This window comes from Ziziphus jujuba, chromosome 8, assembly GCF_031755915.1.
Source record: "Ziziphus jujuba cultivar Dongzao chromosome 8, ASM3175591v1".
NCBI classification, from domain to species: domain Eukaryota; kingdom Viridiplantae; phylum Streptophyta; class Magnoliopsida; order Rosales; family Rhamnaceae; genus Ziziphus; species Ziziphus jujuba.
In genome coordinates this window covers 11,094,632-11,165,064 of record NC_083386.1, presented here as the reverse complement: position 1 = coordinate 11,165,064, position 70,433 = coordinate 11,094,632, and the positions used below count along the sequence as shown (strand labels likewise).

At 31.0% G+C, this 70,433-nt stretch overlaps 8 protein-coding genes across 16 annotated transcripts in view; 5 read left to right on the top strand and 3 right to left on the bottom strand.

The window, feature by feature from the left end:
• The window catches only part of LOC107404965 (thylakoid lumenal 15 kDa protein 1, chloroplastic), a 3,678-nt gene extending 1,785 nt beyond the window's left edge, over positions 1–1,893 (top strand). The window contains exons 6-8 of the mRNA XM_016011977.4: positions 874–955; positions 1,531–1,591; positions 1,676–1,893. Coding sequence (XP_015867463.1) covers positions 874–955; positions 1,531–1,591; positions 1,676–1,727 — 195 coding nt within the window. The 3' untranslated portion in view covers positions 1,728–1,893. The remainder of the gene's footprint in view (positions 1–873; positions 956–1,530; positions 1,592–1,675) is intronic.
• A 1,585-nt stretch (positions 1,894–3,478) lies between these two features.
• LOC107413405 (uncharacterized) lies at positions 3,479–7,709 on the bottom strand. Of its 3 annotated transcripts, none has more exons than XM_048470673.2 (4): positions 7,239–7,709; positions 6,278–7,130; positions 3,979–4,527; positions 3,479–3,830 (listed from the first exon to the last, which is right to left on the bottom strand). In XM_048470673.2, exons 2-4 carry the CDS (start codon positions 7,115–7,117, stop codon positions 3,723–3,725), a joined length of 1,497 nt encoding a protein of 498 aa, XP_048326630.2. In that variant the 5' UTR covers positions 7,118–7,130; positions 7,239–7,709; the 3' UTR covers positions 3,479–3,722. The 3 variants fall into 3 exon arrangements, with proteins under 3 accessions (XP_048326630.2, XP_024927074.3, XP_048326629.2); XM_025071306.3 differs by having other exon boundaries at positions 7,252–7,709; XM_048470672.2 differs by having other exon boundaries at positions 3,480–3,830; positions 6,278–7,709.
• A 9,684-nt stretch (positions 7,710–17,393) lies between these two features.
• On the top strand, positions 17,394–18,595 carry LOC107413400 (zinc finger protein 10). Its single transcript, XM_016021339.3, has one exon. It carries the CDS (start codon positions 17,645–17,647, stop codon positions 18,515–18,517), a length of 873 nt encoding a protein of 290 aa, XP_015876825.2. The 5' UTR covers positions 17,394–17,644; the 3' UTR covers positions 18,518–18,595.
• Positions 18,596–22,999: 4,404 nt separating this feature from the next.
• Positions 23,000–27,429, top strand: LOC107413414 (tropinone reductase homolog At5g06060). 2 transcript variants are annotated; one of them, XM_060819489.1, is made up of 5 exons: positions 23,000–23,226; positions 23,386–23,593; positions 24,731–24,947; positions 25,050–25,156; positions 25,535–26,958. In XM_060819489.1, exons 1-5 carry the CDS (start codon positions 23,129–23,131, stop codon positions 25,610–25,612), a joined length of 708 nt encoding a protein of 235 aa, XP_060675472.1. In that variant the 5' UTR covers positions 23,000–23,128; the 3' UTR covers positions 25,613–26,958. The 2 variants fall into 2 exon arrangements, with proteins under 2 accessions (XP_060675472.1, XP_048325672.2); XM_048469715.2 differs by lacking the exon at positions 25,535–26,958 and adding an exon at positions 27,058–27,429 and having other exon boundaries at positions 23,002–23,226.
• Positions 27,430–33,909: 6,480 nt separating this feature from the next.
• LOC107409012 (protein phosphatase 2C 37) lies at positions 33,910–36,407 on the top strand. The gene is made up of 3 exons (XM_048469714.2): positions 33,910–34,679; positions 34,866–35,189; positions 35,576–36,407. Exons 1-3 carry the CDS (start codon positions 34,173–34,175, stop codon positions 36,029–36,031), a joined length of 1,287 nt encoding a protein of 428 aa, XP_048325671.2. The 5' UTR covers positions 33,910–34,172; the 3' UTR covers positions 36,032–36,407.
• A 6,810-nt stretch (positions 36,408–43,217) lies between these two features.
• LOC107406225 (protein HESO1) lies at positions 43,218–50,559 on the bottom strand. 4 transcript variants are annotated; one of them, XM_048470044.2, is made up of 11 exons: positions 50,351–50,559; positions 49,943–50,003; positions 49,353–49,502; positions 49,081–49,228; positions 47,656–47,820; positions 46,932–47,110; positions 46,756–46,851; positions 45,266–45,335; positions 44,671–44,801; positions 44,346–44,456; positions 43,218–44,224 (listed from the first exon to the last, which is right to left on the bottom strand). In XM_048470044.2, the coding sequence occupies exons 4-11, from the start codon at positions 49,217–49,219 to the stop codon at positions 43,688–43,690; spliced, it is 1,428 nt and encodes a 475-aa protein (XP_048326001.1). In that variant the 5' UTR covers positions 49,220–49,228; positions 49,353–49,502; positions 49,943–50,003; positions 50,351–50,559; the 3' UTR covers positions 43,218–43,687. The 4 variants fall into 4 exon arrangements, with proteins under 4 accessions (XP_048326001.1, XP_048326002.1, XP_048326003.1 ...); XM_048470045.2 differs by lacking the exon at positions 50,351–50,559 and adding an exon at positions 50,195–50,327; XM_048470046.2 differs by lacking the exon at positions 49,943–50,003.
• A 1,179-nt stretch (positions 50,560–51,738) lies between these two features.
• On the bottom strand, positions 51,739–61,137 carry LOC107406226 (probable methyltransferase PMT11). Of its 2 annotated transcripts, XM_060819641.1 has the most exons (10): positions 60,555–61,137; positions 56,580–56,976; positions 56,097–56,246; positions 55,722–55,992; positions 55,219–55,329; positions 54,482–54,641; positions 53,356–53,613; positions 53,137–53,259; positions 52,755–52,832; positions 51,739–52,360 (listed from the first exon to the last, which is right to left on the bottom strand). In XM_060819641.1, exons 1-10 carry the CDS (start codon positions 60,863–60,865, stop codon positions 52,153–52,155), a joined length of 2,067 nt encoding a protein of 688 aa, XP_060675624.1. In that variant the 5' UTR covers positions 60,866–61,137; the 3' UTR covers positions 51,739–52,152. The 2 variants fall into 2 exon arrangements, with proteins under 2 accessions (XP_060675624.1, XP_048326145.1); XM_048470188.2 differs by lacking the exon at positions 60,555–61,137 and having other exon boundaries at positions 56,580–57,600.
• A 2,723-nt stretch (positions 61,138–63,860) lies between these two features.
• On the top strand, positions 63,861–68,893 carry LOC125421354 (BTB/POZ and MATH domain-containing protein 3). Of its 2 annotated transcripts, none has more exons than XM_048470063.2 (4): positions 63,861–64,717; positions 65,427–65,775; positions 66,887–67,203; positions 68,331–68,466. In XM_048470063.2, exons 1-3 carry the CDS (start codon positions 64,290–64,292, stop codon positions 67,178–67,180), a joined length of 1,071 nt encoding a protein of 356 aa, XP_048326020.1. In that variant the 5' UTR covers positions 63,861–64,289; the 3' UTR covers positions 67,181–67,203; positions 68,331–68,466. The 2 variants fall into 2 exon arrangements, with proteins under 2 accessions (XP_048326020.1, XP_048326019.1); XM_048470062.2 differs by having other exon boundaries at positions 63,863–64,717; positions 66,887–67,163; positions 68,331–68,893.
• Positions 68,894–70,433: the final 1,540 nt, after the last annotated feature.

Here is a 70,433-nt window from a genome sequence, read left to right as displayed (position 1 = left end):
TGCAGCAATTTCCTAAATCCACTCAGTTTTCCTCATACCATAATTTGAGCTTATCTCATGTATAACTAGGAATATGAACGTGTCTGCCCTCATTATGATATTGCAAAGTATTGGGTGAGGCTCATTTAAACTCTGGATTTTATGGCACAACATCCTTGTTCTAGCCAAACATTGATCATAAAGGAGGTTAAATTTCTATCTGCAACACAGCAGACTCCAATAGAATCGTTATTGTCATTTTCAAAATGCATAGATCACGAACAATGATAAAGTAGCTACTATTAAGAATTTATTCATGTGATTTTCTTACTTTGCTACCATCACCCTAAATTTAGATATGTATATATATATATATATATGTACATTTTTGGCCATTTACAATAAACACCCCCTTATATATACAATAATTTACCCCCCACCCTCCCTACACCCTGGTATCTCAAACCTATGACCTCTCAGATGTAGGTGTGAGTAAGTTACCAGCCCACCTCATTTGACATCCTAAATGTAGATATGATAGCTGCATTATTTGTTATAAATGTACACACACACACACACACACACACACACACACACACACACAAAATAGAAGTTAATGAGACTTTGCCGGCCGCCAGATTCTATTGTTGTATTCTACTTTCTTTACCCAGTTAACCTGAAGCTAAAGTCCTTTATATAAACCAGTAAATCTCATCACATTGAGTTTATATTTGTTACCCCACTCCCTTGGCTCGACTCAGGTTTTAACGGTTGTCCTGTGCTCTGCATGGGTCCTAGGTTCAATTCTTACCCAACAGAATATTTATAAGAACCAATTAAAAAAGTCCACAATGTTTTCTAATCTCCTTATTTATGCTGTATCACTTTATGCAGGCAAAGTTGATTAACGCTAATTTGGAAGGTGCACTTGCTACAGGAAACACATCTTTCAGAGGAACAGATATAACTGGTGCTGGTATGTAGAGCTTCTGAATCATAATTCTTGATTCCTCTGAGTGTCAGTGGATTTGATGTTAAAGAATGTTCTTTAGTGCTATACCAAACACTTTTGTGCAAGAATGCATACCTAGAAAATCAAAATGTTTACACACCATTCACTAACATCCCAGGGGGTATTTAAGAAAAAAATATACTGTATTAACTGACTAGGTGCCCTACAAAATACACTGGGTACCGATCATTCTAGTGTTACTGTTATGTTTTACATAGTAACATAGTTGACAGAAGGTTCAGCTTCAAAACATTCATGTATTTAGGATAATTATGCAAAAAATTAGGGAGAAAGAGGTTGTTATGTTTTTTCCTATGCTGATGGTTTTATTGCCTCTATAATAGCTCTAATTTTCGTTAGATAACCCATTTTGAAAATAGTATTTGAGCCTTGATATTTAGTGGAATAGTCAATAGATTATTATGATTTTCTTGGGGCAGCCAAGATGGCCTCAATGTTTCTCAGTTTAAATATCAGCTGTGTTAAAAGCCTGTTGAAAGCGATTGATTTATTTTTGACTAATATGTCGATTTGGTCAGACTTCACTGATGTGCCTTTAAGAGATGATCAACGGGAATACCTTTGCAAAGTTGCTGATGGGTAAGATAATATATGCTTTTAAGTAATCTTCTGGCGTTTGCTGTATGCTTTCTTTCATGAAAAAACTAAAATTTGCTGTATCAGGGTAAATCCAACAACTGGAAATCCAACACGAGAGACATTGCTCTGCAATTAGTAATCCATTGGTCGAAGTATAGAATAACATTGCAATAGAGGAGATTGGTGTCGCTGCATCTGTAACAGCTGCAGTGTACAAGAGTTGAGCTTGGCATATATTGTTTTGCAATTGTTTAGTAGTTACGTATCTAAAACTAAGAAGAAAGGTATATGATTATTTTTCATTCTTTTTCTTCTTTTTCTTTTTTCTTTTTTTTTTTTTTTTTTGTCTTTTTGGTGGTATAAAGATATATATAATAAATCTCAAATTATGCTGTGCGCTGGATATATATCAGATACAACCTAATGATAAAAGATAATAGGTACCTAGAGTTTATACTTAATTTGATTCTTGAGAGTGCGTTTAGAATTTGAGATTCACTGTGGAAATAAATGATAGCAAAGTATTTTTCAGTTTTTATAGTTTGGATAGCAGAAGAGTAATACGTTAAGTTAGAAAACATATCCTTAAAATTTTTAAATTCATGAAAATCTTATGTTGATTTTTCTTTCTTCCCTTTCATTTTTAGTGAATCCCAAACTCCAAGTATTTTGATTAAAGGAGAAAGTCTTTGACTTAGCAAACTCAATAGGAATTTCACCCCCCCCAAAAAAAAAAAAAGCATCGTCACTACATGCCCAAGAATGGTCTGAAGAATGATCTGTTCCTTCAAAAGCTGCGGGCTGTGCTTTTGTTACTTTATGCATCTATTCCATTGTTGTCTGCCTTTATTTTTTTTGCCTTTACAAGATTTTTGCATTATATAAAAGTTGGTTGTAGGCTTCTAGCTCACTACTTTGCCAAGTTTTCTTACAACCATTTGATACCATTGGCAATCAAAAGTCATTTCGGACTCTATACACAATGAAAAATAAAATGAAGTAAAAATATATCTATATATATATATGCCGTTTATTACCGCATTTAATTATTTTTATTGAATTTTATATAATTTATTTACTCCAGTTATTTATTAATAGTAATTAAATATCTTAATTAATTTTAAATTTAAAAAAAAAATCACAAAAAACAAATGAAAAGCAATTTGAATCGTGTTATTTTTCACTTTTTGGTCATTTCCTTTACATTTGTAATTAATTAGTATATCTAACAAGTTTTTATTACGATTAACTCATATATATTAACAACCAATTGAAATAAACAAATTATATATAATTTAGTAAAATGACATAAAACAATAAACAAAAATCAAACACGTAAACAGACGAAAGCTGGTTTCAAATTGCAAAAATCCATTTTTAAAAAGTTGCACAGAGATAAGCAAACCACAATTTATAGTGCGGCACTTGAAATGCTTGATATGTGATTTATAGTGCCGCACTTGAAATGATTCAAACGTGATTGACACAAACATAGACCCTTATTTTGAGATTTCCAAATTCGTTTTATTCAACATTTTATGATTACACAAAGTATTTGTTTTATTCAACATTTTATGATTACACAAAGTATTTGTTTTATTCAACATTTTATGATTACGCAAAGTATCTTTGAATTCAACAGACAAACAAGGAGGCAAAAAAAAAATGGCACAAAGTATCTTTGAGCTCAATTAAATGTCTTCGGCCTTTATTAACATATTTCACTTTTTTTCTTTTTCCTTTTTAAAAAGTCATGTTCAACTTTTTATTATGGGGCATTTCTGCGCATATTTTTTAAAAAAGCACAAAAGAATGATTCGGATGATTTTTTTCTTTCATCATTTTCCGCCCTTTTTAAAAAAAAATAAAAAACAAAAAAGAAATTCTGAAAGTTGTTCTTCCTGGACTGAAACTCATGAAAAATTACAACTAGAAAACAAAAAGGGGAAAGTTTCTTCAAATTGAATTATCCAATTTAAGCTGCATCTTTGTTTCTTTAATCTTCGTTCGCTTTAATATTGTTAACTGAATTATTTACTCGAACGTAAATTCTCCAATATCTCACATCTAATGCTAATAAACCATCCTCCATGCTATAATTGAAAAAAAAGAAAAAAAGAAAAAGACCCTTTTATACCGTAATAGTTTCCTTTGCTCTGCAATTTCTAATTCTAATCCGCATGTCACCATTCTTTATGCTTCCACGGTCCATAATCTCACAGCATTTTCTGTGTGGAGCCTGCTCATACAATCAAAAAGATCATAGTTTATTAGACGAAGAAACTATATGCATTTCAAAATTTTTCAATGCATGCATGTTCTTCATGGGAAAAAAAAAATCTACAATATTTCTGCAAACACATATTTTGATGCTTGTAAAATATCACCTTCTTCCAATTAGCCGGGTCCATCTTTATGGAGGAAACTATAATTCTTTGCACTGTCATTACACGGCCATAATCTTCTCTATTACATTGCTTCCCATCCTTAGCCACAAACCTCTTATAAATGGAGAGACTTCCACTCTTAGTACTCGTCTCCTCAACTCGGTCCAGAAAATAAATAACGGGTCGTTGACACGGGTTAGAACTCATGGGTCGGGTATTGAATGTGAAAGGTCCATTACTCCAACTCCTCCAAGTTTTGAACGTCTGAAATGGTCTCTGGAGCTCCAAAACGGGTACCATTGAAGGGTAAATCTGGAGAGTGTAGCCCCATGAAATTGATATTGACCATTTACGCTTTCTGTCATAGCAAAAGCATTGCTGTAGGATTCGGCTCGGGTCGACCCGGTATGCCTTCATTAGGGACTTGAATGAGTCCATTTGGGTCTGGTTTGGGAAAATGGGTTCAAATTGGTCAAGATGGTGAAGGGACACAAGTGGTGCCAATGGGTGTGCTGCTAGAAGACCATATGGGTCTCCTCTAATATCCAACTGTAACAAAATTACAAACAAAAATCAGCAAAGAAAATTGAAAGATAGATATATCATGTACTTGTGGATATTAATTATAATTTTTGGCCACAAAAACGGCTGAGGTTGACTAACATGAACGTGTGATGGGCAATTTCACTTTCCCTTTCCATGACTGTCAATATCTCATTAATGCAAATTTTTTTTTTTTTTTTTTTTTAGCTTGCAAGGTGTAATCTCACTAACTTTATGTTGTTGGAATGGTAAAGTACACCAACCAGTCTGGATTCTTAATCTATAAAACGGGTCCATAATCTTACACAAAAAACACCCTTGTTCTAAAGTCTTGGGGCATTGCTTGGATGGTTAAATTGAGCAAACACTTTTCATTTAAAAAAAATAAAATAAAAGGAAAAAAACTCACTTAAAGAACCTTGTAGAAGAATGGTAGTTGGTATTTTTTTTTTTTTTTTTTTTTTTAAAAAAAAAAAACTTTAAATGTAGAAAGAACGACTTGGACCGCAGGGCAAGATACTTTTTGCCAAAGTGATTATGGTGGCAGTACAAAAGGACAAAGCAAACTTTAATTTTTGAGGACCATCACTCCTAACATAGCTTAACAGGTGGCAACCGTGGCACAGGCTTGCTATACAAAGGACAAGACAGGTAGAAAAAAGTTTGCCTAGGTAAAAAAAACAAAAATAAAAAAATGGTTTTTGCATTCTCAATTCTCGTGGTGCTTAGGAAAAGATTTAAACTAAATTAAAAAAATAAAAAGATACCCTCCCTAATAAAGACGAATTAGAACACACCTTATGATTGTGTAATAGTGTTTTTAGCCCACCTAAATCAACTTTTCCCCACGTTAATTTTAATGAAGCCTCTATCAAATATGTGACACGTAAACACATATACAAAAATTTTGAATAAAAGAACAATCTATATGCACTACACAATCTCTTGGAGAATCCATCACAAATTCCCACCCAACATGCTAGCCACATTTAATTAAACTATGGCCTAGGAGCGTGTAATATACTGTTCTTTTTTACATATATGATGTGTGTATATTTTACATGTTTTGTTTGAAGAGCTTTACAAATGTCCAATTACTAATGGATTTTTCTTTTTTTCCTCTTCTTTCCTTTATAGATGTCCAAGGAATAATACCAAATGCTGTTTTCTTTCTTGTTCCCAGTGATTCTTTAATTGTTTATTCTTCCTCCCCCAAACAAGTCAGTAAAATATTCTTACATATTTATACCATTCCCTCAACGTTGTTTAGAATTTCAAATGTTAGCCAGCCTACATTTAAGGAAAATTCTACCCATTAGGAGGATATAGGTGAAAAAATTACCATATTTCTTGGATTAAATGAGAGATTTTACACCCCCAAAAAACAATAAAGGAAAATAATTATGGCAAAGAAAGAAAAAGGAATTCAAAATGATTTTCCCAATTGAGTCTCAATAAATCAGAATCAAATTTACTTGGAGGTCAATTTGCAAAAGCAAATCAAAGTTGAAGTGGGTCTCACACTTGTCACTTAAAAATCAAAAAAGTTCCACCCCTTTGGAAACGCCATGAGAAATAAAACCACAGCGTGACGGAAATTACAAAACCTACACGTGGCGCCCAATTGATCCACAAGCCCCCATCAAAAAGATAGTCAAGCTTATACTTCCCACTCGAAATGCGCCACGTGTAAATTCATAATGGCAAAGAGGGGAAAAAAAAAAAAAAAAGGCAACATGATACAACGACAACGTACCTGGTGGAACCCATCTTGTTGGGTGAGGGGCACACCGATCTCGTTGATACATGCCCAGATCCTTTGATCAGAGCCGTAGAATCTGTAGTACCTGTCCAGACAACCGTCGATAATGTTGACCAGCTTGGCTGCCAACGGATAACTGACAGCGATACCCCCTCCACCAAACGCCATGTCGTAGGAATGCAACACATCCTGTTCCACGCTCTCGGAATTCCCACCAATGTAGTACATCTGATTGTGATCGTATGTCGCTAACACCGAAACCAAGTTGTCAGTGAAAAACACCGAATCATCGTCTCCCATTACGAACCACCTCACGTTCGGCAAACCCAGTTTGAAACTCTCCAAAACGATTCGGGCGATTCGTACGGCCGATTGAGAGCTCAAGTACCTGAACCGGGTCCAGTCTTCAGAAACCCGATACGGAATCGGACCGGTTTTTTGTTTCTCCTCCTTGGGTTCTTCGTCCAACCAGAGGTAACCGCGAGTGGCGTTTGGGACCCACCATTGCTCCATGTACGGCCTGCGTTTCGGCAATGTCTTCACCGAGGCTCCGATACCGAAAAGGATGTGGGAGATGTTTGTGGGTCCCGATTCTCCGACTGAAACGTCTCGGGATGTGCGATTCAAATCGGGTGGGACGAACCACTGAGACCGTGTGAAGAAAGCAGAGTAGAGAGCGAGGATAATGGAGGAGACGAGGCAGACTAATAGGCCTGCCCGCATGAACAGCGAGATTAAATCGGCCGGTTTCTCTGGGAAAGCGAAAAAGTTCGACGCTTTCAGCAATTCTTGACTCGTTCCGAAACGACTCTTAGTCTGAGACATCTGACTCATCTTTTCTCTTTCTCTTTGAAAAAAAATAAAAACAAACAAACAAACAAACAGAAAAGAATTCGTATAAACCGAAAACGGCGATTTTTCCGGGGCTAAAAAAAATAAAAATAAAAATAAAAACCTTAATTTGTTACATTTACTCGGAAAACTGTGAATTTATCCACCTAGGTTGATGATCAGCAACAAGAATTTTCATAAACACTAAAGAAAGAAAATGGCTTTTGCTGATCAACCCCTGGAAAATTCAGAAACCCAGAAGAACAGTAAATTTATGAAACTGCCCAGAATTGCATAAAAGGTTTGCATTCATCTAACAGTGCAAACCCTCGAGTACTCTTCCTCTTCTTTTTCTTTTTTTCTTTAATTAAAGAGGGGAAAAAAAAAAAAAAACTTTTTTCACCACAGATGAGGAAAAAAGAAGCTTAATTGGTTTTTAATGCGTGAGATCCTCTATAAAGAGGATGATAGTATGGTGATGTTTGTCCACAAAGAAAATGAAAGAAAATATTTGGTAAAAGAGAAGGGAAGAGAGGAGTGAAGCACAAAAATGAAAGCAGAGTGCCTGTGTTTGTTTTTCACTATGTCCTAATTTTGTGTGTGGGTTTCATTTAAGAGAAAGTGGGTCAATCTGGACCATCGCCAGGTGATCGAACGGTGTTTCAATTCTCACACGGCATGTATCTGTAGCAGGCAACCAGTGACAACTACCAAACAGATTATAATGTCAAATCAAAACAACACCCCTAGAAATAATGCTCTTTTTGATAAAAATATTTAATTTTTTAGATCATAATTATAAGTAAACGCTCTTTCTCACATTGAGTCAATTATTAATTAATGAGAATTTTATGTTATTTGATAATTTAAATAATTATTTAAAAATAGATTACATTTTTAAATTGCTGGTTGAATAAAAAATAAATATATTATTTAATAATTATTTTATCAATAATCCATTTTCTTAAAGATCATCGTTATTAATGATAAATGAAAAAACTTTAATTATAATGGATTTTCATACTATCTTTTATGAGCATTGTATTTCAATTGATTTTAACTTTTTTAAAAATAAAATTCTAAATCAAAAGTTGTTCCAAAAAAAAATAAATGGGAAAAGGAACTTTAGTTAACTTGTTAGTAACTAAGAGATAAATAAAAAAAAAAATTTATGATGGTTATGAGGGTGACAAATATCATTTTCCATCTTCTATTTATATGGAGAATTTCAATTTTTTTTCTTAAAATAAAAGTTAGTTTAGAATTTAATAAATAAACATAACTTAATTATCGGCAGTAATTTGGATGAATATTTCAGGATTTTTTTTTTTGAGAAATAATATTTTAGGACGTAGAAATAGATATTTTGTTAAGAGTTTCCTTATTTAGATATTATTTCTTTAATGCTACTGAAAACTTTTATATAAAAGCTTTGTAATGGATAAAATAAATACTAAAATAGCAGTTTTTTTTTTTTTTTTTTTCCCCCTTCCTTTTGACGTACAAAAAAGTATTCAAAATGATATATATATATATATATATATATATATAATTTAACTATGGAGTAAGAAGTCAATAAAACCATAGATCAAAATCTATTTATTTTGAATTTTTAAAGTATTTGAAGTTCAATATATTTTGAACTTTTTCTTTTTTGACATCATTTTTTTTTTTTTGGGCCACCAAATTTGTTCACATTTACTTTTACCAATTTGACAAAAGGTTTAATGATATTTGTGTGGTAACACAACTTTTTTACCTCAAAATATATATGAATATATTGCAATTTTTCTTTTTGGTAATTTATGAATCTATGGTAATTGATACTTAAGCATATAGAATTTTGCTCATAATTAATTATTTCGTTATATATCTTTCTTGAAATTATATAAATTTGGCTTGAGTTTGTGTTGGTATATTTGAGACTTTTTTAAAACATAAAATGAAGTTAATGTCATATAAAATCATTAGAATTCTTAAAATATTATATCCTTCCCCCCCCCCCAAAAAAAAAAAAAAAAGGGACACAATTCTAACCATGAACTATACTTATATCAATGAAATATAAAAATGTTAAAAGGTTTTTTTATTTACATAAAAACATAGAGTTGGTTTCATATCAAATATTTGTGCGTGTTCAATAATGTGGAATACACATATACAAGTATTTATAAAATAATTAACAAAGATAATCCATTTCTAATTAAAGGTAAATGATTGTGGTAGTGATGAATTATTACTTGTTGTATTTATATTGGAACAATTCAATGGTGAAGCATTTTATCGATTTTTGTATTCCCCATCTCAATATCCTAAAAAAATAATAATAAGAAGAAGAAAAGTACCTTATCATTCATCACCAATATTGATGAGACATATGTAGATTGAATGAAGTGGTGAGTCTCAATCATATTGTCATGTTATATTGGTAAAGTATCTATTGATTCGTCCAAGAGTTCTTCTCAGCTATAATATGTTAACCCCCTAAAAACTGCACTTTTCTCATCCATCCCAAACTGTTGCTTTCGAAGTCCACTTCCTATTTCTGCCACCCAAAAAAAAAAAAAAATATATATATATATATATATATAAGCGCATATATATTTTGGAGGATTTAGCAGCAACACTTTAATGAAAAGCTTAAAGCGAGGGCTTAAGCCCTATTTGGTGTGGTTGTTAGGAGTCCAATCTTTGTGTATATATATTTGTTTTATTTTTTTAAAGAATAAGTTTGTTGTAAAAATAAAATAAAATAAAAGTCCTTATATCGAGAAGAAAGAGCGATTACATGATATTGGTTTATTTATTTATTTATTTTTTTAGTGATTGTTTGGTTAATTTTTTTAAAAAATATTTGTAATAATAATATTGTCAGAATTTGTTTAAATTATAAGACTATTTTTGAAAAAAAGTAAGTTCATTGTCGGGAAAGTTATTATTGACTTTTAGGAGGCTAAAATTTTCGGATTTTTCAAACAGCCTAGTAAAAGTTTAATTTAGGTCACCAATCATTTTTCTTATTGAAGTAGAAGACAATTCTTTTGCAGGTTAGAGCTTATAAATTCACCAGTCACCAAGAAGATCAACCAAACTGTAAAATATGATTGTCCCTATATCTACAGCATAAGAAAGTCATTATTTTTTTGAATAATTATTTTGAATCTGAGTCCTATCTCAATATATTCTCAATATATATATATAGAATAATAAATATATGGTAGTAAAAAAAGCTTAGTGAAAGTTAAGTAATTAATTAGAATTCTGAAAATAATCATTTCAACTAGTGTAAATAGATCGGAACCATTTCCATCAAAATTCAAAAGTGACTATATCAGATCTACTTTTTTAAACATATAGAATTTTTTTAATCTTAATGGAGTAGAGGCACTGAAGAATGAAGCAGCATAAATCCATATCATTGTCGATGGTGGAAAAACAGTAAACATTCCTTCATAATAATTACTAGGGTGAATTGGACGGTGCAATTTTATTCTTCTAAAATATAATCTAATTAATCTAGGATTACTATTTTAGCTTGTTCGGTAATGTTTCTGGTTTTTTTTTTTTTAATGATTATTATATCAATATGATAAATTAAATTTGCATTCATTTATAAAAGAAAGTAATAAACATTTTTCATAACCGGTCTAATGGTTTTCAAATGGAAAATGATTCTGTATTTTTTATTTTTATTTTTTTCAGCATATTAGTGGTTGAAAACTCAACTACCGTTTGAAAGATGGAATCTAGAAAGCTAAAGTTAATTTTCATGGCAAAATGGTAAAATGTCTTTTTTTTTCCAAAAAAAAAAAAATTAAAACAAAAACTATACCCCAAAAAATAAAAAATAAAAAACTATTAGAGTAATTTTTGTACGCAATTAATAAAGATTAAAGGATAACATAGTTAAGGAATTATAAAGCAGCAGGTTTAACCAGTATCCCGCAGACTTTATATCTTGAATATATTGAGACAAGAAATTGAAAATGGAAAGTGCTCAATGAACTCAAGTATTTGACAAAATAAATCTTTTATATACAAATCATTTTAATGTGATTTATACACCATTGGATATACCCATTCAAGATTCCAGATGATATCTATTTAAAAAAAAAAAAAAAAAAAAAAAAAAAAAACTTGTATCAAATATTTTGGTACGTTCAAATGTGTAATTGGCACAAAAAAGACCATATGGAAAGATAATAAGTTGGACCCTTAACAGTAGACCTCCCTACAAATGGGGCTAACCATGGCCGAATCTCTTCTATCATAGCAACAATTTTGTGTTTTTTTTTTTTTTTTTTTGGGTTCATAATTTTATTATTGCTTCACATTTTTTCTGAAAATAAAAAACACACTATATTGGTAAGATATATATATATATATATATATATATATTTTTTTTAAATCTATATTGGCAATATATAAATTCCCTCAACAAAGCACAAAATTCCCTAAGAATTTCTTTTATAGCTTGTATTATTTTCTGATGTGAGGCCCAACCCAAAGATGCCACATGGAATGTTTCTGTTTCCAAATCAGCCCAGTTTCAAGGGACCAAGTACTGAAATGTTTTCTTTGTCGGCCCAGCGATATATAAGATATCCAATCTTACTTTAAACGGTGTCGCTTCAGTGTCATCCGTAAAATCTTACCTAATAAGGAGTTTGAGTACCGTCGACCCAAAAAAAAACAAAAAGGGGAGGAATTTGCCTCAGAAGTTCATATTTCTTCTAGACGTTCACCAATATTATTTTTAATTAATATCTTATGGTATGCAATTAATTAATTTAAAGTTTTAATGAATATTTTGTGGACAAGTTGGAAGACCAAAGACTACTAGTTTGGTTTTTGTATTGATTGGTTCATTAGAATTATGTGATCAAGTAGTATTGTTTTATATATTTAATTAGATATACTTTGATTTATTCAAAAAAAAAAAATTATATACACTTTGGTGAGCAACAACCTGCTTGGCATTTCTTCATCATAATATTAAAAATTCTTCATGGAAAAAGACTGCATAATTTAATGCTAACCTACCATCAACTCGTGCATGTAAAATTATAATTAATATATGTAGATGTGTATATATATATATATATATATGTATATATTCAATTATATTAATTAAGGGCGCATGCAGGGATTATATTTTTGTATATGTGCAAGCCTTGGGTCCTTTCTTCAAGAAGAAAAAAATGTTATTGATATATTTTTTTAAAATGTCAATAATAAAATATCAATGATGTGGCTATCTATATATATCGGATTTTACATTAAGAGGAAAGGAATGAGGAAAAAAGAAAATATTATTCTATATTCATTATAAAACTTACCGTGTTATCAGTGTCTTATTGACAAATGACTGACTTTACACACACACACACATATATATATATAAGATATATTTTATTCTTCCATGCATTTTTTTTTTTTTTTAATCGATGACAATTGAAACTCGAAATCATAGTAAACTATGTATGATAAATGGCGTGTACATGTACACGTGCATGACGTCCCTTACATCAAAGAAATTAGTTGATGGTTACCCACCAAAAAATAAAAAAGGCATAAATTGTTGGTCAGGCATGGTCTGCTTTTTATATGTATTTTATCATCGTCTCTGTTTTAGCAATATACATATATATATATATATATATATATATGTGTGTGTGTGTGTGTGTCATCATCTGTGCTTAATTACAGTTTTTTGGGTAGTTTTCTGGATTTAGATATAGTATCTATACTTTATTAGATTTTTTTTCCCTGAAAAAACTGTAAATTTAGAATTAATTCAATTGTTTATTGATTTTTTAATAATCCTGAGAATTATAAAATTTTTAAAAACTAAAGATAAACACACGTTTACACGACTTGATTAATCAGGATATGGATGGTTTAAACCAAACATACATTTGTATAACATAATATGTGGCATATTATATTCTTACATATATGTATGTATATGTATATGTATATATATATATATGAAAAAGATACAAACGATGATAATTAATATATTGTTCATACATATATAAAATCAACGGTGTTTGTATGTATAATGCAAGTTTATTTAACTAATGTTTCAATTTTTTTCTAGTCACCAAGTGTCATGTCACGGCCAATATCAAATGACTCTAACTAATTCCTGATATATATATATATATATATAATATAATTCCTGTTGTTTTCTTTTATCAAGTAGTAGTTTTGATAGGGCAAAACTATATTGTCATTGAGATTAATTATTCTTGTTCCACAAGTTGAGAATAAAGACATTTTAATCAGATAGAATCAATCAGTATAAGACAACCCTCTGGTAGTATATATTTAATCGAAGAAAGTTCCTATAGTCTTCATGCTTGATCAATAGTCAATCGTTTCGGTAACTATACTCTATATTCTTCGTGTCATTTCTTTTGATTTTATTTTTCAGACATTTGGAATCAATTATCGCAACGTTGACCAATTTATCAAAGAACTTAGCGACATATATATAACGTAAACTTTGGAAACAAAATAATAAGAGTTTTTATATGATCGGGATCATTGTCTACTAATCCATGGAAAGCAATCCAAAAATATATAATATCATCAATTATGAAAGATTAAAAATTTAATTTTCATTTTATATTGAAAACAACAAATACTAAAGGTTATCATATATGTTTGTGTTCCTTTGATGCACCTATTTAAATTTATTTTTTATCAAAAAAATTTGTAATATTATTTATGAGTAAAATTCTATTCGTATGGGAAGGTCAATGCCGTAATATTAGGTCATGAACTAAAATTGTTAACTTTACAAACAGTGTGATGTCGATCTATCATCTATGTCAAAATATTAAGGTATGTTTTCCATTTAAAAAGATTGGCGTACACTTTGGACTAAATATATATGTTAAAAACCATACTAACTACCAAACGCTGTCAATTGTTCAACTAAATTTTTATATATAAATTGTTTATTGTTTTTTTTTTTTTTTGGTGAATCTATATAAATTGTTAATTGTTAACTAATATCATCATTTGCATTTGTCATATGAGTATAATTTCCAATATCTGCATGATCTACCTAATTAAAGACGGAGATCACTGTCCATATAGTTTTTTTACTATATTAAATCCATATATATACATATATATGTATAAAATTATATGAACTATATTAACTATATTACAGATAAAGAAGCAGAAGCAGTCAGTTCATCTTTCAGAATCGAACCCCGTGACTGGACTAGTTATTCAGTTGCTAATTTATATTGACAAGTATTCAAACATTTTTCTTTTTATTTTTATTTTTATTTTGGATATTTAGTTATTTCATTTTTGTTGTTTGGTTTATATACGTATATAGCGACTGCTCCACTCAATAAGTTAATGGTTGGCTTGTCGGGTTTTAGGGGTTGTATAAATTAATCTAATTACTTCCAAATTAAACAACTTGTGAGTTGTGAGGCAACTTTCATTAAATGAACAAGCTCCCAATTAATTAATAATCAGTCTGCATATATTGATATATATAATCTTCCAAAACTAAATGTATAAAATAAATAGTTTAGATTTCTTCTTCTTCTTCTTCATTTTTTTTAAAAAAAAATTTTATTATTATTTTTTTCCTTTGAATGTTTTGATTGGACTTAAAATTTACTTTGGTATAGAATGAGAAATCAAATGATAGCGTATATCTTAAGTGTTCAAAATTTCAATTACTTTTATGAATGTGGTTTTATAAATATTATTTATAATTTATTTAACAATTTCCTCCCCTGTCTACTTTCTATTTTTAACGTTAGCATTGGAGTTAGTTATAGGTCTCTTTTATTTTATTTTGCCCACAACCTTCTAGTCCTATGGTCAAGTGAATGAATCATGCACGACAACTAGATCACTGGTTCAAGAGGAGTGGGCAAAACACATTTGAAAAAGGCAAAAAAATTAAAAATAAATAAATAAATAAAAATTAACCATTTTTTTTTCTTTTATTTTGGTCATATATTTTCTTTTGAGTTTGATGTGTCATAAAAACAAACAAAGAAATAGATAATTATAAGATGAAAAATGAGAGTACCGGTGATAGCTGCACGCTAACTATCATTATTATATTTTTTTTAGATATCGTCTTGTTACTTTAACATCTTTTTTTTTTTTAAAATTTTTTAAAAATAAATAAATTCCCATTTTAATTAGTTGGGATTAATTACTGTTTAAGATTAATTGTATTTAATTTTTCAATTTAAACTCTTAATATTTAACTCAGTAATTTAGCTCATTGATTTTACAATTTTTATAATTTAAGCTTTTTTGACTTTTGACCATGAAATTAGATAATTAACCCACTTAATTTTATTAATTTTCAAGAAGTACTAAGGTACAAAATATTAAAATTATTTTTTTCAAAATTTTCAATTTAGTACCATTTTATTTTTTAAAAAATTGATCTAAATCACCTAATTGGTTTTAATAATTTACATTTTTAATATATTATAGTTTGAAATTCGATACAGTTTAATAATAATCAAATGAGACAACTATTAATCAAAAGTTAAAAAGATCAAAACTTTAACAAAATAAAAAATTAAAAACCTAAATTGCAGAATAAAAAAGTAAAGTGTTTAAATTGTAAGGGAAAATTTTGTCACCAAGTCTTGAACATAGATTTAGAGTTAACACTAATAATTATTGACAATTAAAATATTCCAATTGTCAAAGAAAAATACAAAAGGAATGATATGGGAAGAGTGATATTCCAATTTGGTATAAGAACTAGCAATCTAAATAATAAATTAGAGGAGTATTAGATCTCAATAATTCTTGTAGAATATACAAATATTATATAATTTTACGTGGATAGGGAAGAAAGGTAAAGATGGTAACTAGCTAGCTAGCTAGCTTCATAAATGCCTAATTATTTGACTATCTTGTTAACTTGACGTGATATAGGAGAAAAAATCCAACTTAAAAATTCTGAAAACGTCTTTTACAAATAAAAAATTGAAGAAACTTTAAGTTATCAAACAAAGTATATCTAGTTTTTCAAACAACCCACGTTTGATCCTTTTGTTTTCGTACTACCACACAGAATGATTAACAACTTTAATTATTTGCACTTGGAAGACGGATATCCAACGAACCCTGTTAATTATAAAATTTAAAAAATTAAATGACAACCTACATTATAGATTTCATCCTTTCAAAAATATTATATTGACATATATATATATATACTGAATCGGTTTCCACTAAAAATGAAATTTAAAAATATATTTAAAATTTATGAGAATTCAATTTATTTTGTATCCTTTTATTATTTTACTAGATTGATATTATAATCTATTAATATATTTTTAAATATGAGCTCGTGGTTCTATGTTTATAATAAAATATACTTATAATAGTAAAATTATCAAAATTATGATAAGAAAATGACTATATGATTATATATTTATATGAATATACAATCAACATTCACGAGAGTCTGTCTTATCAGTCTTCTTCAAGGACGGGTCCTTCTTACCCAGTTTAAAAAATGACCATTAGCATGTATATCTGTAAGTTGAAGAATAGTCAGATAGACTACACGGATATATTCAATTTTTTAAAAAAATCTTTTTCCCCCTTCAATTACGTCCAGATAATTATATATATTATCATAGACTAGCATGTAGAAATAGGGTTCGAATCTCCGACCAAATTAAAAATAAAAATAAAAATAAAAAAATAAAAAAAGAAGAAAAAGAAAAAGAAAATTCAATCCCAAAGTTTCTCATATACATAACTCATGCACCCATAAAGTTTTTGCCACCTAACTAGCTAATTAATTAGTTAGCTAGGTTAGCTGCTGGAGGGTAGGTTCTCAAGAAGGCATATGATCATTATAGTAGTTAATAAATACTTATTATTATATCCCTTTATATATTTTCTCAAGTACATATCAATAGTCAATTTCAGATCGGTGATCTGTGCAGGAACTCCAATATGTATATAATTCTAATTTCAAATTATAACCCAGTGAAAAAATAATAATAATAGGATATCCTATCAAAATTCTATGTATATGTATATATATTCACGTATTTCAATGGCCGTTGAGTATTTTTGATGCATATAAGGTTGAACTCAAATGGAAAGACAGTTTTCTTTTTCTTTTTTTTGTTTTTTTTTTCCCCTTAAAATGGGACCCACTATAAAATTGGCCAAAATAATACAGCTAAAAAATGATTGTGTAAGCAAACTAAGCTGAAAAAAAAAAAACAAGAGTGGCTTCACTGAAAAGGCCAAAAAGAAGCGCAAACCCACATCGCTAAGCTAGTAAACAAGACCTTTTCAGCTCAGCATTTTTTTCTCTTCCTCATCGAATCTATAGCAGCTTTTCACATATCCTATTTCTATATATATCATATATCATACATATATCTAAGCTATATTTTATACCAAATTCAAAACAAGTAAATCTCTCTCTCTCTCTCTCTCTCTCTCTCTCTCTCTCTGTTTTCATCATCTTCTCTGGGAAGTCTTTGTTAATCCATGGAAGAAGAAGCTCATCATAAGTATTGGATCTGGATGATGAAGAGGAAACAGAATGATGATAATCCATCGATGAACTACTCCTCCTTGAGTGGCACTAGTTCATGGGATGACAAAGCTTTTACACAAGAATATTCATCATCTGCAACAAGGTGTGTTGAAGGGTATATATGGCCTCCAAGATCTTATTCTTGTAGCTTCTGTATGAGAGAGTTTAGGTCAGCTCAAGCACTAGGTGGTCATATGAATGTCCATAGAAGAGATAGAGCTATGCTCAAACAAAGTCTTATTAGCCCTCACACTGCTAGTACCACTACTACTAATCAAGTCTCTCACTCTCATCAAAATCATAACCCTCATCATCATCATTCTAATATCAGCTTGGATAATTACAATCTTGACCCTAATTGTTCTTTTCCTCCTTTATTTCCATCTAGATTTGTTTCTTCTAATAACAATTCTAGGGTTTCAGCTACCAAAGATAAACCTTTTCTCTTTCCTTTTCCTTCTTCTCCTTCTTCTTCGTCTTCGACTCCTTGTTCAAACTCCTCCTTTCTTTTAGGTATCTTAGACTCCAAACTGGGATCTGAAAGGAATTTGAGGGAAGAAGAAGATTTGATGTGGCTAGGTCGTGATAATGATGATGATGATGATGATGATAATCATGTGGAGACCGATTTGTGTGTGGGTTTGAATTCAGTTGTTGGAAGAAATTATAAAAGGACAAAGATGGCTATGCCGCCGCCGCCACCGCTGCCATTTTTTATCAAACACTGTCATCTCCAGTCAGAGGTTATAGAACTCAAAGTTGGGTCTTCCATGGAAGATTTGGATCTTGAGCTCAGGCTAGGTGATTCCCCAAATGTTAATTAATACATAGATGTAGCTTGCAAATGGGTTTAATATATTATGATGATTTTCAATACCATTTGCTTGATATCAGAAGCAGAAAAAGAAATCTATTAGCTAGTATTTGCTGATTTATTTTTTATTTTTTATTTATTTTTTCTTTTTTTGGGGGTGGGGGGTGGCTGTGGGCGCGGTGAGGGGGGTCAAACCCTAATTTGATGATCTTAATTACAGGTTCTACATATATGCATGCAGACTTGAGAGAACTGATTTGTGCACATATATTTTGAAACTAAGTTTGACTATGATGACTTTCCCTCCAAAATGTTGCATTTGTTTCTTTCGTTTTTTAAGAATTCCATTTACATATGCTTTGATGAATTAGATTTTCATTTCTGTGAGGATGAAGATTTTGCTGTTGTCTATACAAGGATATACAACTATGGAAATATGATATATACAGATTATTAGAAAATGAAAACTAATAGAAATCAACTAATAAAAAAGATGACTTCACAATCCCAATGTTTAATTTTCCATGGCATAATCTATAGCTATTATATATATATATATATATGCATGTCCTATTTTAGTTATGTATCTATATATATATGTGTAAAAATTTAAGTTGATAGCTTCTAATTAGGGTTTTAAAGGTGGTGATCGACCACCCCTTTTCTTATATATCGAGATGGAAAAGATCCCTTTGAGTTTTCTGATCAATATTTGTATAAGTGGAGAATATTTTGCAGTGAGAGGCTATACATATGTCTATATAATCTAGCTGTTATGAAGAAGGTTGTCCAAGTTTTAGTGGGGATAGGACGATCGGACGGTCGTGATTGATCTCGTCGGCTGTAGAATTAACATATATATATTTATATATATATAAAAGAAATATTCCACGCTACAAGTTACCATTAGTGAAATACCAGTAATTGATAGATAGATACAATGATCATAAGAAAGACCGAAAAAGAGAGATTAACTGTAGGGGATTTAAATAGGAACTGAAAGAACTGAGGAGAAACTGACATTAAAAGTCATTTCAGCTACATTCAAAAAGCTACACTTCTAATATCAATCAATGTAAACATGAATTCCATTTTTTTTTTAAATATTATATATTAACATCGATCGCCAAATTCTGTTTTTACTCACAATCCCTCTTTTTTTTTTATATATTAACCCACTTATGTTTTTCTCTAAAATAATCCGGCAAACCATCCAAACACAGTCCAGTCCACCAACCACCCCATTGAATCGATTAAATAAAACAGTACCCAATAAGAGAGCCTATTAATTATATAATTTCGCTTTTATTTATATACATTACACAGAAGGAAACAAAAATCACATCATTGACACTGTTTTGTTTTTACTTTTGGTACTATGTATATACTAATGCAGCTAATGGCTTTTTCCCTTACAAACTCTGAACAAACTCTGCAATTATCCACCAAACCCTATATATTAGAAGCCTAAGAATTAATGTCCAAAAGTTTGACAAAGTTTTCAAACCCCAACACACACAAACCTCTGTCTCAGTATAATACACTGCATCCACCATTTGACACCGACGGTTCCTCCAGAATACACGCCGCTGTCTTGGAATTGTTTTTCAAGATTTCTTTCTTAGGAAATTTGATGAAACTTCGCTTTTGACTTTATGGTAGTGGGAATTTAATGTGTTCCAGGACAACGTTAACTGTTCATGGCTTTAATTGGAGGGAATTTTATTTATGTTTGCCTCTATAACAAATCATTTTTCTCATTAATTTGGACATTAGAAAACAATTTGAGGGTATACATTAATTCAATGATTGAACATAATCAGTCTTCTAGAAACTTTTTTCAACTTTTAATTTAAAAAAAAAAAATGATGAGATGATGAGTGTTTAAAATTATCACATTTCAAACTAATTTTGTAATATTTACAATTTATCAGTTTAAATATGATATAAATTTAATCATCACATCATCATATCATTCATTATAAACTAAAGAAAAGAAAAAAGTCCCTTAAGAACAGTCATTTTATATAATTTCCGGTCTTTTTTTCATGGGTTTTCTTTTGGTTGTTCTATAGAAATGTCTGTTTCTCCTTTTTTTTTTTAATTACAAAAAAAAAAAAAAAAAAAGGTAGAAATGCCTGTTTCTGTGTAAGAAGGATAAAAGGATTCATTTTACCAAAAGAAAAGGATAAAGAGGGCTTAAACTTTTAATATTGGGTAATTTTTGGTAAGTGGTATAAATAGGTAATTGGTATTTGCAGGTTTGAGAATGTGACTCTGTTTAAGTGAGGTTTAAGGTGCACTGGTACAGGCAGTGTGGCAGGGCAAAATGACTCTCCTTTATTGGGAAGATTTTGAATGTCTCTCACATGCGCATGATGTGTATGTGTGGCTCTCGATCTCTGTTTCTTTTCATCATTATGTACTATGTGGGAATTCAGAAGGGGAATAAGGAGTTATGAATTCTGATCTTGAATTCCTGTGTTGGGCATGAAGGTAATCAGTACGTCGCTTCTGGTCACCAAGAAAAATAACAGAAGTTTAAACAATCTTATCACTTTTTTGGGTTTTTATTTTATTTTAATTTTTTTTTTAGGGAAGAGTTAAAAGCTACCTACTTGAAATGGGTAATTTCTTGGATGAATAAAATTCTCAAATTTATGCCCCTTCCTAAAGATAAAGAATTAAAAAAATAATTAATAAATAAAAATAAATTTATTAGTTAATAGTAGTTAAATAAATAAATAAATTTATTTTTATTTTCTTATTTTTTGTTTTTTCTTCAACGTTGTATATACTTCGTTTACTTTAATAGCTTGTTAATATTAGTTAATAGTAGCTAAAATTTGTTAAACATATCGATTGACTTTAAATGTTAAAAAAAGAAAAAAACAAAAACTGAAAACCAATACAATTTTAATATTAGTTAATAATGGTTAAAATTTGTTTAACATATCAATTAATTATAAATGTTAAAAAAAAAAAACTTAAACTAAAACTAAAAACCAATACAATTTTAAATTGTGTTTCATTTTTCTATTTATTTTTTTTCTCATTACATTTATAGTTAATAAAGATATTTAATTATTATAAACTAATATTAATAAATCATTGAAGTAAACAAATTACATATAATTTAGAAGAAAATAACAAAAATTAAAATTAAATATAAACTTGTTATCAAACGGGATCTAATTAACTTGCTCCTTTTTTTTTTTTCCTTGAATATAAAAGAAATAATTTCAAATGTATTTAATATACGTAAGCTTAACTCTTGGTGTTATATTTAAGACAATTATGGTTATTATATGTAACTCATTACATGAAAAGTGTAATTCCAATAAGTGGTTTAAGAGTAAAAATGGATTTGCTATTATAGTTTGTTATGAGTTTTTTACTTTTGTTTTCCATTTGCACTTTACTTTTTTAACCTTCTAAAGGAATTACTCATAATTTAAACTTTAACGTGGTGTCCAAATAAATATAGCAATTAAAAAAATTGTGTGAATGTTTGTGAGTGTTTTTTTTATTATTACTTTTTAACCAGTTGGAAACCACCACAGAAAAAAAAGAAAAAAAAAATTATATATATATATATATATATAGAATAAAGAAACTGGTTTATGTTTCCTTTCCAACGACAAAGGTTAAACAAAAGCATAACCAAGGCATTTAAAATAGGGCCTACAAAACAAAGCCTTTTAAAATGGGTGAAGCAGAATTTGCTCAAACCAGCCCAACCTGTAGGTAAGAATTTGATTGGTTTGGCCCAAATCGTAAAAATCATAAAATATATTAGACCATTGACAATTTGCACATATACATCATTCCCAAAGGACTCCCATAATGATAACATAGAAAAGAAAGAACAAGAACAAGAACAAGCTAATAAATATAGAATTTCGACTCAGAAAAGAAATCAAAGTGAAGTGCCATGCTGGTATTGTCTATTTCTTTTACCAAATTATCAATAATGCCAATAAAATTTTGATACTTGTGGATCCTTAAAAGAGTTGTCAAATATGGACTAGTCTTTTTTTTGATAGAATATGGACTAGTCTTTTTAAACCTTATGTTTTGGTGTAGTTTTCCATTCCAAAAGGCCAATTTACATAAAATATATATAGGAGAAGATTCCTTGAATGAAAGAATTCGACAAAGATATGTCGACAAATTATCTTAATTTTTTATTTTTTATATCTAATGGTGAATAAATAGTCATCTTTAATAAAACAATTATAAGAAATAGTTAATTTTTAAAAGTTAAATTAAAATAAATTAATTTTAAACCATTGTATCAATTTCATTCAATTATTCATATAGGATATTTTGATTTTAAAATATAATTTAAAAAAGTTAAACTGCAATGAAAACAATCAATTTATCTCATTAATTTATATTATATATTAATTTTATAAAATTAAAAAATTCTGATTGGCTATATATACATACACAATATATAATTATTTTTCACTTGTGCGTTACATATCGATAAGGTTTCCCTTTGAAGTACGAATCATTCATCTGAAGTTATTTTCAACAGCCCACTTGTATATAAAAGTTTGCAACTTTGATAGAGAGGGAAATAAAAGTTTGAGACTTTTTGATAGAGGAGGCGAAAATGGCTAATAAGGCAGAGTCAGAGAGCAGCCTCAGGGCATCAAAGTGGTCGCTCAAGGGAATGAACGCCCTTGTCACTGGCGGCACTCGTGGAATTGGGTCCGTTTCTCTTTCTTCTTTTTCTTCTTCATTTTCAAACTTCGTGAATTTCTTTCTTTGTATTTTCTTTTTTTTATGAACTTCAATTTCTTCGATGATTTTTGACCAATGGAGATAATCTTTTTTTTTTTTGTGGGAATATTTGTTTGGATTTTTCAGTCATGCCGTTGTGGAGGAACTGGCTGGGTTTGGTGCGGCCGTACACACATGTTCTAGAAACGAAGCAGAGCTCACTAAGTGCCTTAAGGAGTGGAGGGATAAGGGGTTCTTGGTTACTGGGTCTGTTTGTGATGCTTCGTTGAAGCCTCAGAGGGAGAAGCTGGTGCAGGAAGTGGCTTCGCTTTTCAATGGCAAGCTCAATATACTTGTATGTAAACCTTGGCAATGCCTTAATTTTATAGGGAAACTGGGATGAATTGGAGTTTATAGATGGAGGGCCATTTAGTGAACGACACTTAAAGCTTCAAGGAGATTTAGATAGCAATGTTTTTATTCTTTTCAGAATTTAACCAAATGGTTCATAACTTCAGATAAACATAGATAAGTTTCAATTAGGAATCCTGATTACTATCGATATGTCATTTGACTTATGCTTTGGAATTTGATATATGGGTCGTTTCAATCGAGGTTGTATACCATGATCTTCTGTTTCTCTGTTATTGATATACTGATTGAAGAAACGAACTTACTTTATATCACTTTATGCTCAAATAGTCACATAATGCAAATGGTACTTTATACCAGCATTCTGTGTGTATTAGTCTAGTCTAATTCAAAATAGTAATTGTAGATGGGGCAGCGTGAGAAGCTTAAATCTTGATTAAAGACACCACCTATCTTGTCTCCCATTTCTTTTGTACCGTTGCTTAAGGTTGATCCAATGCGGACCTTTCATGAGCTGTGAAGCCCCTATTTAATTTCAGTGAAGTTCTGAAGTCAAAACATCGTTAAGTTGTAACTCACGCATGCATTCACACTAAGGTATTTATTATTACCGTTAACTTGTTTTATGGGTCATATCATGTCGGTTGATATAGGATATCTGCTCACTCCATTTGTATCCAAAGATATTTGGATTGGGGACATAAAATTCCCTCGTTTAAGATACTTGTGTACTATGTCAAAAATTTAAACATCGTCATGTTAGTTCAAGTCTTTTTTATAGTTTTTCCATAAATGCACTCCAAAAGATTTGTAATATAATAAAATTACAAAAACAAATAATTTAGTCAGGGCACCATGTTTCTTTAGGAAGTAGCCACTTCCTGTTTATGTGCAAGGTTCCTGTCTGTATCTGTGTATCATGGGTTGCTTTTCGTATAAATACCCTAACTGTCGTACTTCATTACTTAAGCAAAGTGCAGTTAGAATCAGAATAATTGAAGTAACCTATAACTTTCATTTTGAAGATCTTTATACACCAGTTGATGAGTCTCACATTCAAAGTCACTTTTTATCCCACCGACCTCTTAGAAAATTACTTTACATCCTCTTTTGGACCCAGGTAAACAATGTGGGGACAAACATCAGAAAGCCTACCACTGAATTTACTGCTGAAGAATATTCATTAATTATGTCTACCAACTTTGAATCTACATACCATCTGTGCCAACTTGCACATCCTCTTCTAAAGGAATCTGGAGCAGGAAGCATCGTGTTCATTTCTTCTGTTGGTGGTTTGGTTTCTATCGGTTCTGGATCCATTTATGCTGCAACAAAAGGTGAGTAATTTCTCTTTTATGGTGTTATCTTTCTTACTATTTTATTATATTTTCTGGATATGAAGAAGCTAATAGGTTTTGTCTTCTATGTGCTATTTGCAGGTGCAATCAATCAACTTAACAGTTATCTGGCTTGTGAATGGGCAAAAGACAACATCAGATGCAATTGTGTTGCACCTTGGTATACCAAGACCTCACTTGTAGAACATGTAATACTCTTTCCTGCTTATGGTTATACACTTTGTGGGGTAATTTCAATTAGAGCACCTGTTTTTCCTGAATATTTAGAAAATTTATGTTATATGCTTAGAAGATTAAGATAGTCACGTTGATGTTCATAATTTATCTCACTTCTTCCTGTTTGTTCCTTATAGTTCAATTGAGCAAAAAACAATCTGTAGATGTTAGGTCAAAGCGTTTATAAGCAACCTCCTTCATTTGTCAGGTTTTCAGGATATATGGCTATATGGATCCATAATCGTTCAAATGTTATATACTCATTTAAAAAAATAGTAATAATAAAATTTAATCCAGTTTTACACAAACCATTAGCAGTGGCTTAGTTTTAAGAGTTTTCTTATTTACAGCTCAATTTGTCACAATCAACGACTGAAATAATCTTGCTCATTACAATACAAAAGTACTGCAATGTTTGTAAACTATGAAACTCAAGTATTTGCTTTTGGACACAAAAGGCTTGCCAAGTAAATGTTCGTCTCTAGACCTCTATGTTGGGTCATATAGTTATATTCTTCTCATTTAGCCTCTTTATCTACACATCCTACCAGCTTTTCCTGTAAAGTAATATCTGATATATTAGATTCAGTACAACAGAAAGTGACTCTTTCTGGCTATATGTTCATCTACAAAGATGATGACTACTTTTATTTTTATCTTAATATTTTGTGTATCAATCACATCTTGTATAACTTGTATTTTGGTCAATAAACCAATAAAAAAGAACCATAAAATGCAGAAGGGTCCAAAAAATAGATTTTTTAACTGATGCATGGCATAGGAATATATTCTGCACTTTCTGTTTACACATTTATACGATAAATATGGAAATAATTACAAATTCAATAAAACCACTGTATATGATTGCAAAATGCTTATTGGTAGTTGTGGGTTGATTTCATACTGTTTTAATTTGTTCTTTAGTTAAAAACCAAAACTATCGTTCGACATCACTTGTAGATTTTTAATGTGCACATACTGAAATCAGAAAAGAATTTAGTCCAGCATCTCCTAAATCATTTATGCTTTACCTAATGGAAAATAACTACTGCATGATATAAAGTGATAAACCATGCTGTCTAGTGTTCTATTTAGGTAAACCTGTACTATGAATTTTAGACGTTATCACATCTAAATTTTGTCTATAGGAAAAGATTTTATATGTAGTTTGAGATTATTTGTATCTCTAGTACCCTGGACACATACCCTGGCACAAATGTGAGCACTTGTTCATGATGGTAGCAACGTATCACCACGTAAAAGCATACCATCGAAACCTTGAGTCATAGCCATGAAACCTTGTAGATAAATCTGGCATGCTATGATAATTCAATATTCTCAATCTTTGCTCGTTATTGTTTGAGCTAGGACTCGTAATGAAACACAAAATCTCGGCCAACATGGGTATAAATAATTTTTTTACCCTTTGAGTAACAGGTGAAAGTATACATTTTACATAGATATATGGATATATATGTATGTATATGTATATGTATGTATGTATGCATATCTTGAGGTGGAGCACATAGCTTTGCCCATAACTAATTTGTCAGCTTGATGAAGATTGGACACCCCTAGAAGTGAAATTTTAAGAAGTAAACTTTTTGCTGATTGTGTTAGACATTTTAATTTTATGCAATTTCTAACATTAATGATACTTCAAGATCTGTGTATATAGCTCACTGCTAATCATGAATCAATATCATGGTGTATATGAACTATTCAAATTAAATAAATAATCATAATTGTAATGCGCACACACACACACACAAAACATTGTATTACATTCTTCTCCACACTACTGAAGTAACAGAAAGCAATCTGACCATTCAACTGCTTATTTTATTTACATGTTTGTGTTTTTCCTTTACAGTTGCTCGATAACAAGAAGTTCTTGGAAGAGATAGTCTCGAAAACCCCACTTCAACGTGTTGCGGAAGCCGGAGAGGTATCATCCTTGGTAGCATTCCTTTGCCTGCCAGCTGCTTCTTACATCACTGGACAGGTTATATCTGTTGATGGGGGAATGACTGTGAATGGTTTTGAACCCAAAATGAGACCAAGTTGATCATTTTTCACAAAAAAATATCTATCATTGTCTTCATAGAATTCTAGGATCTAACACTCTTAAACAATGTTCTTTGACCATGTTGAAGTTATTGATTTTGATGTACTGATAAAATCATAATGATATGTCTGGATCTTTGGCTCCTAAATCTAATAAATATCATGTTTCTTTTATCAATTTTATTAGTTTTCCTTGTTGCATACTGGCACTAGGCCTTCTCAATTCTTGATGGGGATATTGGTGATCCAACAGTATTAATTGGGATCACAAAACTTTTTTCAGATATTCTGCTTATCACCTTCATGCTAATTCCATATATGGCCCCAAAAAAAAAAAAAAAGGATTTGGCATTCAATAATTTGTTCAGATTCAGATATAAACCTCAATTGTCACTATTTTTCAATAGGAAAGAAAACGGTTTTAATTTTGCCCTTGAGCAATTTTTTTTTTTTTTTTAATGTATTATTTTGCTGTTTGCTGGTCAAAGCCTCTAAATGATTGATTATTAGTGTAACATTGTTTAAAGTTTTTGTTGGAAGAGCATTCGATTGTTTGTCTTTGCTGTCCACATGATTTCCACGTGTTACACTTTTATTGGGTCAAGAGTGTAATCATGGCTTTAGGCTAATAGACTCCTGTTTATAGGTTGTAGAGGTCTTCCATTTCGCCTCATGGCATAATACGTGGCAGGGTATAATTGGTTTTCTATCTGGCAAATTGTCAACAAACAACTAATAAATCTGCTATGCCATATTACTTGTGAAAAATAAAAAATAAAATAAAATTCCGACAAAACTATAGTGATTAAAATCATCGGTCATAGTTTCACGGACGGTTACCAAAATAACTATTTAAGCTATAGTTGATGTAGATGGATCGTGTACGTAATATCTTCACTAGGGTTTGCCATTGTATTTACAAATATATATACATATATAGAAAGAAAAAGAAAATGGAAAAAAAAAAAAAGAAAGGAAAAGAGAAGGAAATGCCAGCTTTTGTTTGTGTGCTTTTTTTTTTTTTTTTTTTTGGTTGCAATTTTCTTTATGTGCATTGCACCAGCAAGAAAAGGGAAATGGTGTAAATATCATAGAATGCCACATCAGCACGGCGTGTTGAAAATTGATTTGTTAAAAATATCTGTTGGACTTTCCAACAAAAACAAATTTAAAAAAAAAAAAAAAAAAAAAGTAAAGGTGGAAAATATCCTGTGCAGATGAGAATTGAGAAATGAGAAGTGAAGAAAACCAGTGTGTCATTTCAGAAAAAATAGCTGCATGCTGCGGAAAACTCAAAAAACCGCTCTTCTGACTTTTTTGAATACAGACGAAAGATACGTGGCTATATGATTTGTGGTACGTGTCGTCTGTCCACCGAAGCCGCACCGTTTTTCCTTTTTAACCCTTGAAAATGCCCGATTCTTCTCTTTTCAAATTAAATATGCAACGCCATCACCTCTTACCAAATTCAAATCAAATATGAACACGTAGTTGGATGTAGGCTGTAGCCACTTCTGAAAAATTTTTATATACACTGTTATATGATTAATAGTATACTTAGAAAAAATAATTATTAAGCAAATGTCACATTTTTAGTATGATTTTTATTTTATTTTATTTTTCTTCTGCCAACTTATTTTAATTAAAAATTTGACAATATATTTTTTAAAGTTTCATTATAAATTTATATTTTTTTATTTTTATTTAAAATTATTATTAATTAAATAAATATGGATTTAATAATATAGAATTGAATATTTTAAATATGTTCAAAAATATATAATTAAAAATTTTAAATATATTTAGAAATATATAATTAAATATTTTTAAATATAAATATTTCATATGTGTTTATAAATATATAATTGAATATCTTAAATTCATTTAAAAATATGCGATTGAACATTATCATAAATGAATATCTCAAATATTTTCAAAAATATACAACTAAATATCTCAAAAATATTCAAAACTTTACTACCAAATATCTTTAGAGACATTTATGATTTTTAGATCAAATACTCCAATGAATATACTTTTCCATTGCCAAAAAATATTTCAATTGGAAAAAAAAAAATTTAGAAAGTTTCCATAACTATCAGTTTTGTCCAAAAATATGATAAACTTTTTTTTATAAAATAGTATTTGATTTGTAAATGATTTATGAACAAAAAAAAATACTTTTTTATTTAGTTAATTCTATATGAAGTATGGGTATTTTATATATTAGAAATATTTTATATTGTTCATATACTTAACCAATAGTGTATAAAGAATGATAAAAACTTCTCTATAATTATTTTTAGGAAATATGAATATGAGCTTGGTTCCTTAATTAATATCTTCTTCTAATGATAATATATTTTTTCTCTTCCTTTTTTTAATTTTTTATTTTTTATAAATTGGGTATATGAGGATTCAAACATTAGTAGAAGAAAAATAATTATGAGAAAACTAATTTCTTGCAAACAAAATTATCCAAAATAGTTCCTTTCAAAACTTTATCATGAATCATGAAGTAGAATAGAAAAGGACCTAATAGGAAAGTAATGGTAAGTCATTTGTTGTGGCAAATATTATTTTTCTTAGCTTATTGATTATTATTTAATGGACAACTGAACAACATTGTTTACCAACCTTTTAGCTGGAAAGAACTTTACAAATTCAAATCTCTACATCAGTATTTATTTATTTTTTTAAACATAAATCTTATTGATTTCTATAAAAGCAGGCAAAATAACCAACATAATATATAATTTCAATAGTGGAAAGTAGTTGCCAAAAAAAAAAAAAAAAAAGAGACCAAAATTGAAAGAAATTGTTGGCAGACGCAAAAACAGAGCAGTATTTAAAGTGGATTTTTGTGAACCGTAGTTAGGTTAGAAGTGCAAGTGGATTCGAGTACGTCACCTTTAAGCGGGGAGTGCATTGCTTGACAGCCAAGACCATCAACGTGTCAGTTTGTGATTAGTTGCTGAAATTGCCAATACGGTCCCCTCGTGTTGTTGCTGAGCGGGTACACGAAATATATCCTCCTTCCTCCTTTTCCACTTTATTTCCGCAAAAACTTATCAAATGAAAATCATCATGATGGCAAAGTTTGGTCGGCCCCACCGTCCTAAAACCATCGATACCTTATTATCATTTTAAACCCCCCAAAGTACACATGATGATCATGTTGAATTTCATGGTGTTTATTATTTTCCCCATCTCGGTCCAATAATTTAGTTTTTTTTTTTTTTTTTTTTCAGTCCAATTCAAACTTGAATTTAGATTCAAAAGTTTATTAATCTCAGTAACATTGAGAAGGTTTGGGTATTTGTTTAAATCAATTTCTATTCGATTGGTTTTTTTTTTATTTTTTTATATCTAGTCCTGTCCAATTGATATATGAAATGCATTTTAATATTAAATGTATAGTCAAACATTAACTATTAATATTAAAGTAATTTAAGTTTTTTGATAAATATTTTAGACAAAAGAAAAATAATTTATTTTTGCCATAAAAAAATACTGATAAATGATACCGATGACTGATAAAAAACCAAACTATTTAACACTTCTAGTATTTACTTACCTCTTCAGGTTATGCCTGTTAGTGTTTTTTATTAAAAATAATTAACACTCATGAAAAAACTAAGAGTGCTATATACAAAAAGATAAAGATTTTAGGACTTTCAAAATTGAAATTAAGAGACAAAGCGTTTTACCTTTTATGTTGTAAACGGGCTTTAAAGATTTCAATATGAAATGGTAAAATGACAATGTAAGTTTTATATTGCGATATATATATTTTTAGAACAAGATTCGTTTTAACATTTATAAATCATGAATTCTCTGATGTAGGTGATAAAATGATTATGCATATATGTTTTTTTTTGGTAAATGATAATTCCATATTTTGATGCAGCATTTCAATGCAAAATGTTACTATCGTACAATTTAGCAAAACATGTTACTGTCATACAAATACAGTGTTCTTACTCCTTTCAAAAAAAAAAAAAACCAAACCAATGTTCTTACTATTATTTTTTAAAAATACTCGTAAATAATTTTCCATAAAAATAATAAATTTGTATTATTAATGATGTAGAGATCCACATAAATTAAAATATTGGCATTTACATATTCCATTACAAAATTATTATTGTAAATCCAGATCAATTGTAACTGACTAGAACAAAAAAGTTTAATATTTAAATATTTTCAATGAAATTGAGCTATGTGTAATTTTTACAATGATTAAGAGATTGATTCACGTGCCTTTTTTGTATTATCCTTGGAAATCTTGAATCTTTGAGTATACTGTATACCATATCCTTAATTATATAATTATAGATAAAAATATAAAATCGAATAAATCGATTTTTTTTTTTTTTTACTATCAGCCAAAAAAAATATATATATATATAAATATGTTTATTTATTTATTTTTTACACAGCCGGTCGGTCAACACGTGTCAGCGATAAAGAAGAAGAGCTAAAGTAGTTAAAAATACAAAGAAAAATAAATGGGAACTCCGCTGTATCATGTATCAGAGCCCGTAAAATAAAAATAATAATAATAATAAATAAAAAAATAGAAAGTATGAGTTTCACAATGGAAAAGATTGTAAAACTTGATTAGTTTAGTGTAATTGCAAATGAGGACGGCATATTTTAATAATTAGAGTTGTGAGTGCCTCAAACGTGTCTGGCGAGAGGACGCGACGCACACCTTCAGCTCCACGTCACGATAGCCATGTGGCGACTATACGGTTAGCGAACCCTCCGATATTCTGCAAGCGTCAATAGACGTTGAAATGTGGTCCCACACGTGTCTAAATCACCCTCGTTACGTAGACGCTTTCATTGCACAACTGGAACTACCAGAATAAAGTGAACACTCTCTGCTTGTACCCAACCCCACTCCCCTCCTTCTGCGCGTACTCTCACGCTCCCACACCATTCCCATTTTTGTCACCATTTCCATCTTTTGCGAAGCTAAATAGCCTACTTTATTTATTTATTATTTTATGAAAAGGTTATAGCCTACTAGCCTACTAGCGTAGGTTAGATTTTTTATTTTATTTATTTGTTTCCAGTTTTATTAGATAGATGATATATTTCCGATAGAATCATGAAATTGTGATTATTAAAAAAAGTGTTTGAAAATTGGGCATATTTCCATTTGTATGACGCGGCTAAAAATAAATGAATGCATTTCTTTTCTAAAATAAAGGAAGTGTTAAGAAAATGATAAAAATAAAATAAATGTAAAAGTGGCTTTATAAACAAACATAAGATGGAAACCAACGAAAAACACAATGCAATCATAATCCCTTATTTTAGAAAGTATTGTAATTCTAAAAAATACTTAAAAATTACAACAATAAGATTAACCTTTATTTCAGATAATGTTATAATTCTCAAAAAAACTATGAGAATTGTAATAATTAAATTATGTCCAACAATATTTTCTTTTTAAAAAATAATAGCGTACAGTCATTTTGCTTAAATGCATATTTTATATTTTTGCAAGGATAATATAATAGTAAAAATTATTTTTTTTCCAAAAAATAATTCAAATTTGAATCTTTAATTGGATACTCCACAATTAAGTACAATAGTGTTATAAAATGGAAGTTGAATGAATGAATATTCAAAATAATATGTAAAATTAAATATAAACCAACAAAATAATGATATATTCTTTTACCGCATTATTTGGAAAGAATTTGTTATCCATAATATTATTTAATTATGTATTTGATAATTCACCCAAAAAAATTACGTATTTGAAGGATGAAATTATGAGTGGGTAATGGTGGCAGCTGCCTATGGTAGAAATAATTAATACAGACATAATTTTTTTAAAAATTTATTGTACGGTTACCATTATTAATTTATTGTAAACAGAAAAATTTCATATTCAAGTCAACAAAAATAGAAAAACTTCCAACATCAAATTTGACTAACAATGTAAATATTTTATAAACTAACATATTATTATATAATTTGCTAAGAAAACAAATTATTATATTAAAAATTTAAGAGATACAATTAAAAGTTCATAAGCATATACATATAAACCTCAATAGTAGGTAATGGAACTCGCGGTATTGCGTGTGGCTAAGAAAAATGGAACACGAATATCGCATACTAGGATCCTTCCACGTGGTGATATCTTCGGAAGCTGCGATTATAAAAATAAAAAATACTTGATAAAAAAATAGTCATAAATTATAAAAAAGGAATGAAAAAAAAAATGGTAGGCTTGGGGAAGGGAAGGAAGAAGAAGGGGGGGGGGGGGGGGGGGGGCGGTCGTCCAAGGACCACATGCGTGTCAGAAAAGCCAGGCCGTTTCTAGAATGCGTGTTGAAGCTTGATTGGTACACGTATAGCAATTTTAAAAAGGTAAACCACGTGGTCAAATAGTGGAAAGAGAGAGAAAACAGGTAAGGAGATGGAGGGTGGAGATTGAATCTTTTGTATTCAGTAGTTCGACGTCATACCAACTGTACATGTCGGATCCTGCCCGTGATTGTGACGGGCAAGCTGCCCGTGATTAGGTTGTGGCCCCCAGGTGAAATTGTTTTTTTGAGGTGGACCCTTCAGAGGGTCGCCTCTGTTTAGAAGAAAAAAAAATGTATATATCATAATAATAATCAGACTGAATAAATAAAGCATATTGGGTCCTCCCCTCCTCTCCCTCAATTCTCTGTTACAGATCCCTATTGTATCTGTTTTGCAATTGCCCCTTTGCTCTTTATAGCTTTCTCAGGCGTTTGCTCTCTTTTTCTTTATTTCATTCATTCATTTTCAGAGCTTTTGAGGAAACGAGGAAGCAGAGGAAGAAGACTACGACGACGACGACGATAACTACTCTGGTTTCGGACTTCCTGTTATTGATTTGAGTTTGTTTTTTCTGATTTGTTGTGAATGGCTGGAATTTGCTGCGAACTTGTTGAGAGTGAGACATCGGCCCCGATGGAGCCGACCTCACGGACCTTAAAGCGTCGGAAAATGGAGCTCATGCCGTTTAAATTTATGGCTGATGTTTCTGTTTCATCGCCGGTGGAGTGCTCTCGGAAGCGCCATAAGCTCGATCTCTGTTCACCTTCGTCTTCGTCTGCATCTTCGTTGTTGTTACAGAGCAAGCGCGATAGCAGAGTCGAAAGCTGTGAATCGAAGTCTCAAGAGGAAAACGAAGGAGCCAAGTGTAATAAAGAAGCTTGGCGTTTGAATAATCATGATGGTGAGAAATCAACGAACGACGCCGTACAGGTGTATAGCCCTAAGTTCGGGATGACTTCGGTTTGTGGAAGGAGGAGGGATATGGAAGACGCTGTTTCGATTCATCCAGGTTTTATCCAACACGAAGGTTCATCAGCTTCCAATCAAAATCTTCATTTCTATGGCGTTTTCGACGGCCATGGTTGCTCTCATGTAATTAAACCGCAAAAACTAAAACACTTTTTCAATTTCAAATTTAAATTAATTTTACTTTTTCAATTTCAAAATTAAATTAATTTTCCGCCATGCGAGATTTCTTTTGGAGCTTTTTTTTTTTTCATTTTCATTTTCATTTTTTTCTGACTTCAATTATTTTGTATTTGATTGTTTGGTTATTAGGTGGCTTTCAAGTGTAAGGATCGGTTGCATGAGATTGTGAAGGAAGAGGTCGAAGTCGAAAAAGTAGATGAGCCTGTTGTGCAGTGGAAAGAGACGATGGAAAAAAGCTTTGAGCGAATGGACAAGGAGATCCAGGAATGGTGTGACGGTATTAAGACCTCTAATTGCCGATGCGAGCTTCAAACTCCGCAGTGCGACGCCGTTGGATCTACCGCAGTCGTCGCCATCGTAACGCCGGAGAAAATCATCGTTTCGAATTGTGGCGATTCCCGCGCTGTGCTTTGCCGGAACGGGGTCGCGATTCCACTTTCTTCCGATCATAAGGTTAGCTATCTATCTGGCCGTAGTTTTCTCGAGAATCGAGCGGAAAAATTATAGGGATACCCAACAAGATAAAAAAGGGAAAAAAAAAAAAAGGAAAAAAAAAGAAATTAAAATCTTCCGAAATCTTCTCCTACGTATTCGAGATCTAAATTTCTGGCGACAAATTCATTGAACCGAAAAATAAAATCACCGTCATTTACGGATTATAGAAAAAAAAAATTATTTTCCTGGCTCTCGCGCATCCAAGCGCGAATCACTGAAAATCATTGAGCGCTCGTAATCAATTTCTTGAATAACAGTTGCGCGTGTTTTGCACACTATTTTGATTATTATTATTTTTTGAATTCGAACTCGCTGACATGCTTTTTCTATTCATTTCTTTACAGCCGGATCGGCCCGACGAACTGGTTCGGATTGAAGCCGCCGGGGGGCGCGTGATCTATTGGGATGGACCGAGAGTTCTAGGAATGCTGGCCATGTCCAGGGCCATCGGCGATAATTATCTGAAACCGTACGTCATATCGGAACCGGAGGTGATGATAACTGATCGGACCGACGACGACGAGTGCTTGATACTGGCGAGCGATGGTCTCTGGGACGTGGTGTCGAACGACACGGCCTGCGGTGTCGTTCGCATGTGTCTTCGTGCTCAGAGACAACCATCGCCGCCGGGATCACCGGGAAGCGAAGCGGTGGTGAGGTCTGCCGCCTCTTGTGAGAATTCCGATAAGGCGTGCTCGGATGCATCTATTTTGCTCACCAAATTGGCACTGGCTAGGCACAGTACGGATAACGTGAGTGTTGTGGTGGTGGATTTGAGAAGAAATTATAATCAAGTATAGTCTCTTATAGAAAGATAACAAATACTAATCTTTTTTTTTAGCCAAAATGAAAAAAAAAAAAAAAAATCCAACATTTTATAAGGAAAAGAAGTTGCGAAAGGGAACGTCTTTGTTAATCTTAATTGTAAGTTGTATATTGCCATTTTCTCTCATTGCCCAAAAAGGAAAAAAAATGGAGGGAAAAGAAAAAAATTCCATGAAAATTTATTTTCGAGTCTGGTTCTGGGTTTTTTTAGGTTTCTCCCTTTTTATTTTTATTTTTTTGTTTTCGAGAAGTGCTCGGAATGTTGCAAAAAAAAAATTTTTGCAGCTACTTGATGTTTGCATTTGCGGGCTAAAATAGTAAATATATTGTTTACTACACCAGATTGCAATTTGTTTTGGCTTACAGCTCCGCTATACTTTTTGAGTCCTTTTTTTTCTTTTGGGTTTGTGGTGGTCATTTTGAGTTTGTGGAAATGAGGACCTTATTTTTTTTTTTTTTTTTTGATCAAATGGAAATGAGGACCTTTAATCATTAATGGTAATAACAAAAACATCTGTATAAAGTTCATAGGAGTTATTCATATAGTTATTGTAGAAGTAGGGCAGAAAAAGTTAGTGGACGATGTAGAAATTGTGGCAACCTTGCAAACTGGTAACCTACTTTTTTTAGGCAAACAAAATTATTTGATTGATAAATCAATTGCAATTGAACACATCAGTAGTATAAACAACAAAAATTCATAATGTACTAGATAAAGGCTTTAATCTAATCTACAAAGCACTCTAAAATCCTTGACCAGTTGATATTTTTATCGTGGGATGTATTTGTGTGGTTACTTTTCATTTCTTTCATCAACTTGTTCCATTAAAAAAAATAATAAGAATAAATAAAAAATAAAACCTCAAAATTACGAAATGGAATGATTGTTGTTTTGGGACCCAAATGTTATTCCTGGTTGGATAAAATGTAAGCTAGTCCTAATCCTCCATGCCTCAGCCACTGAGATTTTAGGTTCCACCAATATTTGATTCTTATTCCAGGACAACAGGTGGGGTTTGGGGGGCTCACCAACACATTTCATTAATCTGCGAACACATCACCATCTCTTAGCTGGACTAGATTTTGTTAAGATTTTGTATTGATTGCCTCTGGACCATTTTCTTTTTAAAAATGGAAAATTTGGAAGGAAAAAAAAAAAAAAAAAAAAAAAGGTAAGAAGGAAATTCTCTCGTCGTCCATGTTATTGGTACGTATTTTAAAAGGTAAAATTAGTATACTTAAAAAAGAGGAAAAGGAACGTGGACATGTTAAAAGAAGACACCCTCGTTTTATTATTTTGGGTAAATAAAAAGACTTTTTTTTTGGGTAGAAGGGGTAAATAAAAAGATTTCCTTCTTGTGTTTTTTTTCTTTTGTTTTTTTTTGGCTGTCATTTCCTTCTTGTGTTGGAAGAGGAAAATATACATCGGTGGTCGGTTATATTCCTCATATTGGCTTATATATTGGACCACCTTTTTATTTAAAAATAAAAAATAAAAAAATAGAGAGATTGCCCTGGCATAATGTAATTCCCTTTGCTTATGTGCATGAAGTTGCATCCATGTTTCATAAACATGATGTTTCCAAGATTTATAAAATTGGGGATTCTAAATTTTATTCACAATAGATTAATTTGATAATTTTGAAATTAAATCCAAATGAATGAAAAGTTTAACTGTTTCAAAAGATCAGATTTAATATTATATTAATGACATGTTCCTATAAGGCTAGTAAAAAAGTTGTCTTAAGAATCATTATACGAGCCTAATTTGAGATCTTTAATTCTTTCCTTATATAAAATCCAGTTTACGAACTGATTTGACTAACTGATTGCAATTTGCAATATCTCAAATAAATAAAAGAAAAAAAAAAAGAGACTAAAACTGAATGCAATGTGATTTTAATTTAATTTAAGTCAAACTAGTATCAATTTTCGGTGTTCGATGTGCGTAACATTTGACTAAAATAAATAATTAATTAACAAAAATAATATTTAACCGAAGGATAGCTAACTACCTCTAACTTACCAATATTCATTAATAATAATTAACGCATAAGCCAAGATATGTTTGTGTGGTTATAAATCTCCTGATTTCATCCCTCAGATGGTCGGTTTAAAAAAAAAAAAAAATAAAATTAGTATATTAGTTTTATGTTCATTTGGTCGGTCCAAATGCAATTCTCTTGTAGGCAGTGGGAGCCATATTTTTTGTCATCTTAGTTCACTTTTTAATCCCTTTGTGTGCTGAATCTGATGTTGCATTTCTTTTTTTCATTTTGTTGGGTGAATGTGTTGATGCTACATTTATTTGCATTAAATAAATAAAATGCCATTTTTTAAAGGTGCAAGTGGACTTGCAAATTCAGATTGATAGGAAAAACAAAAAAAAAAAATAGTAAATAAAATTTATTCTATGTTTTAAGATAAAGATAACGATCCTAAACTTCTAATCATGAAAAAGAAAATGTTTTGAGTAGCCAGCTTCGAGTGTGTGAGTGCTTTGACGCATCAAATTAATAATTATTGGAATTATCAATTTATATATACATTTTTTTTTGGGTAATATATAATAAATATACATGAAATATGAAAAATCTCATAAGAACAACTTGATAATAACATACTAAGGGATTTAACCATAATCTTTGTATTTATTGGGGCTTTGTTTAGTTGAATGTGACTATTTTAAAAATTAAATATAAAGGTTGATTTTATAGGTTTTTTTATAATACTATCAAGTATATATCTTAAAAGATTTAAAAAAAAAAAAAAGAAATGAAAAAGAAAAAAACCCTCTTAGAAGACAAACTAATAGAAGGTGCGTTGGAAAATGGCTCTGTTTTTTTTAAGTATTTATTTTCTGTAATATAATTTTTGTAGTATTTTTGTTGAGTAGTGTTTCATAAAATAAATGATACATATTTGCTTATACATGATAAAAAAACACGTTAAAAGTTATATAAGATATTTTAATAGTTTAATCAATGCACTTTATATGGTTGTAATTTTTTATTTTCATTCCAAAGTAATTATTTGGAAAAACATCAATTTTTGTCTTTTTTTTTTCTTTTTGAAAGTACCTATAATACATTTTTTTTTTTACAAAAAAAAAAAAAATTTATATTTTTTTGCCAAACACGTAGGCAGGTAGCTGCCTTCTTCTTCCTTTTTTTTTTTTTTTTGGCTTGACTGCACTTATTAGATCTCTAAAAGCATTAGTAAAAACATTCATAAACTTAGTTTCATATTTAGTTTTAACATTACAAATTTTTTTTATCAACCATTACTTTACTTTTTTTATTAAAAAAATAACCATTAGATTTCTTAAACGGATTAAAATTTGAAATAGATTAAGGGTTTTATGTAATTATAACCTTGAAAACTACTGATATATATTTTTAAATTAACCTTTGAAAAAGGGTTTTATGTAATTATAACCTTGAAAACTACTGATATATATTTTTAAATTAACCTTTGAACCAATTCAATAACTAATAAAAGAAATTCTAATGATAAAATCATCATATCTATTTAATTTGATTATATATATATATATATATATATCTTGTAATTTAGTCATATACTTAAAAATTGTTTTTAAAATTTTGAAACAAAAAAGAAAAGGTAACAATTTTGTGATTTTAAAACTATAAAATAACAAAAGCAAGTCATAGTTAGATAATAAAGCAGAATTCAATTCAATATGATGGAGATAATTAGGATTGATTCGGACTAAATTTACTCAAATAACGCAATAAGATACGTAAAAAGGAGATATTATTCTTTTATTATTAGTATATAAAGTGGAGAACAAGAACCTGGTTTCATTCTCCATACAGGAAGCATGATCGATCAAACACACTACTTATATAAAACCATATCCACAGTTGTTGACAGCCTCAAAACATTGATGCTAAGGGTATTATATGTATATATATATATATATATATATATAATAAGCTGAAGGTCACATATATAGAATTGTTCGTAGACTGCACTTATTAGACTTTAAGACTCTAGAAGCTAACAATTCTAAAGTCTAAACGCAATTGTCAATACAAGGAGCTTAACTATGAACAATATTTTTGATGGGAAAGTGCTTACAAGGTACAACTTCATTATAACTTATATATCATATCCTATTTGACATCACCAAACATTATCCGTCACTTTTCAACTAAATTATGCATTTCGTAGTCTAAATTCCAGAGCATAAGGTTCTATAAAAAATTGATGTGAATCAGCATATACTTCGACTATATATGCTTCACACCCCTTTCTTTGCCCTCCTGGTTACATTCCTTTTAAAAAAAATAAATAAATAATGACTATTTGTTTCATTTTAATTATATATTGTTAGAGTGGGGGAATCGTACTAGGAAGAGAACAATCTCACATTCGTTTCAATAATTTTAATGCAAACTTGTGATGAGGTGGGATTCCAAAATGAAAACAAAAAACTAATGAAATTTCATGTTAGCTTTAAAATAAAAAAGAGAAAGCTGAAGTCTTGAAGTCATATTAGTAAAATTAATTTTTTTTTTTCTTTTTGAAATTTATAATTTGAAAACAATCTACAATTACATAGCCAAGGATGTATATATTTAATTTTCTTAAAACATTATAAAATCGTATCCTAGATGAGCACACCCAATGGGCCTCAAAAATACAAACACATGCCAACACTAGAAAGGAAACCCTTCGCACCAACACAACAATCGAGGCCCATATCTATATTTTCACCCATTGAAAAGTTGCCATGCAGGTTGCGTTTGACCAAGTTATTGAAAACTTAAAAAATTACAAACAAATAATAAAAAAAAAAAAACTAGTAAACTTATTTCAACTTAAAAATAAAAAGATCTACCATAAAAAATAAAAAAAAACATTTAATCAAAAGAAAATACTAAAAAACTAATCAATATGTTTAAGTTACAATAAATGAAAACACAATAAAAAGAAAAATTAAAATAAAACATTTAATAGAAAAATGAAACACTAGAAACTAATAAACAACCTACAAAACTTCAACATGTTAATACTGTTATTAATAATGCTGATAATTAAAACAGGCTTAGCGGTAAAAAAAAACCTTAAAAGTATATGTAATAATGAACAAATTTCAAATGGTATCAAGATTATATAGTCCTCACTTACAAAATATAACATGCGGGTCCTATACGTGTTGTTGTGAGGATAGCATTCAAAAAAATTATATGATTTCAAAATCATGTAGTGTTCACTCATAAATATAAATGAAACTCATATAATATGATATTTTCTTTTTGAGTGAAGAAATATGATTTTTTTTTTCGTGTAATAATCTTCTACAAACTATATTATTCATAGATTTATTTAAATAATAAAATGTAAAAGAAAGATAGTGTAATGTGAAAAGAATCAAATTTAAGATATCAAAATTTTATCCAAATAAAATAGATGTTAGCAAAAATACTAAGATAAATTGAGTGATGTGGTCAAGGACGATGATATTTATCATTTCCATGAAATTTATATAAACTTGGCATCACTAGCTTATAAGATTTATCCCGTGATAATGGTATGATAGTGGAGACAAATTGAAAAAGAGGAGCTAAAGATTCACCAAAACAGAAGGAAAAAAAAAAAAGGAAACTGGAGAAATAGAAATAGAAGCTAAAAAGAAAGTGTAGAGAAAATACAAAGAATGAATAGTATAAAGATATGCAGCTTTTCCACCATCATTTTTTTTCTTTCCCTAGATTGTCTCTTTTCTTTCTTTCTCTCTTGCTCGGACTTTGAATGGAAAAAAAAAAGATTCTACACTGCTAAGCTTTTGTACATGTACTAATTTATATACTAAATATCAAAGGAAAGTATAATAGGTTTAGTTTTGTTTTTGATGTACTGTAGCCTCTGGTGTGGATTGGAGACCTTTTTATGCTGGTTAACACATTGATATTCATACTTGATGAAAGATCTCTCTTGATGGGATGTTTCAAAAACAATGCAAAGGAATTTTTTTTTTAAAAAAAAAAAAAAAAAGAAGACTGAGACCTTGTACGAAACATCATGGAAACTTACGGGATTAAAAAACCATTTTATAAGAAAATGCGAAAGCAAACAGAAAAACCGTTAGCATAGCATAAAAAATAAAAAATAAAAAATAATAAAAAAGGCACCCTAGAGCAAAAGCAAAATAAAATAAGCTCCAAAATTATCAATGGTGCCTCAGTAGCCTTATATATAAACCCTTTTTTTTTTTTTTTTGGTAAATAGCCTTATATATAAGCCCTTAGCATAACCCTTTTCCTTTACTTCTTAGAATGTTACTAAAGGTTTTTCATTCAACATGTCTACTTCTTCTCAAACTGCTTGCTATAAGGTCTGATCTGCTTCTGCTGAGGCTTACCACCTGGTGGTGGACGCAGACTGTGGAGACCAACATGATTATTAATGTGCTTCCTCATGTGTGATTGATTTTTTTTTTTTTTGTTTTTTTAAACAAAACCAGAAAGGATCACTCAAATAATCATGTTGATTTTTTTTTCAAACAAAACCAGAAAGGATCGCTCAAATAATCATGTTAGTCTGCCTAGCAGTAGGGCTCGGTGCCCATCACCACCAAGTTATTGTTGCCTTTATGGCAACTTGGGTGTGATAAAAATTAAAATTGTTGTATTTGCAGCAATTCTAGCTGATGGCCAAGGTAGTGTTATCAATCTTTCTCTCCCAAAGTTTATGAAAGGTTTTTTCTAGATGGTATATGTCTAACCTTTTTCATTTATAACTTTTTGGCAGTATTCTTTGACCTTTTGTTGTTCTAGTGGATTTTGTATGTGGGGTTTTCGGCTTTGTATGTTTTTAGTTTTGGGTGGTGATTTTTTGGTAAATTATTAGCTGCAGAGCTAACGGCCCATTTATCACCTTGACCACTAATAAAGAGAAGTGAAAATGAGTTTCTCTTTCGTTGGCCTAAAGATTCGAAATTGTATATGATATTAACCATTTTAAGATATTGTAATTTGATATAAAATTTAAGGGTGCTTAAACATACATCCAAAAGTGACCATAGCTAAATTCAAATAGCAGTAAATTAATGATTTCTGTTTCGACTTGAACCAAAAAAGAGTGTTAAGCAGATAGCATAATTTGTTGGTTCGTTTCATTTTCACTTCAGAATACACAACATATATATATATATATATATAGATATATATTTCAATTCGAACACATATTATTGCATTCGATCCAGAAATGGGAACAAAATGCAAGCAAGAACTAGTATGTATCTATCTTCACTCTTCAACAATATGGCCATGCTCCACTTGGTTCTATCTCATAACTAAAACCTCGGAAAGTCGAACAACAATCCACCACTAGAAACATTCAATTGAAAATGCACTTCCCTTTACCCATGCCAAAAAAAATAAAAATAGAAAACCCATCTGGACACAATTTTGTCTTCAGTATTGGAAAAGATCTAATGCAGCAAAAGGAAGTCAATCATGTTCTTTACTAGAATGCCAGAAGCCCAGGACACTGCATTAAGTTTCTTAATGGGCATTAAACCATCTTATTATATTACTATTTCACTCTTTCTGGTGAAGCAGGCACCAAAAAGCTGTAGGAATTGTGATTCACACCTACCATTATTTATCAAATCTTGGTCTCCATCTTCGCTGCTGCCCCTGGTTGTAATGTGTTTGAAGAGGTGGTTTCCTTGTGGAGGCATTGTTATAATGGCCTTCATGCCTCACATTCTGAAATTGAGGATGAACTTGTGACGATGAGTTCATTACCGTGTGTGTCTGTGGAGATGGTTGGTGGCGGCCACCGTCACTGGAGTTCTGTGGATGAAAGTATCCAGTCCTTGGCAACTGGGGACGAGTTGTTTGGTAGCGGACACCATTACTACTTCGGTTCTGCAATTGTAAGTGCTCTGATCTTTGCCATTGTGGATTAGTTGATTCATCATAACCAGCATTGTGACTGTGGTTCCTAACAGGTGCCCTAGAAATAAAGCGCAATGTCTTCGGTTGGACTAATGTGTCAAGGAGGGAATTCCGACTTGGATGCACTGATATAAGCCTACGATAGGTTGATTCAAATGCTTCAGATATCCTTGACAATTGTTTCGAATTAACAGCCCTTGCAGTATTCTGTGGCTGCTCAAAAGGATCCTCAACCTAATTAACCATCAGCAATGCCAATCATAAAAACGGTAGTGGAAGCGGCATTTATCATTGTTGCATATGAGACAGGGTGCATTTCCAAAAAGTTAAAAAAGATGAAGTGAGAGGGAATTACAAAAATTGCGTATGTTTTAGGCAACCATCTCGTGTTGCTTTCAATGTATTCCCACTGTCCCCTGTATGTGCAAATTCCCAAGTTTGAGGCCTTTAAACTAATGTCAGAAAACTGCAATATGTGAAAAACAATTATCATGAAAGCGAATATGATCCAAACCAGATAAAACAAAGGCCTTGGCTAAAGGCACCATAAGTCAACTTTGACAATTATAAGAATCCTGAAATTCATGATTGCATCATTGTTTGCTCAAATCCACACAACACTATAAACCAAGATAGTGGCGAAAGTGGCAAAAGTAGCAAGTCCCTGTACAAATGGTTACCTTTCCAAGGAAAGAAATGAAAAGCTCAGACAAAGAACTTCGGTTAACTGCTCTCATTTTGTCTAATCTGAACCTGGTTATATTTGCAGCACATGTTTCCGCAATATATTTCTCTGCATCAGCCCTCAAACCTGAATTTACATATTGTCAATACTTCAGGATATTTTAGACATCTACAGCAAAATAGGAACCAAAAATAAACCAAAGCATGGTTCATATATTACACTACATAAAAGTGTCACAGATTAACGAATTAAAGAGAGATCCAGTGATTACTTAAATCTGATTTGTATGCTTAATACAGAACATGAATAACTAAGCCCAATATGAAGACCTCTAAACCAGTTGCACTTCTCGTCAGTTACACGTGAATAACTCCTAACACATTTTACTAGCTTTACATTGTACTAAAAAATGTTTAACTCAACCAATAAAAGTGATTTTTTTTTTTTGTAAATGACTAACTAATATGACAACAATGGCCAAAAGCTTCTCACCAAATTAAAATTCATCCTCGCGGTCTGAGAGTATACTAATCTGACAAGCACATAGCTTCAGTGATGTTTTATGTTTTAAGGTTGTAGAGGAAAAGTACCTGTAAGATCATCAGCAATATTACCCGGATATATATCTTGAAGAGGTGGAAAAATAGCAGGTACACACGTCTGGAATGAGAGAGAGAGGAAAGAAAAAAAAAAAAAAATGGTAATTACACTTTGCACCCCCAAACCATGCAGTGTTTTTCACTTTGCACCACAACCTTCAAAAACTCTCATTTTATTGTCACTTTGGCACAATTGTCAACATCATCCAAAATTTTGATAGAAAATGCTGCATGTGCAAGTCACATGCTTTGCAATGAAGGGCATTTCATACAAAAGCAACTTAAAATGGACAAAATTGAAAGATTTATTAAAAAGTATAAATAAATGGTGGCATGTTTTTATTAAAGTAGAGCAATAAGTTTCTTGAGTTTTAATAATTGAACAATTTTACTCTCTTCTTTTGTCTCTAAATTATTTTTTTCCCAAAATATCCTTCATTAGGAGGCATGTCACTTCGCTTGCATATGTGACTTTTTCCATCCAAATTGTGGATTGCATTAACAATTATACAAAGTGAGAGGAAAATGATAGTTTATGGTGCAACTTGAGAGTATTTAAAGGTTGGGATGCAAAGTGAAAAATACTGCATTGTTTAGGGGTGCAAAGTGTAGTTAACCCCCCAAAAGAAAAAATAAATAAATACAAAATTCCAACCATACACATTGGCGCATAAACTAACTGAACATTTTATAAAATTCAAGCAACAAAAGAGGATCAACCAACTCTTATGGAGAAATAAAACCAAAAAAATAGAGGAGATGATTAAAAAGAACATGAGAAAACATTTAGACGGTGAAACGGATGAAATTAACAAGTTGTAAACAAATAAATTAAAAAGCCTAGAAAGTTAAAAAGAGTTTTTTATTCTACTTTCAGAAGAGCAGGTTTGAATCAACCATCTTTTAAATGCATTCCGTGCAGCTGAAATAGGAATGAAAAATTCTTCTAAATATTCCCCAGTTAACATTAAGATATTAAGGAAAATATCAACCTCTTTGAGGTTTGATATAAATACATTTAGACCTCCAGAGTTTGAAAAATCATCACTTAGCATCCTAAAATTAACCACAGTTAGAAAAGAAAATATTTTTAATTAAATTGACTTAGAAACAGTCTATTTTACACATATGTGTTGAAATAAATATTAAATTATATTTGTATATCTTATACAACAATATATATTACTTAAGATCTTAATGGTTTAAAATAGAAAGGCTAGTAAATGTCATTTCTGTAATATACATTTATTATATAAATACATTGTAAAAAATTAACAATAATAAAAATTCAATATCTATTTTGATACAAAAGGATATAATAGACTTTTTATAAGTTAAATTAGTAAAAAAAGCAACTTTTCAAACCCTGGTTAACTCTTAAGGGTGCTATGTGATGATTTTTCAACCTTAAGGGCCAAGAGTATTTTGGTCAAACATCAAGGAAGTGCTATTTTCCCTAAGATATAAAGTTAAAAAGTCACCTGAAAATGGAACACCACAAGCAAACTGAGAGAGTATGAATTGAAAGTCCCAGCTTTTGGATTATTGATATTATGTGCCTTGGCCCATTCCTTTACCTACACAAACTAGAAGAATACATCATATAGAACACTTCTTCCCACACAACAGCAACTTCTAGTTTGCAATAAGAATGTACCAGCAAAACCATATCACGGAAGCGTCCATCTAGCTCATTGATCCAAAACAAGAACTTGGACTTCATTTGACCTTGCAGATTGTCAATTGAAATATCACAAGATATGTTCTGCAGATTGCTTTCAACTTTCAAAATAGGCACTCTTGCACTGGGGATAAATTGCAAGCTGTGCCATCCACCTGCAAGTCAACATTGTACTAAAAATAAGAGAGGTTGTGATTAAGAGCGATCAAACCAACCAAACAACAACCTTCCCTTCCAAAAGGCGACCGAAAAATAAAGGAATAAAATAATTATATAAGTTGAACATAAACTGGCAACATAGTCAGTAAGACATTTCTACATGGCCTCCTAGTTAAAACACGTAAAGCATTAATGTGTTCAGGATTTACATAATGAAAGAGTATTAACAGACTGAAACTTGCTCTCAACCAACCTACACATTAGTAACAGATTCTAGAAAGAGAAAATGATAGAAATGGAAGTGAAGTATAACAAATGAATCTCCTTGTTAGGCACTCCATACATGGTTAGTTGATGAACAACAAACAAACCATACTTCATGCCAGTGCCAGAACCAGAAGTACTTCCACGGCTCTGGCCATTGCCATAACATGTATTAAGATGATAACATGCAATTACTAATTAACTAGATATCATGGAGAGGTAGAGATCCAAAGTATGAAATTACAACCCAAAAAAAAAAAAGTAGAAATCTAAAGACCTTTCTGTCTCATGGCTTTGAGCAGTTGTCGTAACAAATTCTGTTTGTGCTTTTTTCCAGAAGATGAAATAAATGAACCATTGGATAAGTCAATTGAAATATCCAGGTCCCCCCACCGTGAATAGAGATTAGACACAAATGAACCAAATGGCTCCACAGTTGCACCTGTTTATAAGAATTATGTCATGAATCCAAATTGCTAGTTACTTAACTTTGTAACCAAGGGAAATAATTTTGCTTAAGTAAAGAAAACAGATAATGTCATAGCAAATTAAAAAGAGAATCAAATTCAGAAAATAATTTCAAGAAATAAAAAAACAAAAAAACAAAAAACAAAAGACAAAACAAAGCTAAAGGTTAAATAAATTAAGAATTAAGAAAATAAAGGTCAAATAAATATCTCCTCATCTAGAAGAACATAGAGAAGGAAAGCTATTGGAGAATGTTCTTTCCAATCGTTGTTTCCAGAATTTTCAAATCAGGTAAAACATTAAATAAAAACCATATCTGTATTTCTTACCCTCACTAAAAGAGAACTGTGGATCTTTAAACTTAATCAACTTAAGATAAACTTAACTATGAAGCTCAAAAGGCAGAGACAGTCACAGAGAGAGAGAGAGAGAGAGAGAGAGAGAGAGAGAGAGAGAGAGAGAAGTTTGTGCGCAAAGGACACTCTAACAATATAATTTTAGCCTTAATAAAAGTTTGAGAAGAAAGCAGAACAAGGAGCTGCTAGGTTCATGAAAATGAAGAATAGTTATCATCTAATTATTTCACCCATGAAAACAAATAATTCCTGACGGTATGATTTTTTCCATTTAAAATTTTGTTCAGAAAAATATTGCACATTGGTTTGCTAAAGGATACTCTCATTCCTATCCCTATATCATGTCTTCCTCTTCAAAGATTTAAACAAGCAGAAACCCAAAGGAATGTGCAAATGTCAGCACTGTGTATTCGAAGCTGAAGTACCTTATCAAATTAAAGAAAACCAAAGCCATCATAAAAGAATAAACTGAACAACAAAACTTTCTGGTAGTAACACATAAAAAGTTAAATCCCTATACCAGTCAACAAAATTGGGATAACTTTTTCTAAATTGTAAGATGTTTCTGATATTACAGTAGGAAAAAAGAAGAGTTTTAAATTGTTTTAGATGAAATTACTTCTCAGTTCTCACCACCCAAAATACCATATTATCCAGTTGATGTAACTATGCCTAAAATAGTGCAGGAATACAGAACTGAAACATTCCATTCCCACAGTGCAAGTAAAAATCCACTTCCCTTTTTTTTTTTTCTTTTTTAACTCACAAACTGATAACCAAATCATGAAAATACTCTAACTGAGTTTTTTTTTTTTTTTTTTTAATCAACAAATAGCTTCTTTAAACCATCAGAATCATCAAAATGCAACATCAATCACCTCTTAAAACTTCCAGAGATCCAACAACTCCTCGTAATTCATTAATGATTCGAAATCGTGTCGCCCAATCATCATGTAAGGGATTAACCGTAACCAGTATTTCCCTGAGAGTATGCTCCAATGTGCTATAGGCACTCATCTTTTAGGACTGTAAAACATAAGAAGTTCTCTAAATATGTCAAAATCTAAATACAACAATGGGCTTGAGCAATGTTAAAGATAAATTGTAACAAAGAAAAAGCACTTGCATCCTACCAAGAATTTTTCAATACCTTTTTTCTGTCAGGAATAATGCACCATCAAAAGCATACGATAACATATCATCAAATCGAACCTCAAAGCCCTTGGTCTACCAACCACCGATTGATATTTGAGATTTGCTCTCAGAGTTAGGAATAGTAGATCCATACATCGAGTGTGCACTACAATAAAGTTTTCCATCAGACATATGGAAAAGACATTCATAAAGCCAACTAAAATAAAAGCTATATGAGCAAATCAATATTCACATAGAAACTTCAAGGAGTTAAACGACTTAATGAACCTAATGTCTTCCAATCTAACTTCAGCTTGTGTTGGATATAATAGTAACAACAGCAATAATATGTTTTAAGTACACGAATGAATCTTTCATCACATAAGTAACCATTTCATGAACATCATTAAGTGTCATGGTCCACACAAGTCAAGGCCGCGGAAATGAGACCATAATAAGGTGTAAAACTCAGAATCAGACCTCTCTCAACTGCCATCGGAATATCTAACATTGACCCAACAACGGCTTATCCCCTTATTTTCCTAAGATATTAACATTCAAAAAAATAAACAAACAAACAAAATTAACAGTGAGAAACATACTAACCTCTCCTACATTTTCCCCTGGAAATTGTTTTGTATAATTTCCAACAAATTTACATTACCATCTGCATTTAACAATCAAAACCCATCAAGCAATACAAAGAGAATTCCCAAGAAAACCATCCAAGAACACCAAAAGTTTACACTAAACTCATATATATATATATATATACATATATATGAAAGATCAATAATACAGCTACACATTTATAACAAACTAAGAGGGGTTAAATCGATCTTGGGTAGTTTTCTTTACCATGATTTCTAGGTTTTTGATGAATGTTTAAGAGCATTGCTTTTTTATCGGAGGCAAAAGAAGCAAAAGACTTTCTTAATGTATATATTGCAATTTAGAGTGAGAAAAAGTAACAAGTGGGGTTTGCTTAATGCGAAGGGTTTGCTTTATATCTACCTTTTTTTGTGAGGGTTCATTATAATCGGTACGAAGACGCGAAGAATCAGAGACAGACAGTGAGCGACGAAACTAGTACAGGGTCTGACGCGTTATTGCTTTTCGAGCTCGAATCTTTTCCCTTTTTTTTTTTTTTTTTTTTTTTTTTCACCCAAACCAAACACACTTTCTCACACAAAGCAGCCGGTTGGATAAAAATGCTGCGCGCAAGAATTCAAGAATTAGACCTTCTTCCTTATTACGTCTATTGGTACTGTCACTATTCCTCGGTTTGTTGTTATTATATTTATACTTACCTTGGAAAATAAATAACATTAATAAAGAGTTTATCTATAAATTCAAATCTCCTTAAAATATAATAATTTAATTAACAAAATTAAATTCACTGTAAATTAGTTTTTTTTTTAATTATACTAAATAACATAATTAATTTGTTATAAAAATAATTTGGCATTATAGGTTTTCCATAATGTTTATTTTAAAAAATATAGAATGAAACTTGTTTTTTAGTATCAATAATTGTTTATTACTTTTATAATTAAAATTTTAGATTAGATATTTAATGCAATTTAATAATTAATCAAGGAAAAAAATGAAATTGAAACTTGATAATGAAAATAATTTTCACTTCACAATTGACCGCCACATATGTAATTATTTTTTCCATTGATCTTCAAATTTCATCTCAAACTGTCTTTTAACCTAGTTAAACATGTGTAGATGATTTGGTAGTTTTACACCATTAAGTATTTTTTTTATTGAGAAATATATAAAATAAAACATATTTAAGCAATTAAAGAATTACAATTATACGACCTTGCATTTTGAGAATTGGCCAGAGAAAAAAAAAATACAAACTAATAATAATATATATATATATATATATACACATATAAAACAAATAAAATAAAAAAAGCCTTGGAAGTCAACAAAAGTTAAAGAGTTGATGAGTCAACTCAACTTTAAAATCCAATTGGGCGTTCAAAAATAGACGCACTCAAAGGAATAGACCAATATACATTTATTTCTATTTTCTGGGATGAATAATAGACCAATAGATGTGATTACATTACAATTGATGATTTATTTATTTTTTTTATGCAAATTCCAATCTACTTCACATCCCAACTTTATAAAGTTAGAATGTTTTAACTTTATCTAGTTAGAATGCTTTGACAAGGTCAGTATTGTTCAAGGGAAAACAAGTTTCTTCCTTCAAAAACAATCTTGAAGATTTTGGCCTTTTCTTCTCTATTATTGCTTTTTTTCTCACGCATTGATCTGAATTTGAAATTCCCCCACTAGATGATAAAGAAACCAAAAATTAAAAAAATGAGGCAGTCAAAAAGTAGTCACTCAACATCTCAATGTCTACTTATTGCATAAAATGAAAGCAAAATTGAGTAAGAATTAATTGAAGAGTATGAGGAATAGTAGCGTGCAATATTTACAAGTTCACATTAAATAAAAATTGGAATTCACTCTCACCTACTCTTTATCAATTGGAGCAGTAGGCTACTAGCTAAACAACCACGTAACTTACTATGATGATTTAGTTTACAAGGCTTCTCTGAAACTCACTGTGACAAAGACCCGAATATCCACACCTCAATTAAATACACAAATAAAACAATTTCCTCTCTCCTTCTCTCCCACTCTCATTTTCTTCTAAACATGTTCACCAACTATCTTCTACAATCACTTCAACAACGGTGTTAGGACATTAATCTGTCTTACAAATCTTCTCTTTGCCATGAATGGGATTCTCTGAAATACAATCTGCTCTTAAATCCCAATATGCTTTAAGCGCGCAGTAGACGTTTTTCAGCAGTAAAGAGTCTATAACTTGCATGAGGACCCTCACTTGTGTCTCGTATCGTTACATGCCATCCCATTGCATTTGCTATGGTAACAAGATCATCCATGATTGAAAGAGAGTCACGGATGTAAACACGTCCACCAGGTCTCAGTATCCGATCCATCTCAAGCATGATTGAAGAGATATTGCATCTGATACAAAGAATAGAATAAATATGAAACATTATCAGAAATAGGAAAATAACTTAGAAGTTTCACATCTTAACAAAATTTCGCGATTATATAAAAACATCAAACCATGTAAAACACAATTTACCCCCCCCCCAAAAAAAAAAAAAAAAAAAAAAACCATGTAAAACACATCCCCAAAGGTATGTTAAACACATACCCATGGATCCATTTGATTTTATGTTCAATTTAGTTAAAATTTTCTAATTAGTCAAAATTTCTTTTTAACCACTAAAGTTAGAATAATAACTTAGGTTCAATAACTCTGAATGTCCATAACACACCAGCTTATGGAACAAAAGTTAAAAGATAAATGCAAAACAGATCATATTTCTCTACTGAGAGGAGAGGAGAATACCTTTTTTTCTCAATAGAGAAGAGACCAGCTGCATGCAATAAATCATAGGTTCTGGGGTATGTATCAAATGGCTCACACCTGATACATGTTTGCAAATCATTTATATCAAACACGAAACCTTGTTGCAAAAGAAACAGTCAAATCCAGCCAAAAAAACAAAAAATTATTGGTAATCAGCATGAATTACTTTCATAGATGGTGAATAACATAAAATCTATCAAAAACAATTTTAGAAAGTAATGCAACATGCTGGTAAGATGAAATAGGTGTTGAGATATATAGAATAAATGACAACATTAAGCAATCAGAATAAAATAAATAAGTGCCCATAAAGAACTGCGAATCAATATATTTAGCAGTTAGAAAAAGTTGTGAAACATACCAGTCGTGCATAACTCCGATAAGCCCACGGTCATATATAACAGGCAAGGTGTTAGGCCCACTAACAGGAACCACATTCATAACCCAAGAATTTAAATTCTGTTCAATCAATGCTGTTGCAAATCTGCCAATTTAGCAATAATAAACATTCAAATCTTTCTTTAAGAAAACAAAAAACAGGAGAGATACAGAATCCTAGAACTTAAGAAGAATATAATACCCTCCAAAGCCAGCTTTCATGTCCATTACATTTCTTAATCTTAACTTCTTCCAATGTAAAGCACGAACAAAGCCTTCTACATTATCGTTCCAGTATTTTGATTCTGCCTTGAAAAGCTCATTTCTAGATATATATGCATCAATTTGTATGGACTGGAGTCTATTAGGAGGAGTTTGCAGTCGTGCCGGCCATTTTGAGACATTTGCTCCATAACCATTTTCAGGAAGCGGTGAGATGCATGCCTTCAGATCAACATACCTACATGATACATTATTTGGAATGTCATGCCAACAATAATAACTACATGATACCAAAAAACTGTAAAGCTCTTGCAAATGAATCCTGATCAATTATCATTGTCTAAAAGCTTATATAGTCAGAAAAGATTCATAAGTAACAACTTAAATCAACCTTAATCCTAAATGTTTGGGATCAACTACACAATCCTCATCTGAAAATTAATTGGGAACAGTAGATGATCACTGTTTCACCATACTGTCCTATAAGCTATATCTTGATCCAAATCTCTTAGGACCTATCCTTCCCAATCAAGCACATCCTTCCCAATCAATCACTTCCCCCTTCAATTCTCTAATCAATTCTTCTTATCAGCGCATTTATATCTCTATCCTTACAATGTGCATATGACCAAACCGCTTCAACTAACTTTCACATATCTTTATAAGAATGTTCAGAAAAATATCAAAGAGAATTCTCTACATATTTAGTATGCATGCAAAACTGTCGAATTATGTGATGCCATCATTAAATTACAACTGAAAAGATGAGTGGAAAAACTGGTCTATGATGAAAACTTTCTTTCCACATTTCAAACCCTTGGTTATTTTATTTCAACTTTCATGCATAAAGCTCCATGCTTAATTTCATGAAACGAATAAACTAAAATAATTAAAAACATGTCTCACTTATAAAAATGTACTTAACCTTTTTTGTTTATTTTTTTGAGAAAAGGTGGAGAGTGACTTATTTTTTTTTGTCTCTGTGTGTGTGTGTGTCTGTGTCAAAGTTCCATATCTTCAGGCAAGCATCAATATTTGAGCTAATAATTTCTTTTTAGACATTATAGTATCAACCATAAAAGAGTAAGACAGAATAAAGTATATACCAGACATTGTCTGGGTTATCATCTGGATCACACAATGGAGGTTTAGTTCCCTCTTCACGGTTTAGATAGCAGCTATTGCTTAAAGGCTTCCGCCATATTGCGATATATCCATCCTTTTTAACAAACTCCCAGCAAAGACGAGTAGTGAGGTTAAGCATTTCTGGCAACACGTCACCAAAGAAATAGAGAAATTAAAAGATATTAATACAAATATATAATAGATATATATATATATATATAGAGAGAGAGAGAGAGAGAGAGAGAAGAGAGAGGGAGAGTGAGGTGATTTCTTGCTCAGTTCAGAAACAAGATTATTAATAATTTAAATCTACACCCCAGTCAGCTCATCTGAAAAGGGAGCATGTGGATGTGAAACTAGTGGTGGCAGCAACTAAAGTTACAACACAATTTCATGCCCTTCCTCACATTTCTCTTTTATACTTTCTCCTTTTTAAGTCTAAAAGAAATACACCTACATATGCTTAAAAGAAAGCTAGACATAAAGTAACATAAAAAGATTAAAAAGAAGACATAAATACAGACAGACAGACAAGACAGACAGAGACTTATTTGTGAGTAAATCAACTTAAAAAGAAGACATAAATAGAGTATATGCATCACTTGTGGAAGCCTAACTAGCAATCCATAAATAAATACAAATTAATAAAGGAATTACAATAAATAAAAGAAAATAAAAAACAAAGAGGGTATTTAATTTGGAAAGTTTCTAAATGTACCTTGCCACTGTTCTTCAAGGGCTTCTTCATGCTTATAAACTGGCTGAGCAGCCCAAACAAAGTATCCTCCTGACCGGAGCATTCTATTAACCTCAAGCAGCAATATGCCACCTTCAACATAAAGTAATTGACAGTGGATAAACAGAAAAGAATTTAGTAATTTTTACACATTAAAAAGGATAAAAATATAGAAGTATATTCAGAGAAAACCCAGGCTAAAAAATTTAAGATTCTTATTCTAAAAAATTGTCCAAGAAGAGGAGCCGAAAATTTTGAGGTTGTTATAGTTCCAGTTAGTGAAACTAATAAACGAAGGGGAAAAATTGCAGAAGCATGGAGCTATAATAGCAATGCCAGCAGCAGTCTTACACTCTACATAAAGGGGCACGATTTAAATGCAAAATCTCGTACTTGAGCAGTTATTCTAATGTTTTTGCATTTTGCTGTGCTTTATGTATCATGGATAATTTGCTTGAAATGCAGGAGTAACAGATATTACATACCATCTCGCGTCCAATTGATCCTACAGCGTGAACAATGTATCAAGTCAAAAGCTTGGCTGGGATACAACAACCGGTGAGTTGCAAATGCTGCCACCATTGCTGGCACACCACGCTCAAGAGCAAACTGAATCTGGTTCTCATGAACATCTTTGGGAGCTATTGACATAGTGATGACGTTCCTCGATAGCAGATAAGCACCAAAACTCGCTACACCACATCCAACATCCAAAACAACTCGGGTGTTTTGACCAAATGCAATATCAGGAATCATCTGCACTGCAGATTACGAATTGACAATTGGGGAGAGAAAATATACAAACTAAAATTTTTTTCTTCCATTTTTCCTAAACATGTCAATTTTAAAATTATAATAACCTTTGAAATGTGATCCAAGTATTCATCTGCCCCGTGTATAAACTGCGTACCACCTCCTGGAAACTTAAACTTATTCTTGTTTCGAGAAATCCAGTTTTGACCTCCTTTATCTTCAACTAGACGATTATGTGGTACATTGCTGAACCAAACCTGCAAATGGGTATAATATGATTTCATGAAGAGCACAAACAAAGAAGCTCAAAAAATAAAATCAAGCTAATAATGAAACAGGATTCTACCAAATTCTTCATACTAATATTTTAAAGGAAAAGAACACAATCATAATAAACCGAAACAATACTTTGCATGTTCACAGAGATCTGAATTTTACGGATCAAAAGCAAAAATGGAGCAACAAAATTAGAAACCAAAAACTAACAAGCCCATCTACAATAATTGTAATAAATTTTCTTTCAATTTTCCCGGTAAAGTCAGAGAGCAGTAGTAATCTAGTAACAGCTATAAAAAAGAGTAAGCAAATACCTCGTCGCGGCTTCTCGGCCATGCGATTGGGCTTCTGTAATTCCTGGGTGCCGGAACCAAGCAATTCAAACCCCGACCCGGTTCGGGACAGTGCCGTTCGAACCGCTCGCCTTTGTCCGTCGATTTGAGCTTCTTGATTGCCTTGACATTATCCAAACAAGGTATGTACTCGCTCATACTACTCGGACACAGCTGAAACTTCTGCACACTAATCTTACCCGAATCGCTACCTCCATTCTCTCCGACCTTGGTCTCATTCTCAGCCGCCCAATTCTCCACAACCTCGTCCTGATCGAATTCCCCGACCTCGAACTCATCCGACATTGTCCCATTCTCGTCCACGATTCCGAACGTCTTAATCGAAGGCGGCGGAGGAGGAGGAGGAGTTGTCGGCGATACCACATGACGCGACGTGACCGGTGCCGGAGAGAACGATTTCACGGGGAAAGACTCGGTTTCATCGGCCGAAATCATGGATGAGATATTGAAGGACATTCCTTGATTGGGTGAGATTGAGACGGAATGGGTTTGGCGCGTGGTGAAGAAGACAAGCTGTTGGTTGCCCTCGGACCAGTGCTTGCCCAAGTAGAAGAATGTGACCGAAATGAAAGCAAAGGCAGCGATGGTTATGACCTTGGGGGCTTTGGAGAATTCTCCATTGGTTAAAGCTTTCATGGTTTTACTTTTCAGGTTCTGCCCAAAAAAAAAGTTTCAAATCAAATTTCTATGGATCTGAGATCTCTTGGTTTTTCTTCTCTCAGACAACAAATCAAACACATAGAGATCGTGCTGTTTCTGTGAGGTCCAGACTTGCTCCGAGAATATGTGTAAAAGAGTGAGAGTGTGGATTTGGAATTGGATTTTGGGTTTTGATTCTTTTCAAATGTTTTTGGGAATTTTATTTAAGAGGAGCTTGGTCAATGTCACGGTCACGGAGGAAGAGTGGACGGAGTTTATGTGGAGGGTGTCAGATGAATACACGTGTACAGATTGATTGGTTATCTCCTTTGGGGATGAGATTTTGTTTGTGCCCTTTCCCGTTTACTTGTCGGTGACAAACAATCTGACAAATTACGGCCTCCAGAATTGCAAGTCGACCAAATTTCTTGTCCCTTACGCTATTTAGATATTTTAAAATTTTATAGAATAAATTTTTTTTTTTTTGAAGAAATAAAATAAATTATTTTTTATTTGTACTTTTTTAGAATTCTATACTAAAAATTTATATCATCTTCCATTGATTAAGTATTCGGATCAAATAAATGTTACTTGTTTTATTTTTTAGAGACTTGAATATTATTATAATATCATTGATATAATTTTTCCAAATAGATGTCATTTAATTAATCTGTTTGCTAATCTATCTACCAAATAACAAATGAAATTAAATAAATTAAATATAAACAAGTGAACTTTTAATAAGTAAATAAAAAAAAATTCAGTATATATCAATAAAAATTTTAATGATATGCTAAAGAGTAATATTGCAATACCAAATTTGTTTACTAATTAGTATGAAAATATATTAGTGATTGAAAATTTAGTATAAATTAAATAATAAGTAATATTTTTATATGAAGAAATGAAATTCACTACACAAATTTAAAAAATTGGATATCATGTGTTGTAAAATAACACTTTGTATGTAAGATACTAGGATGGAAAATGATTATAATTAGACAATCTTATGGATATTTAAATAACATTGTTCCGTAATTTAACTGTTGCTTAACTGTCTCATGTTATTTTTATTTTTGTTTTTACATATAAGTTAAATTGGATTGTTGTACTTGTAAGACTCTCAAATTTCATATATATATTTTTTAATTTCTTGTTAATAACACTTTAGTATTCTTTTTGGACCATTAAGTTTAAGACATTCTACATTAAACTTTTTATTTATAATTTGTTTCTTATTTAATCCTCAATTTTGAAATTGACTAAGAAAAAATTTAAAATTTAATAACTGATTAGCTTTTTTATTCATCAATTATCAATATTTTCCCTCATATTATTTGTAAATTAAAAATAATCAATTTTATTAATTTTTAAACTTTTTACTAGTCAATTTATAAATTGAATGCTTATTGCAAAACAAATTATAAATTGAAGGACTTATGTAGAACATTTTAAACTTGAAAGTTTAATTTACGATCATGCCAAAGTATAAGATACTAAAATGCATTTTAAACTTTTATTTTATTTTATTTTTATTTTGATCAAATTATATTTTTAACAAATGGGGTTGAAGATCTAATTGAAAGGCAATTTTAAAGAAAATAGAGAACATCATCTGTAATAAATTAAAACTAAATTGTGTAAATTGTAATAAATTATATTTTTAATATTTGATTAAATCTGACAAAACTATTAACCATCCTTAGTTAAAAAAAAAAAATCAATTTAATCAAAATTCAACAAATTAAAACTTAAGGTCGAAATTTAAACATTTTAAATTTGAAAACTAAATATACAACTTCTAAAATTTACCAATTACACATTTCTTTTAATTTCATTTTCTTTCCACATTTTTTTTAAAAATAATGTATATATATATATATTCCACAAAATAGACAAATGTAGTCAAAATTTATTTATGGACATTACCAATTCTATCATTCAAACATTTCCTCTCACGTATGTGGATAGCTTATATTAGGTCCTTAAATGTGTTATTTTTGTTTTTGGATTAAGTTGCCAAAGCTTGAATTTAAAATGATAGGACCTCAAGGATATCATTGAATTATTTTATTTTATTTTATTTTTTATTTCAAAGATAAACGACTAGAAGATGGATCATCATATATTTTATATTATATTAGATTATTATCATTTGGATTGTTAGATATGATATAAAATTGATTTTTGTTACTTTCTATCCAAAAATATATATGTATATATATACATATTTATTTTTGTTACTTACCTTATATATATATATATATATATATAAACGCTTTACAATTTTGATAATATATAAATTATTGTACCAATAGCAACATATACATATATTCACCCACAAACCTACTTTTTATTTTCTTTTCGGGGCTAAGAAATCAGAACCTACTTTCAGTTAATTTGAATAAAAACAAAAGTTTAAAATGTTCATACTATGTTAGACTTTTTTGTTACACTATTAATGTTTGCTAATCTCTCATTGGGAATTAAAGTATTTACATGTGCTTGTGCAATAATAATTTCTATTTAATATAACAGTCTAATAAATATCTAAAATATAAATATCAAAATCTACTTTTAATAATTTTTGGGCTAAGAAATCAAAACCTACTTTCAATTAATTGAAAAGAAACAAAGATTTAAAATGTGTATACTGTGTTTTAGACTTTCATGTTACATTGTGAATGTTTGCTGATCTTTCATTATGGATTAAACTATTAATAATTGCATGTGCAATAATAAATTTCTATGCAATATAACAATAAATGGGTCAAATCTCTTAAATTATAGCCTTCATTTATTATTTGTCCCTCCATTAATTATTCATTGAAACGAACTTATAGTTTATTAATTAATTATTTCTCTACGAATTAAGGAAATAGAAATAAATGATGATCATTTCTAATTTATTAAACACATACACTCTATATATATATATATATAAAAGAGAGAGGTTGTCGACGACTGCAATACCGTCAAAAGTTTCATATTAACCCCATTGTCGTGCCGTGCATCAAACGGAAGTGCCGTTCGAACCGCTCGCCTTTGTCCGTCGATTTGAGCTTCTTGATTGCCTTGACATTATCCAAACAAGGTATGTACTCGCTCATACTACTCGGACACAGCTGAAACTTCTGCACACTAATCTTACCCGAATCGCTACCTCCATTCTCTCCGACCTTGGTCTCATTCTCAGCCGCCCAATTCTCCACAACCTCGTCCTGATCGAATTCCCCGACCTCGAACTCATCCGACATTGTCCCATTCTCGTCCACGATTCCGAACGTCTTAATCGAAGGCGGCGGAGGAGGAGGAGGAGTTGTCGGCGATACCACATGACGCGACGTGACCGGTGCCGGAGAGAACGATTTCACGGGGAAAGACTCGGTTTCATCGGCCGAAATCATGGATGAGATATTGAAGGACATTCCTTGATTGGGTGAGATTGAGACGGAATGGGTTTGGCGCGTGGTGAAGAAGACAAGCTGTTGGTTGCCCTCGGACCAGTGCTTGCCCAAGTAGAAGAATGTGACCGAAATGAAAGCAAAGGCAGCGATGGTTATGACCTTGGGGGCTTTGGAGAATTCTCCATTGGTTAAAGCTTTCATGGTTTTACTTTTCAGGTTCTGCCCAAAAAAAAAGTTTCAAATCAAATTTCTATGGATCTGAGATCTCTTGGTTTTTCTTCTCTCAGACAACAAATCAAACACATAGAGATCGTGCTGTTTCTGTGAGGTCCAGACTTGCTCCGAGAATATGTGTAAAAGAGTGAGAGTGTGGATTTGGAATTGGATTTTGGGTTTTGATTCTTTTCAAATGTTTTTGGGAATTTTATTTAAGAGGAGCTTGGTCAATGTCACGGTCACGGAGGAAGAGTGAACGGAGTTTATGTGGAGGGTGTCAGATGAATACACGTGTACAGATTGATTGGTTATCTCGTTTGGGGATGAGATTTTGTTTGTGCCCTTTCCCGTTTACTTGTCGGTGACAAACAATCGGACAAATTACGGCCTCCAGAATTGCAAGTCGACCAAATTTCTTGTCCCTTACGCTATTTAGATATTGTAAAATTTTATAAAATATTTTTTTTTTTTGAAGAAATAAAATAAATTATTTTTTATTTGTACTTTTTTAGAATTCTATATTAAAAATTTATATCATCTTCCATTGATTAAGTATTCGGATCAAATAAATGTTACTTGTTTTATTTTTTTGAGACTTAAATATTGTTATAATATCATTGATATAATTTTTCCAAATAGATGTCATTTAATTAATCTGTTTGCTAATCTATCTACCAAATAACAAATGAAATTAAATAAATTAAATATAAACAAGTGAACTTTTAATAAGTAAATAAAAAAAATTCAGTATATATCAATAAAAATTTTAATGATATGCTAAAGAGTAATATTGCAATACCAATTTTGTTTACTAATTAGTATGAAAATATATTAGTGATTGAAAATTTAGTATAAATTAAATAATGAGTAATATTTTTATATGAAGAAATGAAATTCATTACACGAATTTAAAAAAAATGGATATCATGTGTTATAAAATAACACTTTGTATGTAAGATAGTAGGATGGAAAATGATTATAATTAGACAATCTTATGGATACTTAAATAACATTGTTCCGTAATTTAACTGTTGATTAACTGTCTCATGTTATTTTTATTTTTGTTTTTACATATAAGTTAAATTGGATTGTTGTACTTGTAAGACATTCAAATTTCATATATATATTTTTTAAATTTCTTGTTAATAACACTTTAGTATTCTTTTTGGACCATTAAGTTTAAGACATTCTACATTAAACTTTTTATTTATAATTTATTTCATATTTAATCCTCAATTTTGAAATTGACTAATAAAAAGTTTAAAATTTAATAATTGATTAGTCTTTTTATTCATCAATTATCAATATTTTCCCTCATATTATTTGTAAATTAAAAATAATCAATTTTATTAATTTTTAAACTTTTTACTAGTTAATTTATAAATTGAATGCTTATTGCAAAACAAATTATAAATTGAAGGACTTATGTAGAACATTTTAAACTTAAAAGTTTAATTTACGATCATGCCAAAGTATAAGATACTAAAATGCATTTTAAACTTTTATTTTATTTTCATTTTGATCAAATTATATTTTTAACAAATGGGGTTGAAGATCTAATTGAAAGACAATTTTAAAGAAAATAGAGAACATCAACTGTAATAAATCAAAACTAAATTGTATAAATTGTAATAAATTATATTTTTAATATTTGATTAAATCTGACAAAACTATTAACCATCCTTAGTGAAAAAAATAAATAATAAATAAAAAAAGCAATTTAATCAAAATTCAACAAATTAAAACTTAAGGTCGAAATTTAAACATTTTAAATTTGAAAACTAAATATACAACTTCTAAAAATTACCAATTATACATTTCTTTTAATTTCATTTTCTTTCCACATTTTTTTAAAAATAATGTATATATATATTCCACAAAATAGACAAATGTAGTCAAAATTTATCCGAAGGCCAAAGCTTTTTTATGGACATTACCAATTCTATCATTCAAACATTTCCTCTCACGTATGTGGATAGCTTATATTAGGTCCTTAAATGTGTTATTTTTGTTTTTGGATTAAGTTGCCAAAGCTTGAATTTAAAATGATAGGACCTCAAGGATATCATTGATTTTTTTTTTATTTTTTTTATTTCAAAATATAAACTACTAGAAGATGGATCATCATATATTTTATATTATATTAGATTATTATCGTTTGGATTGATAGATATAATATAAAATTGATTTTTGTTACTTTCTATCCAAAAATATATATGTATATATATACACATTTATTTTTGTTACTTACCTTATATATATATAAACGCTTTACAATTTTGATAATATATAAATTATTGTACCAATAGCAATATATACATATATTCACCCACAAACCTACTTTTTATTATTCTTTTCGGGGCTAAGAAATCAAAGCCTACTTTCAGTTAACTTGAATAAAAACAAAAGTTTAAATTGTTTATACTATGTTAGACTTTTTTGTTACACCATTAATGTTTGCTAATCTCTCATTGGGAATTAAAGTATTTAAATGTGCTTGTGCAATAATAATTTCTATTAAATATAACAATCTAATAAATATCTAAAATATAAATATCAAAATCTACTTTTAATAATTTTGGGGCTAAGAAATCAAAACCTACTTTCAATTAATTGAAAAGAAACAGAGATTTAAAATGCGTATACTGTGTTTTAGACTTTCATGTTACATTGTGAATGTTTTGCTGATCTTTCATTATGGATTAAACTATTAATAATTGCATGTGCAATAATAAATTTCTATGCAATATAACAATAAATGGATCAAATCTCTTAAATTATACACTTCATTTATTATTTGTCCCTCCATTAATTATTCATTGAAACGAACTTATAGTTTATTAATTGATTATTTCTCTACGAATTAAGGAAATAGAAATAAATGATGATCATTTCTAATTTATTAAACACATATACTCTATATATATATATATATATATAAAAGAGAGAGGTAGTCGACGACTGCAATACCGTCAAAAGTTTCATATTAACCCCATTGTCGTGCCGTGTATCAAACGGAAAAAAGCCATTTTAGCTGCGACACGTCACCGGTCCGGAACCAAAAAAACCGATCCATTTTACCAGAAAAAAGCCATTATAAAAGACCAGTTTGAAGCACGCCCGGTTTGGTCTGCGAAAGAAGTACCGGCTCATTAAGCTTTCTTCACTGACTTTCCCTTTTGCCAAACAGCCCCGTTTCGTCTCGCCGGTCACCAAAATTCTTTCAATTTGATGGTTCGGAATTCGGAATTAGGAATTCAATTCTGTTCGTTTGGGTCTTGATTTCGTTTGCGAATTTTATTTTGAAATGCCACGGCAGTGCCGTGCTTCGTTTGGAAAGCTGAGAGCTTGGTGTACGGACTAGGGTTTTGACAGGCGGAGCAAAAAAATTGAGAAAAAAAAGGTGGTTATGCCGAGTCATAAGGATTCTAGGGTAGATCAATTTGGGGAATCAATGTTGAATTTCAAGCCCCAGGTTGACCCGGATACGTGCTCGAGGTCGATCAGCGAGACGGTGAATGGGTCGCACCGGTTTGAGATAAAGGGGTATTCTTTGGCCAAGGGGATGGGTGCTGGAAAGTACATAATGAGCGATACTTTTACGGTCGGAGGGTACGATTGGGCAATTTACTTTTACCCTGACGGGAAGAACCCGGAAGATAGCTCTATGTACGTTTCGGTTTTCATTGCGCTGGCGAGCGAAGGAACTGACGTGAGGGCTTTATTCGAGCTGACGTTGGTGGACCAGGCCAAGAACGGAAAGGACAAGGTTCACAGTCATTTTGATCGAGCTCTGGAGAGTGGACCTTACACGCTGAAGTATAGAGGCAGCATGTGGTATGTGGGTTTTAGTTGATGGATCATTTTCTTATTTATTTATTTGTTGGGAGCTTGTTTTGATGATTTTGATTCAGCAATATGGTATTGGTGGGTTAATTTTGGATTTTGATGCTATAGTTGATTACCCATTTGGAAAATTATGGTTTAAGAATAAATTGCTTGATATGAAGAAATGTTTTTTTTTTTTTTTTTGTCATCTATAAAACTTTTGCTGGTTGATTTTATTCAGCAACGTTAATTGATTGATGTGCTTAATTCTTGACTTGTATGTGCAAGCTTCACGTTGTAGAACTGTTTTAAGGTTTCAGTGTTCATCCAGTGTTGTATTAGGAGCTATTGACTTTTATATGATCTATCAACTTTGTTTGGAAATTACCTGCAGGTTTGCTTACAAAGTGATATTGCACTCTTTTGTTGGATAAGCTAAAGCAATATTGGCCTGTATTTTGTTGGAATATTGTTTTTTAGTTCTGTATTTTATGCATGTTTAGCTGACACCATCTAAATGCGTTCTTGAAGATGTATGTGTGCATCTATTTTAGAAACGAAATATTTCTCTCTTTCTCATATAAAAAAAGTGTATCTGTGCTAATGTAAGCATTTGTATGTACAGATGATAAGAGATACTTTTCTCTTGGGTAGGATTAGTTTTACTCTGGAATTTCTTTTGTTACCCCCTAAAAGTCATTTTCTATATGCATTTCAGGGGATACAAGCGTTTCTTTAGAAGAGCAGCTTTAGAAACATCTGATTATCTAAAGGATGATTGCCTTGTGATGAACTGCACTGTTGGAGTTGTCAGAACTCGACTTGAGGGACCAAAACAGTTTACTGTTCCAGTGCCGCCTTCAGACATGGGTCAAGGTCTTAAGGATTTGCTAGATTCTGAAGTTGGTTGTGACATAGTTTTTCAGGTTGGTGATGAAAATTTTAAAGCTCATAAGTTGATACTTGCTGCTCGCTCTCCTGTTTTTAGAGCACAATTTTTTGGACTTGTTGGGGATCCTAACATGGATAAAGTAGAAGTGAAGGATGTTGAGCCCTTCATTTTCAAGGTAATTCCTCTTCATAAGGATTTGACCATGTAAATTTTTAGTCTATTTTAAATTCTTGATATATATGTGTTCCACTTTATATGTTTTTAGCATTTAAGAAATTTTGAATGTGCCCATTGGAACAGAAATGAAAACAGATTTGAATGTGGTTGTTTCGAATTCAAATATAATCAATGAACAAGTAAGACTACGTTTGGAAATTAAAATTGCCTTGCAGATATGTGATCTGTTACCTCGACCCTTGGATGCTTGACTTTTGTAATCTGCATTTCACATTAAGCACTAAGTATAGGTTCTTATAAAAACCATAAAGACAAGTAAAATATGAAAGTTAGTGCTGAATTAGAAGAAAAAGATATTTATTTAATGTTTTCATTTAAAAGGTGTCATTTATTTATATATAAATTGTTTGTATTTTTCTTGTTTTCCTGCTGAGGTATCTTTTTGGCTTTTAAGCTTTAAATATTAGTAAAAAGATCCTGTGAGTTCTCTTCCAGCTCACCATGGTAATTTTTTGTTACTTCCATTATCTATTTGAAGCTCTTAAACTGTTTTTATTGTTAATTAATTTCTTATAAACATAATAAATAAATGGCATGAGTATATGTCTTGCTCCTGCTATGAATATACTTTTGATTCTCATGTTAAGGCTGAATAAACATGAAAAAAGAGCGGAAATTTGATACATTTTAGTTGTTTAGGTGTATCTGATGCATTAAGCTTTTGAATGTTAAATGATACAAGTAGTATTTCCCCCATCTTACTCACTTTTTGTCTCTGCCTACGTATATGCAACTTTGTAATATTCATATTACGTGATTTTATTTCATGTCATACTCGCCTATACGGTGCTCTGGCATTTATGGAAAGGAGCTAATTGCTTAGCCAAAATATAGAAGGATGGAAATGAGCTTGTTTCACTGAAGAAACCCTAAGATTTAGATGTGCATGTTGCCTTGTATTTTTCTAGGTGAAATTTAAATCAGTTGATGTTCTAATGGGTTGTAGTTCATTGGTAATAAGCTTTTGCAAAAACTTTGTATAGTAGGTACCTAAGCATTCAAGCTTTTGTTTTAGCAGGCATAATGATTTTATTTTTGACTTTTTGCAGGCGATGCTCCTTTTTATGTACACTGACAAACTTCCTGATGTATGTGAAGTTATGGGCTCATCATCTATGTGCACGTTCACCGTCATGGTGCAGCATCTTTTGGCTGCTGCTGACTTGTATAATCTAGATCGACTAAAATTGTTATGTGAATCAAAATTGTGTGAAGAAATCAATACTGAAACAGTGGCAACCACACTTGCGCTAGCTGAGCAACATCATTGTCCGCAGCTCAAGGCCATGTGTCTAAAATTTGCGGCAAATCCAGCAAACTTGGGAGGTGGGTGTTGCCCGTAGAAACTGATGGTGCAAAGTTTCAGGTTAAATAAATTTCAGTTTTTTCCCCTCATAACTGATCAGTATCTTGATGCTTTCTATGTTGGCTCTTAAAAACAACATTTTCTATGGAAGTCATGGAAAAAAGAGAGAGAGACACTTTCTATAAAATACAAGGCTAGATTTATGGATAACAAGTGAATCGGAAGATGTGACAACAGATATGATTTGTTGGCATTGTTCTTTTCTCTTTTCTTGGGTAGGGGATATCTTGTTTTTTAATGGCTTTCTTAGAAAGTTGCATGAAAAGATATTAGGTAAGCTTTTCGGGACTGAGCGTTTGCAGTCAGTCAGTAACCAATTTACCGTATATGAACAATATATGACAAGTTTCTGTTTGAAATTTCACTTCTATTCGTTTTATCATTGATTTTGGTTTGTTACTTGCAGTTGATTTTTATTTTTTTTTTTAAAAAAAAATAAAGTGCATGGACTTGTGTACTTCATATGTTGGTTTATTGTACACATTAGATTAGTTTGTAATTGAAATGTTATTTTCTGTGAATTTTATTCTTAGGAATTGTTATTGTCTATTCTTTTAGCTTGATATAAATCATCGAGTTTATTCCCTAACAAATTAAGCGTTTGTGGTTGATGAGAACTTAACAAGGTGTTAGAGCATATATTTAATTGGTCTTGTGTTGGAATGATCATGTTAGATCTCATTTCTGTTAATTTATTGTGCTGTGTGTGTAAGATTCAACTGTTGTCCTATTATTGGAATGGATGGGACTACATGAGGGGCACTGTCCAATTTGTGTCCTGTTGTTGGGTATGGCTTATCCAATTTCTATTACTTAAAGAATTGGGATTGATGATGTCTTTATTGGGAGAGTTTCCCTTTTATGTCTTTTAGTATAAAAACAAGGCAATTCATGTGGCAATTGATGCTATTACCTCTGGAACCTTTGGTGTGGCCGCATCTTTCCTTGTGGTTTAAACCTTCTTGCTTTCCAAATTTGTGTGATATGCCTAGATGATTACACAACTTTTCTTCTGAGTGATGTTCAATCGTTTGCTTGTGTATTAACTGCTCTTTTATAATATTATCATACATGTTTCTATGGTTTTTATGACAAATTAAAACAGTGCATGCTTTTATGCTTTTCAGCGGTAATGCAATCGGAAGGATTCAGGCATTTGGAAGAGAGCTGCCCCTCAATGTTGTCGGAGCTCTTGAAGACATTTGCATCAGTGGATGAGAATTCAATTCTGCTTTCGAGTAGGAAGAGGAGCAGCAGCAGTGTATATGGGCTAGATCTGCCAGCAGATGGCGGTGGGACTGCTGCAGAATCAGTGAATCCCAATGGCAGGCGTGTGAGGCGGCGGTTTTAGTTTACGTAGTTGCTCTTAGGTGTCGCAAACCTGGAAGGCACTGTTACTTGAACAAACCCTGTAATTATGGCTAGCTGGGCAATATTTGCCAGCCTTAATGATCCTTGGTACTGTGCCCTTGTAAAAATGTTTCTGTGCCTTGACAAAGGCTGATGTTTGTTAGTTAGGTTACTGGAATCCACTTCTTGGCACCAGAATCTGAATGTGAAGGGTTTGATCTTACCTAGAAATTCAAAGTTAGAGACAGTCAACCTGGAATGCCATAAAAAGCTATTCCAGGGAGATAACAATGTTTCTAATTCTTCAACCAGGCAACAGAGCGATTTGATTTCCTCACAAGTATGCATGCCTTTGTACTTCTAGTAGTGCACGGGGAAGGGAAGAGAGGGGGAGAGAGAGAGAGAGACTGAATAGGAGTGGGAAGTACAAATTTCTCTTTTTCCCTTTTATTAATAATTCCAAAGGAAAACACTTCAAGTAATACATATATGGTATATTGCATGGTTGCTACGCCTAATTAGAAGTTAAAATAGGAAAAGCAATATTAAACTTTTGGGGCAGAAGAGAAGCATGGCCAAAGAAAAGCACCCATTGCGAAATCCCTCTTGTAAGCCAAATCACCTTGAGTAGAAAGCCCATAGTCTGCCAGAAGTCTGTCTATTTTCCACTCAGGCATGTCCTGGTAGTCCTGCCTTGTGTACCTTGGGTAGTGAAGTGGCATCTGAAAGGAGCTTTCACTTTTCTTTTTTAGGGTTTCCATTTCTTTCCCTCTTTGATCCCCTATAAAATAATGCCTTTCTATTTGTGCTTTTATAGATGGTGGTAATTCTCAACGTATGCTGGCTATAGGCTCTAAAGGCATGCTAAGGTTCACAAGGATTTGTTGGTGTACCTTCCCAGGCAATTGCATGCTCTGCTAGTTGCTGCATGTTGGGCATGCGACTAGCGGTTTTGCTTCCTTGCGTGCATTTCATGACTCGAAAGTAAGAGAAAAACTTTCAGTTGGTACAAAGAATAGCATCTTATCGAACATGCAACGGATCAATAATGTGGTAATAATATTGGTCCTACAAATTGAATCTCGTGTTGTCAAAAATTGATAAAGACTACATGACGTTATGTGATTGTAATTGTAATACGGATGTAAAAAAATATTTTCTAATTTTTTTTTTCACACACGAAAAAAAAAAAAAAAAAACCCAGCAATTTTAAAAAAAGAACTTTTTTTTTTAATCAGTCTCTTAAATAAAAAATAAACATTGTCAATGAGATTTCGTCTATTTTCATTTGGCGTTGTGATTCAATAAAGAAATAATAATAATAATAATAATAATAAAAGAATCATTATCAAGGATATTATATTATTTTTCTAAAGAAAACGTAGAGAGCCATATCAATATTAGATAGAACAATTAGAAATTGATTTTTGCATGGACAATTATTAAATTAAAATCTATGACACATTGACATCAACTCTCAACTCTACATAACAATCCACATATCATTAAAGATGCTCTGTTCTATAAAGCTATAAGATTCATAATACTTTTTACATCTCTAAGATTAGAAGTACAAATCAATAGAATTTTCCAATTATGTACTCTTGTATTTATGATAGAGTTCATGAAAAATTATTTGATAGGACTAAGCCTACTATATCAGACTTGTCGAATTATATCATGTTATATTATCAAGTATGACATATCATTCATGTTATTTTTTAAATCTATATAATTAAAATTTAAATTGGTAAGTTATTTGTTTCAAATCAATTCTCTTATTTAATCCATTTATTAACACATTTGTTTTCTTCTAAAGAATAATCATGTCATTTATTTTATTTAAGATTTTTGTTCAAAAAATAGCAAATTTAAAAATA

Coding starts and splice junctions, on each gene's coding strand:
- LOC107409012 (XM_048469714.2), top strand. CDS start 34,173: ATGGCTGGAATTTGCTGCGAACTTGTTGAGAGTGAGACATCGGCCCCG. Junction 34,680..34,865: donor ACGGCCATGGTTGCTCTCAT/GTAATTAAACCG, acceptor TTTGGTTATTAG/GTGGCTTTCAAGTGTAAGGA. Junction 35,190..35,575: donor CACTTTCTTCCGATCATAAG/GTTAGCTATCTA, acceptor ATTTCTTTACAG/CCGGATCGGCCCGACGAACT.
- LOC107406226 (XM_060819641.1), bottom strand. CDS start 60,865: ATGAAAGCTTTAACCAATGGAGAATTCTCCAAAGCCCCCAAGGTCATA. Junction 53,260..53,355: donor ATGAAAGCTGGCTTTGGAGG/GTATTATATTCT, acceptor CTAAATTGGCAG/ATTTGCAACAGCATTGATTG. Junction 52,361..52,754: donor TTCTCTATTGAGAAAAAAAG/GTATTCTCCTCT, acceptor TCTTTGTATCAG/ATGCAATATCTCTTCAATCA.
- LOC107413405 (XM_048470673.2), bottom strand. CDS start 7,117: ATGAGTCAGATGTCTCAGACTAAGAGTCGTTTCGGAACGAGTCAAGAA. Junction 4,528..6,277: donor AACAAGATGGGTTCCACCAG/GTACGTTGTCGT, acceptor ATTTTGTTACAG/TTGGATATTAGAGGAGACCC. Junction 3,831..3,978: donor ACCCGGCTAATTGGAAGAAG/GTGATATTTTAC, acceptor TTGTATGAGCAG/GCTCCACACAGAAAATGCTG.
- LOC107406225 (XM_048470044.2), bottom strand. CDS start 49,219: ATGAGTGCCTATAGCACATTGGAGCATACTCTCAGGGAAATACTGGTT. Junction 47,111..47,655: donor CAAAGCCATGAGACAGAAAG/GTCTTTAGATTT, acceptor GTTGACTTGCAG/GTGGATGGCACAGCTTGCAA. Junction 44,225..44,345: donor CTAAAACATACGCAATTTTT/GTAATTCCCTCT, acceptor ATGGTTAATTAG/GTTGAGGATCCTTTTGAGCA.
- LOC107413414 (XM_048469715.2), top strand. CDS start 23,129: ATGGCTAATAAGGCAGAGTCAGAGAGCAGCCTCAGGGCATCAAAGTGG. Junction 23,227..23,385: donor GGCGGCACTCGTGGAATTGG/GTCCGTTTCTCT, acceptor TGGATTTTTCAG/TCATGCCGTTGTGGAGGAAC. Junction 25,157..27,057: donor AGACCTCACTTGTAGAACAT/GTAATACTCTTT, acceptor TTTCCTTTACAG/TTGCTCGATAACAAGAAGTT.
- LOC107413400 (XM_016021339.3), top strand. CDS start 17,645: ATGGAAGAAGAAGCTCATCATAAGTATTGGATCTGGATGATGAAGAGG.
- LOC125421354 (XM_048470062.2), top strand. CDS start 64,290: ATGCCGAGTCATAAGGATTCTAGGGTAGATCAATTTGGGGAATCAATG. Junction 65,776..66,886: donor TTGAGCCCTTCATTTTCAAG/GTAATTCCTCTT, acceptor GACTTTTTGCAG/GCGATGCTCCTTTTTATGTA. Junction 67,164..68,330: donor AAATCCAGCAAACTTGGGAG/GTGGGTGTTGCC, acceptor TATGCTTTTCAG/CGGTAATGCAATCGGAAGGA.